The sequence below is a fragment of the Ovis canadensis genome, chromosome 6, assembly GCF_042477335.2.
Source record: "Ovis canadensis isolate MfBH-ARS-UI-01 breed Bighorn chromosome 6, ARS-UI_OviCan_v2, whole genome shotgun sequence".
Classification (NCBI taxonomy): Eukaryota; Metazoa; Chordata; class Mammalia; order Artiodactyla; family Bovidae; genus Ovis; species Ovis canadensis.
In genome coordinates this window covers 30,820,622-30,891,969 of record NC_091250.1, presented here as the reverse complement: position 1 = coordinate 30,891,969, position 71,348 = coordinate 30,820,622, and the positions used below count along the sequence as shown (strand labels likewise).

The 71,348-nt window shown below is 44.0% G+C and overlaps 1 protein-coding gene and 2 long non-coding RNA genes across 8 annotated transcripts in view; 1 reads left to right on the top strand and 2 right to left on the bottom strand.

Annotated features, from left to right (window-relative positions):
• Window positions 1–3,937, bottom strand: part of LOC138442319 (uncharacterized) — a 123,665-nt gene extending 119,728 nt beyond the window's left edge. For 3 of the 4 annotated variants that reach the window (XR_011257640.1, XR_011257643.1, XR_011257641.1), the window contains exons 1-2: window positions 3,872–3,937; window positions 1,771–1,847 (exon numbers count right to left, since the gene is read on the bottom strand). This is a non-coding gene — a long non-coding RNA (uncharacterized lncRNA). The remainder of the gene's footprint in view (window positions 1–1,770; window positions 1,848–3,871) is intronic. The other variant, XR_011257642.1, reaches the window with a different exon arrangement.
• A 20,445-nt stretch (window positions 3,938–24,382) lies between these two features.
• Window positions 24,383–29,633, top strand: LOC138442090 (uncharacterized). Its single transcript, XR_011257539.1, has 3 exons — window positions 24,383–24,736; window positions 26,230–26,389; window positions 27,508–29,633. It is a non-coding gene; the product is annotated as an uncharacterized lncRNA (long non-coding RNA).
• A 928-nt stretch (window positions 29,634–30,561) lies between these two features.
• On the bottom strand, window positions 30,562–50,822 carry PITX2 (paired like homeodomain 2). Of its 3 annotated transcripts, XM_069592949.1 has the most exons (5): window positions 50,097–50,822; window positions 46,194–46,249; window positions 45,592–45,729; window positions 34,243–34,448; window positions 30,562–31,818 (listed from the first exon to the last, which is right to left on the bottom strand). In XM_069592949.1, the coding sequence occupies exons 2-5, from the start codon at window positions 46,237–46,239 to the stop codon at window positions 31,255–31,257; spliced, it is 954 nt and encodes a 317-aa protein (XP_069449050.1). In that variant the 5' UTR covers window positions 46,240–46,249; window positions 50,097–50,822; the 3' UTR covers window positions 30,562–31,254. The 3 variants fall into 3 exon arrangements, with proteins under 3 accessions (XP_069449050.1, XP_069449051.1, XP_069449049.1); XM_069592950.1 differs by lacking the exon at window positions 45,592–45,729 and having other exon boundaries at window positions 50,097–50,688; XM_069592948.1 differs by lacking the exons at window positions 45,592–45,729; window positions 46,194–46,249; window positions 50,097–50,822 and adding an exon at window positions 35,327–36,569.
• Window positions 50,823–71,348: the final 20,526 nt, after the last annotated feature.

Here is a 71,348-nt window from a genome sequence, read left to right as displayed (position 1 = left end):
AATAAATAAAAACCACAAGACCTTCTGCTGCTGCTGCTGCTGCTAAGCCACTTTAGTCGTGTCCAACTCTGTGCGACCCCATAGACGGCAGCCCACCAGGCTCCACCGTCCCTGGGATTCTCCAGGCAAGAACACTGGAGTGGGTTGCCATTTCCTTCTCCCATGCATGAAAGTGAAAAGTGAAAGTAAAGTCGCTCAGTCGTGCCTGACTCTTCGCGACCCCATGGACTGCAGCCTACCAGGCTCCTCCGTCTATAGGATTTTCCAGGCAAGAGTACTGGAGTGGGGTGCCATTGCCTTCTCCGACAAGACCTTCTACTAACACTCAAAAGAGATGTTCTTTTCATCATAGGGGACTGAAATGCAAAAGTAGGAAGTCAAGAGATACCTGGAGTAATAGGCAAATTTGGCCTTGAAGTACAAAATGAAGCAGGGCACAGGCTAACAGAGTTTTGCCAAGAGAACGCACTGGTCATAGCAAACACCCTCTTCCAACAACACAAGAGAAGACTCTACACGTGGACATCACCAGATGGTCAATACAAAAATCAGACTGATTATATTCTTTGTAGCCAAAGATGGAGAAGCTCTATATAGTCAGCAAAAACAAGACTGGGAGCTGATTCTGGCTCAGATCATGAATTCCTTATTGTCAAATTCAGACTTAAATTGAAGAAAGTAGGGAAAACCACTAGACCATTCATTTATGACCTAAATCAAATCCCTTATGATTATACAGTGGAAGTGACAAACGGATTCAAGGGATTAGATCTGATAGAGTGCCTAAAGAACTATGGACAGAGGTTCCTGACATTGTACAGGAGGCAGGGATCCAGACCATTCCAAGAAAAAATGCAAAAAGGCAAAATGGTTGCCTGAGGAGTCCTTACAAACAGCTGAGAAAAGAAGAGAAGTGAAAGGCAAAACAGAAAAGGAGAGATATACCCATTTGAATGCAGAGTTCCAAAGAATGGCAAGGAGAGATAAGAAGCCTTCCTCAGTGATCAGTGCCAAGAAATAGAGGAAAACAATAGAATGGGAAAGACTTGAGATCTCTTCAAGAAAATTGGAGATACCAAGGAAACATTTCATGCAAAGATGGGCACAATAAAGGACAGAAATGGTATGGACCTAACAAAAGCAGAAGATATTAAGAAGAGGTGGCAAGAATACACAGAAGAACTATAAAAAAAAAAAAAGATCTTCATGACCCAGATAACCACAATGGTGTGATCACTCACCTAGAGCCAGACATCCTGGAATGTGAAGTCAGGTGGGCCTTAGGAAGCATCACTACGAACAAAGCTAGTGGAGGTGATGGGATTCCAGTTGAGCTATTTCAAATTCTAAAAGATGATGCTGGAAAGTGCTGCACTCAATATGCCAGCAAATTTGGAAAACTCAGCAGTAGCCACAGGACTGGAAAAGGTCAGTTTTCATTTTAGTCCCAAAGAAGGGCAATGCCAAAGAATGTTCAAATTACCGTGCAATTGTACTCATCTCACACACTAGCAAAGTAATGCTCAAAATTCTCCAAGCCAGGTTTCAACAGTATGTGAACCGTGAAATTCCAGATGCTCAAGCTGGATTTAGGAAAGGCAGAGGAACCAGAGAGCAAATTGCCAACATCTGTTAGATCATCAAAAAAGCAAGAGAGTTCCAAAAAAACATCTACTTCTAATTTATTGATTACGCCAAAGCCTTTGACTATGTAGATCACAACAAACCGTGGAAAATTCTTAAAGATATGGGAATACGAGACCACCTTACCTGCCTCCTGAGAAAGCTGTATGCAGGTCGAGAACCAACAGTTAGAACCGGACATGGAACAACGGACTGGTTTCAAACTGGGAAAGAAATATGTCAAGGCTGTATATTATTATCCTGCTTACTTAATTTATATGCAGAATACATCATGCAAAATGCTGGGCTTCATGAAACACAAGCTGGAATCAAGACTGCCGGGAGAAATATCAATAACCTCAGATACGCAGATGACACCACCTTTATGGCAGAAAGTGAAGAGGAACTGAAGAGCCTTTTGATGAACATGAAAGAGGAGAGTGAAAAAGCTGACTTAAAGCTCAACATTTCAAAAAACTAAGATCATGGCATCCGGTCCCATCACTTCATGGCAAATAGATGGGGAAACAATGAAAACAGAGACAGACTTTACTTTCTTGGGCTCTAAAATCACTGCAGATGGTGACTGTAGCCATGAAATAAAAAGATGCTTCTTCCCTGGAAGAAAAGTTATGACCAACCCAGACGCCATACTGAAAAGCAGAGACATTACTTTGCTGGCAAAGGTCCATCTAGTCAAGGCTATGGTTTTTCCAGTAGTCATGTATGGATGTGAGACTTGAACTATAAAGAAAGCTGAGTGCCAAAGAATTGATGCATTTGAACTGTGGTGTTGGAGAAGACTCTCGAGGGTCCCTTGGACTGCAAGGAGATCTAACCAGTCAACTGTAAAGGAAATCAGTCCTGAATATTCACTGAAAGGACTGATGCTGAGGCTGAAGCTCCAATACTTTGGCCACCTGATGCAAAGAACGGACTCATTGGAAAAGACCCTGATGCTGGGGAAGATTGAAGGCAAGAGAAGGGGATCACAGAGGATAAGATAGTTGGATGGCATCACCGACCCGATGGACATGAGTTTGAGCAAGCTCTGGGAGTTGGTGATGGACAGGGAAGCCTGGCATGCTGCAGACCACGGGGTCAAAAAGAGGTTGGACACAACTGAGCGACCAAACCGAACCTCAATTCTTTGAAGACAGAGATAGGCTATTAACTGAATGGGCCATTTACTGTCAGAATCATATGTGTGTTTGTGTGTGTGTGTGTGTGCGCGCGCGCACACGTGTGCAGTATTCAACTTCAAGGAATGAAAGCGCCGATAAAACCTCACTGAAGACAGACAGGTTTGATGAAGTCCAACTTAAGTCCAATTCTTACTTATCCTTTTCATCTCCCTCAATCAAAGGTCATCGGATGCAGATGTCTTCTCCATCTGAGAAACAATGAACCTTTCCTGATCTCATTTCATCTTTTCAAAGGGGGCCCTTTTCTAATATACCAAATAAATGCCTTCTGGTTTTATACTCTTGCCCTTCTCCTTCCTCTGGACTCTTCTATACTCACCCAAACCCTTGATTTCTCATTACTTATTAAAATAAGTAAATAAATGTTCTTCCTCATCAGTTATTTCTACAAAGACACCGATGTCACCTTTGGATAAAGCTCAACAGTAGTGCTGGGACGTGAGGTTTGCCTATAACGACGGCTCAGCTGCTTTGGTACAAACAACGCTCAATACCACACACGGGGACAACTAGAAAGTTTCAGGAATGTCCAGGGGTAGACATCTGTCAGGTTTCCACAAAGGACAGTGCCGGGGAACCGGGAAAGTCGCCGAGAACTGTGACACGAGCTGCAGATGTAAGTCTTCCTCCCTGCAGCCTGACAGTGGGTCTCCTCCCTTGACCTGTAATCAGGCCCCATCGCTAGGGAACGTGTGGGACGCGGAGCACGCAAACCTCACCCGCCTGCCTGATGTGTGCATACCGTCCCGGTTCTCTGGAGCCTGGAGCACCGTCTGCTCCACGCCGGGAGTGCCGGCGAGCGAGGCCCGAGCCGCGCCCGGCGCCCGCACACGCAGCCCGGGCCCCGCCTCACGCGCCACCGCCCCCCAGCCCCAGGCTGGCTCGGGGCTCCGGCCCAGGCCTCCCGCAGGCCCGGGCGCCGCGAGGCCCGGGGGCGAGCGCGAAGCTGCGGGTATTCAGAATAAATGGCGCGCTCGGCCGAGGAAGGGAGGGAGGACGGGTCAAGAAAGGCAGAAGGGACTCAAGCCCTGAGCGGGACCTACCTAGCTGAGCTCCGGGCGCCGGAATCCCCGCCCCGCCCGCGGGCGCGCGCCGCCGTCCGGGGCGGGGCTTCTGCCCTCGGGGGCCCGGGGCTTCCCGCGAAGGGCGGGCCGCCAGACCTGGGTCGCCCCTCACCTACACTCAGTCCTGTCTCCAGGGAGACGCTGCCAATTGTTCCTTCCCTTGAAAAGGAAGCGTGGACACAAAATCTGTAAAACCTTGACAGGCCCCTGACTCCCATGAGTTCCTCCTGAAATGACTTCCAGGGAGAGTGAGTCATAAAACAATATTACCTTTTTCATATAATTAATATAATCATTTAATTTTTAGAGTTTCTCTGTTTGTCTTTCACGGATGCTTTCAAATAAATCAATCTAGAATATATTTTATTATATTTTATTTATTAAAAATTCCTACCTCCTCGTGGGAGTGCTGCGATGATGAATTAATATTTGCTAAGTGCTTGGAAGGTGAAAACTACATAAAGCTTGATGGAGTTACTCTATTATTATTGATACAGGAAAACTAACTTGATGGGATTGATAACTCATACCATCTGCTTTATTAACTGAAATGACACTGTAAAAAGGCTTTGCCTATTGAGGCAAAGTGGTCAAGTACAGAAGTAATGTTCCAAGTGATTCAACTTCCCTACAAAACGGAATCCTGCTTTGAAAGAAAAGTTGAGTCTCCTGACTGATTTGGTTTTGTTTTACTCTATTATTACTGGTACATTTAAATTAATTAGGTATATAAATGTAATCAGCTGGACGACTTCTCAATTTTAATTTCTCCTTCCTGTGATTTAAAATGAATTATTTGATGGCCAGGTCTTGTATTAACAAATTGAGAATTAAATGGTGCTCTCCTTTCACTGCAGCCCCCTGTTTTACTTTATATTCAAGTATTGTGATATAAATTTAAATAAAATTCCAAAGAATGTCAAGTATTTTTGTAGGTGCCATCATTAGTTGCACAACATTTCTGATTAATAGAGAGGGATAAGGTTAAAAATGTCTGATTTTTCTGGTAACCAGAGCAAAAACAGGCATTATGTCTAGACTTGGATTTCCAGTTAAACTTACTTCTACTATATTTTAGGACAATTGCTTTAAATCACCCTCTTTACTTTGCTGAAGTAACATGGTCATAACACTGGACATAACTTGGTACCAAATGTGTTTCAAAAGTAATACGAAGGGTTTTAGGAATAAATAATTTTTTCAATGCAGTTTTTTAATGTATTAATAGAGTGTTGAAATATCCAGCAAACAGCTCAAATCAATCATTATGAAACTTCCCAATGTTTAAGCACAGAAAGCATTAACATTTACATAATACAACAAAAGCAGACCAGATCACTGTCGTCAACATGATAGTCATAATCATTCATATCATTTATTAAATTAGTGCAGCCAGGCCAGAAAGTGAAGTAATACTGTGAATCACTAGAGGGAGCAATTCTTTTTAGTAAATTAGTATTATTTATTTATTTAGTAGTCCTAGATTGGAACTGGACATTTAAGGTAAATTGAGAATAAAGATATGCAGAATTCAAGAAGATCTCAGTGAAGATGCACTGTTATTCCAAGGGCTGTTGAGAGATTTTCTTGAACATCTGAGAAGAAAAGAGAACTTGAAAACACAAGATAAAGTGCAAGACAGTGATATTCAAACTGAACATCTGTCAGGGTTTCCATTTTGTTTTAATTTCACACATTCATACTTTTAGACAAAAAATTACTGCCTATTAAAATTGGCATACATATGATCCATTAAAAATTCAACATCAATCCCAGTAACAATGGCTAGTTTCCAAGTGTCTGAAATAAATGAAAATAAACTTCAGATTCAATTTTTAAAAATTGCTTATTCTAGTTAGCAATATAAGTAACAGATGTTCAGACCTACTCACATTTCTGTTTTTTAGCTGTTTGTGATTTGACATCAACAATTCATTTATATTAGCATCCTATTTGATATATTTCATGCTTGGGATTTTAACCAGAAAAACATTAAATGATTCCATATTCATTTTAAAATTAATTTTAAATTTATGTGAGTTAATAAACAGTATTTATACAACTGTGCCTACCAGTATAAAGTTTTTAAATTACCTATAAAATGATGGTTAATGATACAGATTTGGCCCTTGAAAACAAAATAAGCTGAGTTGCTATTGTTGAATTGATGCCAAACTTAGTAATACTAAAGATGCTACATCTAAAAATGGTTATTTCATTTGTAAAATAATTCATTCAATTCCTATTTAGTGAATTTATACCTGATTCTGTTGGGATCTGAGGATATACAAAGATATATAAGATCTAGTTTAACTCATAATTTAATTTTTGTTTTTAAGATAAAATTTCCCCATAATTTAATTACATTTATGTTTAAAAAAACTGCCTGCTAAGTTGCTCAGTCGTGTCCGACTCTTTGCCCACGAGGCTTCTCTGTCCATGGGATTCTCCAGGTAACAATACTGGAGTGGGTTGCCATGCCCTCCTCCAGGGGATCTTCCAGACCAAGGGATCAAAACCCGTCTCTTACGTCTCCTGCGTCAGAAGTCAGGTTCTTTACTACTAGAGCCGCCTGGGAACCAACCCTCCCCCGCCCTCGCCCACCCCCACCTGCGCGCACACACACACGTATGTGCCCCCCCCTTTTTTTTTTTAAATAAATGGGAAACCATCATACGAGCTCAGAGCTAAAGAAAAGTTTTGCGTGCAAGCTAAGTTGCGTCTGACTCTTTGCAACCCTATGGGCTATATATAGCCCACCAGGCTCCTCTGTCCATGGAATTCTCCACACAAGAATGCTAGAGCGAGTTGCTGTACCCTCCTCCAGGAGATCTTCCTGCCCCAGGGATTGAACCTGAGTCTCTTAAGTATTCTGCCTTGATAGGTTCTTAACCACTAGCGCCACCTGGGAAGCCCCAGCGAAGTTTTAGAGTCTTCCAATCAATGTGACGTGTTTAGAATATAAATGGTCGATTTTAGCAATTCCAAGTATTTACTAGGATTTATTTGCATGTCGATGGGCCAAGACATTCTTCAAACTGCCTTCCTCAAAACACTTTTTAAAGAAATGCAATCTTAATACGCTATTGAATTGATGTTTGGTCTCATTTTTGACTAAAGATAAACGAAAAGGATAAGTAACCATGAATCCCTGGTAATGGTCAGTGTATTCCACACTGAATCTCTCTACTTTCCCATTATACCATCTAAAATGGTATGCATTTATTTCTCCAGTGTTGTTTTAATGCACTGAGTTAATGATAGACTCTTATGATCTATAATGTATCAAAAATTCTGTGAAATTATACTCTAAAATATGAAGATACATATCATTTGTTGCACTGATAGTACCAATTAAATTGTAAATATCAAAGCCACAAAGGGAGAACCAATTTATTAGGGTAAAGGATCACACAGGTTGAGGATGGATTAATTGTCTTTAAGGCAAACACTGAAAATTTACTTTAAGCTATGTCTTAAAGAAAAGGGACATTGAACTTTCAAAATATTCTGTATGTCAGTAACAATGATATATTTTGATATTGGCATATGATTTATTTTTTTAATGGTTTAGAAAAGAGAAATACATTCATTCTACATTTTAAAATTTATTTTCTTTTTAAAATTTTAAGAAATTTTCTAGCAGTTCAGTGGTTAGGATTCTGTGCTTCTACCACAGTGATTATGGGTTCAATCTCTGGTCAAGGAAGTAAGGTACTGCATGCCAAAAAAAAAAAAAAAGATAAAAATAAAAATTATATGAGATTAGCTTCCATTATAGGAAATAAACACATAGCAATGGAAAATTATATTCCACATTCAAAGACATTCAACATTTTAGTTTATGCTATAATGTCCTTAAAACTAAATCTTCAAACATAGGTTAACAGTGCCCTTTCAATTAAAAAGCCCTTAGCCTTTCTAAGAAGGGAAGTAAATATATTAATTTTTCAGTATTTTAAATATTTAACATTACCACATGGCACATGTAAGTAGCCATCTAGTATGAAATAGTGGATGCTCCTATCATTCATTACCAGAAATACACTTCCTTATGTTTTCTAGATTCTAAACCCAGACCAATTCAGCTTTTAAAGAAACTGCATTTAATTGCAATATATGTTGAAAATGAGTATTCTTCATTCTTCTTAATGATAATTAATATTACCTCATTTACCACCATTACAAAGAGCAAATTATACCTATTTGGAAAGCCTTGGCCCTTTGCTTTTTGTGTATTTGCAGTTTATAAATGTTAATCCCAGTGGATCCCAAGGATAAGTGAAGATTCATAGGCTAGAAACATTTAGCAAGAAGTGAGAAAAAGCAGACATTCCCCCTCAGTTATATAGCAAAGAACTTTGAACTACAATCTAAAAATCTTGCCATATTAATTAAGATTTTGAAAGGCAAGTATCCATGTTCAAATGTTGATATATTTATGAATACTTTGCCTTATATATTTTTCTTCTTAATCTATACTGGTAATATAAAATAAAAATAATGATGATAGAAAAATAACTCAGGAGGCTTAGTCTGGAGGATCATTGATAAGATGTTAAACATGAGCTTTTTCTAAGACAGCAACCTAAGAATGGGCTTTTACATTCCCTGGGAAGCACTCAGGACACTGAGCCTGTGTAACATAAAAAAATAAAAAATGTTTACTTTAGACTTAAGCTTGGCATTTTAATACGCATTATTCAAGGAACATATGATCACTGTCTTAATAAATTTGAGAAATGAAATTTTTTTAAAAGCATTTCACAGTTATCAGAAACATCTTCAAAACACAATAGATAACAAATCAGTGTTTTAATCCCAATTTATAGATAATAAAACTGAGAAAAGTTTCTTTAATAACTTCAGAGATAATTGGTGAAGAATATAGTTTTGTTTTCTATGTTTCTGTTTAAAGAAATATTATTACATTAGACAAAATTATCTAATAAAATGTTACAGGCATATTGTTTTTATAATTGCAAATATTTTCTTAGCAATAATTCTGAAGTTATTTAAGGATGAGGACATCAACTCACTCATCTTCTGTTTATTTTTTGTTTTTCTTATTTAAGTACAGTTGATTTACAATGTTATATTGGTTTCAGATGTACAGCATAGTGATTCAATGTTTTTATAGGTTATACTCCATTTAAAGTTATTACAAAATATTTACTATATTCCCTGTATTGTTCAATATATGCTTGTAGCTTATTACTTTTTACATAGTAGTTTGAAACTCCTGTGTAGTTTTCCTTCTTATTTACTCTAGAAAAAGTAATATAGCTCTTAAGAAACCCCCAAATTGTTCATATTACATTAAGATTTAAGAAACCTCAGCTCTTTTCCCAACTCTGTTATCAACAATTATATGACTCCGCTTAGTTGATTGAAAGCTTAACACTTACAGATACATGTAGGGCACATAATGGATCCCCTAGATGTTCCTCAAACAGTAGATAATGAAATGATTCTCAGTGGGGAAAATGATTTGATTTATGCTCACCTTCTTTGTAGTTTGTGATATACAAGTTGACTTTAAATCTTAGAAATCAATCTAATCCACAATGTCCTGCTTTAAAATGAGGCCGAAGCAATTGAATCTTAGCTTCAGAAAATACATCTGTCCCAGGGAAGTTTTTTAAATCTTCGGAACTAATACAGTATCTTTCTCTATAGTTATCTCTCTGCTTCGTTTCTAGATGCTCATGTAATTGGGAAAACACTAATTATATTACATGGACCTGCAAAAGGATGTTTCATCACCTGTGATGAAACTGCTACAAGACTTTAGAGGTTCGTGTAAGGGAGTTCCTATAAATCTGCTCTTTATTGCAAGTAACTGAATAAATATATCTTAGGACAGATGAGAAAGTAACCTTGAAGACAGTTTGCAGAGTTTATCCAACATCCTAATCCAGGATTTTTCTGTTCTGCGTTTTTATAGGTGATGATTTAGCCTGTGTTTCAATTCTTCCAGTGAAGAAATTGTTCTTTAGTTAGAGAACTAGAAACATCCAAAAATGCTTCTCTGTGTTATTTAACATCTGTTGTTCTATAACTTTTAGCCTTTTGCTCTTATTCTCCCCTTTTAAGGAACATAGGACACGCTGGATATATCTAATACCTGCTTCCTGAGCTAATACTTTAAACACATGTACAAATGCCACGTCACCCCCAAGTCTACTCAGAGCAGCCCCAGGTATTCTCATGCACACTAGTTGTTTTCACAGACTCCTCATGTTACATTTTGTTGTCTTCACTATCCTGATAGTCTTTTAGTGCTCTCAATGTGTTTGCTAATGTCTTTCAAAGTCAATGACTCACTATATACAATATCTTAAGTGGATGTAAGTCTAGCAGTGAACTATTACCATACCTGATATGGAACGTTTGTTCAGTTGATGCAGTCAAAAACTACAAAATATTCTTAAGCAGTCATTTCAACTATTGCTTCATCATGAAATTCGGAGAAGGCAACGGCACCCCACTCCAGTACTCTTCCCTGGAAAATCCCATGGGCCGAGGAGCCTGGTAGGCTGCAGTCCATGGGGTCGCGAAGAGTTGGACATGACTGAGCAACTTCACTTTCACTTTTCATTTTCATGCATTGGAGAAGGAAATGGCAACCCACTCCAGTGTTCTTGCCTGGAGAATCCCAGGGACAGGGGAGCCTGGTGGGCTGCCATCTGTGGGGTCGCACAGAGATGGACACGACTGAAGCGACTTAGCAGCAGCAGCATGAAATTGCAGTTCACTGATTTAGTTATCTGTTATTTCATTAAAATTGCCCCAAATTTTAGTGGCTGAAAACAACAATGAACAGTTATTATCTTTCACAGTTTCTGTAGCTCAAGAATTTGAGAGCAACTTAGCTGGGTAATCCTGGTTTAGTGTCTTTCATGAGGCTACAGTTAAAATCTTAGCTAGGTCTATAGTCCTCTGAAAGCTTGACTAGGGCTGGAGGATCTGCTTCTAAGATGGCTTGCTTATATAGCAGTCAAATTCATGCTGGCTCTATTCCTTATCATGGATATGTCTTTAGGGTTGCTTAAGTGTCCTCATGAAATGACATGATTTCTGACTGCCCTGAGAGTGAGTGATCTAAGAGCAAAGGCAGAAGTCACAAAATCCTTTATGTCCTAGTCTTGGCAGCCACATGTTGTCATTTCCGTAATATTCATACACTGCTGGTTATGCAAGTCAGTCCTGTCCAGTGTGAGAAGGGAGGGACTAAACAGGGGCATTAATATCAGGCAGCAAGAATTATTTGGGGCCATGTTGGAGGTTGACCCTGGAGTCCATCCTCTATCCCTCACTGACTAATCTCCCTTCCACAGATACGTTGTACTCATACCTTCTCAAGACCACCAAAAGTTTTATCCCATTACATCATCATCTCAAAATCTAGAATCTTTGTTGGTCTCAGTGAGGCCCAATATGGATGAAGTTCTCTGGGTATGGCTCCTTGAGAACAGTTCATTGATCTGAAAAACCTGTGGATTAAAGAGAAAAGATATCTGTCCACCCACCTCCATACCCCCCTGCCCCCCGCAACATACGATCATGGAGGAAGAGTAGGATAGCATCTCTTACATCTCTTGCATTGGCAGGCGAGTTCTTTACCGCTGGTGCCACCTGGAAAGCCATAACCATTATATACGTTCCTGTTCAAAGGGCAAAAAGCAAGAGAAATAGCAATCCCTGGTTCATAGTAATTCTATAGTCTAGCTAGGCAAATGTTGGAAGTTCTTTCATTAGAACTTATTCCTAGTGCTTACTGGGAGTGACTTTCCATGACTCTTGGCTCTGACTGTTAAGCTCTTGGTTTCTGCCTTCTGAGTTAACTGATTTTTCCATGAAACGTGGCCTAGGTTTGGATCTGTGTAGTTTTCTCAGTCTGGTTCCTGCCTATAGGTCCAAAGACTCTTTTCCTTTTGTTCTGTCTCTGTTCCTTTCAGTCCAAGCTGCTGATGTTTCTAACAATTAAATACTTTTTTAAATCGGTCTCCTGCAATGGCACCCCACTCCAGTACTCTTGCCTGGAAAATCCAATGGACAGAGGAGCCTGGTAGGCTGCAGTCCCTGGGGTTGTGAAGAGTTGGACACGACTGAGACTTTACTTTCACTTTTCACTTTCATGCATTGGAGAAGGAAATGGCAACCCACTCCAGTGTTCTTGCCTGGAGAATCCCAGGGACAGGGGAACCTGGTGGGCTGCTCTCTCTGGCATAGCACAGAGTCAGACACGACTGAAGTGACTTAGCAGCAGCAGCAGCCTGTGAATCTTACTATATTTCATTATACAAAAGCCACACCTACATATCTGCTTGAGATAATCCCTTATCTATGTAGAGTTTCTACTGAGATTACTGATGGACAGTACCCTTAAGCTTCCTAGAAGCCCTAATTGTCTGGCCAACTCTCATGAGTGATAATCTTAGCTCTTTCTAAAATCTTAGCAAAGGATTTTATAGTCATATCCTCAGCTTCATTTTTATACAGTGGTTGTCTGACAGTGCCTGGAGTTGATCTTTGCTTAGAAGCCAATTCTTAGTTTCCCATTGGTTCCCATCTTGAGAGGCTGGGAATTTTCAAGACTAACAAGTCTTGGCATTTTTTGGTTTAACAGTTGTTCTTTTAGCTTATCTTCCTCCTCTTTCCTTTAACCCAACAGCGAGAAGAAATCAAGGAGCACCTTTAGCACTCAAAATGAACACTTTATCATATATTTTACCTGGTCCATTTTTCTAGTTCCTACATGACTGCAGGTGACAGTGTTGCTCAACTTTTTGTCACTGAATTAAGAGCTATCCTCTTCGAGTTTCCAATAACATTTTCCTCACTAGCAGCCTCCTCAAAAGCCATCAGACTTGTAATAACAGTCTGTTCAAATATTTTCACCTCGCACTGGTACTTTCTTCAACATCTTTTCACTTCTGCCACTGCCTCATTCCAATGCCTCTCCGTCATTTTTAGGATTTGGTATGGCAGCAACCCATTCCCGAATCTACTAGCATGTAGCAAATTACTACAAAATTCGCTAGCTGAAAACAACAATATCTCAGTTTCCGTGAGTTAGGAATTTGCGAACAGCTTAGCTAAGTGGTTCCTAGTTCAAAGTCTACTGTGAGGTTGGATTCAAGGGAGTGGCTGAGGTTGTAGCCATCTGAAAGGTTTACTGGGGCTGTAGGTTCTGCTTCAGAGATGCTCCCTCGCATGGTTGGGAAGTTCAGACTGGATGTTGGCAGGCAGCCTCAGATCCTTACCACGTGGGTTTCTTCATAAGGCTGCCTCACGACATGGCAGCTACTTCTCCCCGAGAGAAAGGGATCCAAAAAAAAAAGCTGCTATGTCTTTTATGCCCCAACCTTGGAAGCCACACATTATCATTTTCACAAATCCTATTAGCTACATAGATTAACTTTATTTAATGTGAAAGGGGACTGCAAGATGTGAATTATAGGAGCCTGGAATAATTGGGATCATCATGAAGGCTGGCTACTTTATTTACTAAAATCTCTGATAATTTAGCTTTTAGGAGTTTCTATTAAGCCAACTCCATCACTTTGGGTGTTTATTGATATTTTTTTTACTATAATTACCTATATCTATCATTCTGTTCCAATAGTAGTTTCAATTCTATATTTCAACCTATTCAGATCTTTTTGAATGTTAATTCTATCATGTCAGCAAGATTCCTTAGCTTTGAATTATTGATAAGTGGGTTATATTGTGGAATTTTAAAAGTGCAACTTATTGATAAAAGAACTTGCTAAATACTTGTGCCTCTAGGCCTATTTAGACTTTTAAAGTTGATTAAGTACATATATCTTTACCTGCACCATTATAGAAATAACACATACATTATTAAGTTAATTTTCTGTAAATAGGGGTCCAGTCCTCCCATGCACCATGGCGATATAGTATGCTAAATAGTGGGCAGCTCCAACTTCATCAGTAAACTCTAATACATTTTGAAAGACTGATGAGTCAGATAGACAAAGCCCTCAAGAAATAAATACTAAAGATTATAGTGTTTTAAATTTTCTAATTTGGAAACCCAAGGCATGTAACCTATTTGCTATAAAATATTAGCCTTTGGCAAAATTATGAGGTAAGATAAATTCATTACCCTTTGCCCACTAAACTGCTTTGTTATTGTTTTCTTCCCCTGTATTTAGCAAGATGCCCTATGCCCAACTGATCCTTAAAAATAGTTTTTGCTTAATAAATTATTAAGAAATCATGAAGCTCCCTCCCTCAAGTTTCTTGGTGCCCAGTTCCTCTTGTCTGTATCAACACCTTGCCCAAGTCTGCCCCCAGTGTTCCAAGATAGGAGAGCTTTTACAAGCTCTATCAAATTTTGACTATTTTTGATTTTTGAAAGACGTTGGACAATCTAATGACATTTAGGGAGCTTTTGTTTTCGAAATCTGAATCCATATCAAACTATCTAATGGTGTGGATTTTCTTATACAGTTGACAAATAAATGAAAAGTTTTTGTTAAGTTTTGGCTGCCTTAAAAATCAGAATAGGTTGCCACCAACTTGCTGCTGCTGCTGCTGCTGCTAAGTCGTTTCAGTTGTGTCCGACTGTGTGCAACCCCATAGACAGCAGGCCACCAGGCTCCCCTGTCCCTGGGATTCTCCAGGCAAGAACACTGGAGGGGGCTGCCATTTCCTTCTCCAATGCATGAAAGTGAAAAGTGAAACTGAAGTCGCTCAGTCGTGTCCGACTCTTAGCGACCCCATGGACTGCAGCCTACCAGGCTCCTCCAACCATGGGATTTCTAGGCAAGAGTACTGGAGTGGGATGCCATTGCCTTCTCCGCCACCAACTTGACTTCTCAGTAAAATCAGTCTTGGTTGAACATGTCAGTTGGGGAATTTTTACCAGGAAAACCTAGACTTCCTGATGTTGGGATTCCAAAAATGTATTTCTCCCTATCTGCCTTGACATGATTCCTTTTCTTATTCACCCAACTTAAGAAATTACTCTTCAAATGAATAGCATTTCCATATTTCTGCTAATGGCATCATCATTTAGTCAGAATAACTGAAGTTTGTAACTCAGACACTTGAAGTTTATCTGAATTTGTCCTTTCCATAAACCCTCTCATCCAATGTAGTTTTTTGGTTACCTTTCTTAGCTCTGTCTCCTCTTTTCTCGCTATCAATATCACAGTTTAAGTCTTCTACTACTTCCCCAGGTTGCATTATTCTTGGTTCACTAAGCTCATCCCATGCTGCTGCTGCTGCTACTGCTAAGTTGCTTCAGTCGTGTCCGACTCTGTGCTACCCCATAGACAGCAACCTACCAGGCTCCTCCATCCCTGGGATTCTCCAGGTGAGAACACTGGAGTGGGTTGCCATTTCCTTCTCCAATGCATGAAAATGAATAGTGAAAGTGAAGTCGCTCAGTCGTGTCCGACTCTTCAAGACCCCATGGACTGCAGTCTACCAGGCTCCTCCATCCATGGGATTTACCAGGCATAGCTGCTATTAAATCTTTATCATGCTGTTTCCTTGCCTGAAATACTCTTTCTCCATTTCTATGAAAACCCTGCCCATTTCTCCAAAGTCAAAAAAAAAAAAAAAAAAAAACACCTCAAACACGCTGTCTTCATCCTCCCAACCAGAAGTACACTCACTCTTTTCTGAAAGGCCAAGTACTTTGTACCACTCATACGATACTTACTGAGTTCTAACTTAGGTTTCATTTATATCCCTGGTGGCTCAGAGGTTAACGTGTCTGCCTGCAATGCGGGAGACCCGGATTCGATCCCTGGGTTGGGAAGATCCTCTGGAGAAGGAAATGGCAGCCCACTCCAGTATTCTTGCCTGGAGAATCCCATGGATGGAGGAGCCTGGTAGGCTACAGTCCACAGGGTCTCGAAGAGTCGGACACAACTGAGCGACTTCACTTTCACTTTCACATGATTTATCTCTTCTTGTATATCTTAAACTTTCTACCTATATAGGTTGTATCGTTCTATGTGTCATAGTTAGCACATCTACATTACTTAGACGTGTTTCTGAGTTGGAACCTTCCTGGAATTAGTTGATTAAGTGTTATAAATTGATTCAGGTTAACAAGTAAAAACACAGTAGTGTGGTTAAGAGAAAAACCTTTGGAGGTCAAACAATCCCAGGTTTAAATTTAGTTTTACCAATATCTAGTTAGGTGATTTTAGGCAAATTAATCTCTTGGCATCTCAATTTCCTCATTAATAAAATGGGAATTTGTTGTTGTTTAGTCGCTAAGTTGTTTCCAACTCTTTTGCAACCCCAGGGACTAGCCCATTAGGATCCTCTGTCCATGGGATTTCCCAGGCAAGAATACTGGAGTGGGTTGACATTTCCTTCTCCAGGAGATATTCTCAACCCAGGGATCAAACCTGCATCTCCTGCACTGGCAGGTGGATTCTTTACCACTGAGCCACCAGGGAAGCCCAAAATGGGATTAGCAGTACCTATTTCATAGATTTGTTATCATAAACGATGTTGGATATAGAACACTTGCCTTAATAAATTATTATTAGCTTTGTAACCTTTATTGTTTCTAGCACAGAGTCTTACAAGTGTTTGATAACTTTTTATTAAATAAATGAATTATTTAGAAAACAAAACATTATGAATTTATTAAATATTTTAAATATATGTGTATATTTAATGATTAAGAAAAATATTAGAAAGGTAGAGAATACAGAATAAAAACTGGAAAAGCAAAGTAAGAAGTCAAGAAATTATATATTTTTTTAAGTAAGCAAGAAAAAAAAAGTAAGCAAGAAAAAATTTAATTTTTGATGTAGACTTATAGTCTTAACTCTACAGAATATTCTAGGAACACCTTTAAATTTTCCAATGGGAAAAATCAAATTACCCATTTTTAATTAAAACAGTTCACATCTTAAATTACATATAAAATTTATGTTTAAATACTGTAGCTTATGGGAGGCCCAGTCAGACTCCAGAATCTCAGCCACTGAGGAATTTCTGTGCTGGACCACCCACTGCAAAAGTGAAAAGTTGGTCCCTTTGCCAGTGTGGAAATTTCTTCAGAAGAGAGCTCTAAGCTGTTATAACCATTTTCCCCCAGGAAGACCGAGGCAGGGAAAAACACATGAGAAATTACTGGACAGACACTTGTCCAAGTTTCAAAGTAATAGTCAAAGTTGGAATTAATGCCTTTAACACTGCAGCTCTCCCAAACTTCAGTCTGTTTATATAGATGTGGGCTGACTTGTTCCAGTCCGCTTTGCTGGAGGATACAGACTTACATGAATAAAGCTAGAATTTCAAGGCAAGTCACGCTATTTAGTTATAGTTTTATTTGGACTTTTTGTTCATTTTTCATTGCCTTTTTAAAAATGTCTTTAGAAACAAGTCATTCAAATAGTAATATTGAAATAGCATTTGCATTTGAAATCTTGCTTCAGGTTTCGTGGGCTAACCTTTTATTATGAAAGCAAGAGAGACACCCACATGGTGCTTAAACCTGGAGAAGGTATAGAAAGGTGCATAGAATGAGTCTTTGCTCATAACTTTCCTAATTCATAAAGACTAATATTTAACATCTTTTACATGAAATGTATTATCTCATCTATAATTAGGAACAGTCTGAAAATCTGGTTTCTTAGACAAATGCAGAACAGATGTTTGTGATAGTGCCTGAAATATAATAGACCTTCAATAAATATTATTGTGTTGGCAAAAAAGCTGGACAGGTGTGAGTGTGTGTGTTTATGTACACAACTCTCCTTCACCCCCTCAACACTTCCCAGGCAATGTTAGCAAAAAGCCACTGGAAGATGAGATTTTCTACATAAGTAGAAAGTATATATACTTACTTTCTATGTAAATATAACTTATAAGAAAGTAAGTTATACTAACTTTCTTTCTTTTTTTTTTTTTTTACTAACTTTCTACATAAGTATAACTCTGGAGCCCCTGGGGACCTGAGAAGTCTATCTCAAATCCCAGCTCCAAAGACACTTTCTTCCACTCTCGTTAAGGGAGATGACTGTTTACAGGGGTGGGGTGGGCACTGCTGAAGTAAGAACTCCTTGGGTTGCACGTAACAGAAACCAGATTTGAACTACCATGGGCAAAACAAGTAATATGCGGACCTGAGCAGGAAAATCTCAGGAAGGGCATGGATTCAGCTGGACTTCCAGGATCACAGGAACAGAGACATCACTAAACTCTCTCCAGCCAGCTCTCATTTCTGCTCCTCTGAGTCAGCTTTCTCTTACTAGACACTGCAACCTTCTGTCCTGAAGAAACTGACTTTTGATGTCTCATCTCTTCATTGTGAAAAAGACTGCTTTTCTTCTTTATATCTCATTTGAAAACTCTCAGGATAGGACCAGAGTTATCAGCCTTCTGACTAGAATGACAGAGTTTGAGTAAAGAGAAGAGCAGTTCCTCCTGAAGGTAGTCAGCTCTATTTACAGGAGTCTGATGCTGGACAGACAAAGAAATTATTCTTAAAATTATATATGTAAAAATCAGAATTACATTTACTAAATATAAAATTAAAAATTTTCCAGTTGCTTATTTCCTATAAAAATATTTTTCTGCCCCTTAGTATTTATCTCATATGTCTTCTGTCTCAAATTTTTTTATACAACATTGTTAAGTCCAACCCTTTGTTCCCTTCAAATCTGTACTTAAGATCCACCTCCTTGAACTTCTGATAAAATGTGGAGAATTGAACACATTTGTTTATTTTTATTTTCCCTCAAATACAGTTAAAATGGAAGCAGAAAAGGAAAAAAATAGAATAAACCTCTAAATGCAAAGGAAAAGGGAAAAGACTGTAACAAATGAAAAGTGAGAAACTTTCAGAAGACTGGTAGGTAGATACAGTGCATCAATTATCTATTACAATGTAACAAATTATTCCAAAACAGCATGTTAAAACAATAAACATTTATTATTTCACACAGTTTTGAGGGTCAGGAATCTGGAAGGCATTTAGGTTGTAGTCAAGTTGTTGGCCAGGCTGCAGACATTTGAAGAACTGGTGAATCCTCTTCTAAACTCACACGCATGGTTGTTAGCAGGAGTTTTCAGCTCCTCACCATAAAGCTGCTCGTGAAATACTAACTATAATGGGGGATGTGTAACAATACGACAGAGAAACTAACAGACCCCACCTTCATTACGGTATCAATGTAACATCACCAAATATTGTCTAAGTGGACATTGCGTGCCTAAGGACACAGCATCACTTCAATAACATGGAAGATATGCAGTGTGAATCTAATCACCTGAAATTATCATGCACACACACACACAGATGAGACATTCTTCAAAATAACTGGCCTATAATTTCAAAGGTGTTAATTCATGGAAGTGTGTTATATGCTGTGATATGGGTGTGGGAGCACACAGGAGGAGCACCTTAACCTGATTCAATGCCAAGGTGTCAGTGAGGCCTTTTCCAGACTAAGGATCTCTAGGCTGAGATCTGGAGTCAGTCTGCAGAGGGGCAATGGAAGTGAGAGGTGCGAAAGAAGGAAGCGGGTTATAGGCTACAAGACCAAGAGAAAAGCCACCTGATCATATGCCAACGGATGTCTCTCTGTGTATGTATCCTTTCTTTAATAGCAGCAAGTTTGCTCCTTTACCTATCATGCCTAAAATGTCACATTTCAAAATATCTTAGGTTGTGTCTGTTGCTTTAGTCTAAGAAATGTACCTTGAAACACGTGAAAAGTGTAAAACAACTTTACCTTTGATCGCCTTAGTCACTGTAATCATCGTTTTTTCAAACACTATTCATCTCAAAAACTGAGCAATATCATTCTCATAGCACTTTTCATATATTTCCTTAACATATGCACCTCTTATGAAGGGTGTTTTCTGATCACATCAACAGAAAATGATGCAGAAGACGAAATTCTTTCACAGTGGCAGTTTGCTAAGTGGTTAGGAGAAGCAGCCTCTTGTCAGATTGTGCCTGATTTGAGTCCTGTTCTAGGCTCGACTCTGCCATTCATTAACCAGATAGCCTGAGGCAAGTTACTTTTGAGCTTAATTTTTCTCATCTGTCAAATAAGAAAGTAATAGTACCTAATTTACAGGATTGTTGTGAGAACTGGTTGAGATAATATATGAAAATCATATTGCTCAGCAACTCAGAGAAAGAAGTCAATAATTCAGATCTTCTGTATCACTCTTTATATACATTTAGAAAAACTTCTAGTAAAATAAGATCAAAATACAATGGTAAAAATATATGTACAGTGCTATCAAGATAATGTTGGCCCATTATCTTATGATTGTGTAGTTTTTTTTTTTTTAAATGATAATTGTAGTTCCTGGACCAATCAGAGATATTTGTCTACACTATCACATTTTGTAAGTTCCCAATCCTCCTCCTTCTTGATTTTTTTAATCCTCAGTAATCTAACCCTCCTTAGAGCGCCTTGTAAGAAACAGCCAGGCCAGGACTAGTGATTCTCCAGCAGAAGCTGGGATCTTTGAAAGCTCTACAGGCACTGCAAAACCAACTTCACTGTAACTCCTTACCATTCCAATCCTTACCTTTACTTGTTTGTTCATGTATGTGTGTGTTCATTTATTTGGCATGATAAGGCAAAACATTTATTTTCCAGCATAATAAAAAATATTAAGTGCTTCAGAGGTGCCTTATCAAAAGTAGCGCCACTCTCCCATTGGTGTACTGAAGCATGTTCATTTTTCACAGTAGCAGCTGGAAAGTGGGAGTGGATGGGATAAGTGATCTAAGGGATATTTTGTCACCAATAAACTAATAAAAAATATTTGAAGCTTACTGGGCAACAAATAATAGAGATTAAAATAGCTATGATTTGTTTAACTTATGACTTTAATCAGTGTCTCATTGGGTTAACTCTTTTTCGTTGTTTTTAGGTCGACTAACATTCTTAACTTTTCAAATTTCTTCATCTCTTACTATAAAAGTGAAAAAACAACTTATTCCAAGTATATTTTGATGCATTGAAATTTACTGTATATTTGTGAATAGTGAAACTGTTAAAAGTGTAAAATGATTGTGAGAACTGGAGATCATAATCTCTTTATTAGTAAAGTGATCCTAGGTTTTGACATTGTAAGCTGGAAAATTCTATCATCTATGTGTCTCCAGAGCCCCCTCCATGCTCATACACACACACATCTCCTTTCTGTCTCCGTCACCACACACATGTCCCAAGCTATATATTTTTTAATTTTCTATTTTAATAAAGATATATTAAACATTAAAATATCTATAGTATCTTATGAACCCTGATAAGAAATATATGATTCATCATCATCCTAAAAATGCTGACATAAATATGAGTAGTGATGATAAAAAAGATTAAGATGACATTTCTTCCATAGAATTCTTTTACATATTTGATTTGTCAAGAAAAGATTAGAGATCAATTAGAATTAATCTGAGATTTAATTTATGACAATTTAACATTTTAATATCTTTGAACTTTAATTTTGTGAACAAAGTTTTAATTATACTGTTTGATCAATTTGCATTTATTGAACATCTACTATATAGCAAGTACTATGCCAAGCTCCCACAAAAAGCTTAAAAGAAAATGACCCCTGAAATCTTAACTCACATTAAAACACCCCACATGGTAATTGACAAAGGCATAATATGGGGGAAAAAATAGTTTTCTACAATGGAATATTACTCAACCAAAAAAATAATGAAATAATGCCATTTGCAGCAACATGGATGGATTAGAGATTGTCAGAGTAAGTGAGGTAAGCCAGACAGAAAAAGACAAAAGTCATGTGATATTGCTTATATGTAGGATCTAAAAAAGTGATACAAATGAACTAATTTAGAAAACAGAAGTAGAACCACAGGCATGGAAAACAAACTTATGGTTACCACAGGAGAAAGTCAGGGGATAAATTAAGAGTTTGGGATTAACATATACAAACTACTATTTAAAAAAATATACTGCTAAGCATCTTTTTGAAGCACAAATACTGCCAAGATAATAACAATAGGATATAACACAAGAAAATTAAACACTTTTTTAAGTGGAAAATTCAGAGAACTCACATTAGCATATAAACTCTACACAGGACTATTATGTTTTCTCCCGCAATGTATAATTTTTACAGTGTGTACAAACCCACAAGTGATAGTTTAAGGCAGAGAAGGTACTTCCAAAATAAGAATAGTAAACTGAATTGAGATTTCCTACTTTGGTAGTCATAATGCTAAGGTTAATGCTGCCTGGGATGAAAGGAGTGTGCTCACGGAACCGTCCAGGATACCCAGGATGCAATGCGGCTTTTTTAAAAGAATGTGCGCAGTGCCTCTGATTCTAGGAAAGGGCAGACTCCTGTATTGGGTTCTTACCTATTGGCTCTGACACATTTACTGTTTATTCAAGCACTCCATATTTATAAACACAAATGGTTTACAAGAAGACTCTCAATTAAATAAAACATTTCCTATCTGGAAGAGCAAATACTACAAACAGTCCGAAGCCTTAATTCAAATGGGGACAAGCAGAGGATGCTTACTCCAGTAGCAGCTACAGTTCTGGGGAGAGGCTCCAGAGATGGGCGAAAGGCAAAATAGAATACACGAAGGCAGGAAATAATGGGAAGGCCCCGAAAAGGGATGCGGAGAGGCGCTGAAATTGCACGGATGCGGCTGTACCGAAAGCTCTTCCGGCTTCTCTGTTCCCTGACAAGGCGCTGCACGTGACGCAAGGCCCGGCAGAGATTTGGCGTTGCGAGGCTGCTGCAGCCACTGTGGCCTCATCTTCTCTGAGGCCCTCACCCAGATTCCTTTCTTGTCAAACTTGTATCCAATCATCCAAGCCCTGTAGTCTATGACCTCTTGGTCAAACTGTCTGTTACCCAGGACACAAATAGATTGAGGGTGTCAGATAACATGGTAATTTGGTGAGGGAGGAGACAGTTGGAGCACTGTAATACCCTTTATAATACCCATTTCCCCAACCATACGCATCTTTTAAAGTATTAATAAATGTCCTTTATCCATCTATGTTTCTCTGTATCGCTAAGTCACCAGAGGGCAATTGAGTGTGACTCCTACCTTTTAAAAAATTCGTTTCCTTTGATCAGTTCATTCTCTCTGGGAAGCTAATGGTTAGAACATTTGAGTCAATTCTCTTTTTCTTGGGGGAAGAGGGGTAACACAGAGCTGGGTGGTGACAAAGTGGGCTGTATTGCTCGATGGGAATCACAAAGAATGCTGTGTGCACTGAAGTTAGCGCTGTGACACTGCGTGAGGCAATGGACATCCTGCAACCACATCTTAAACGCAAAGCCATTTCTTCTGGAACTGATTAGTACCCAACTAATACGTATACATAATACTCCCACATACTTGATGCCTGCTGATTCTCTGAAAAACCTTGTTCACCAAAGTCTCAGTTGCCACCCTCCCCCATCCCTGGAAACTCTCAGGATCAACATGAACACACTGAAGGAGAAGCAGTGGCCTTTGAAGGAGCTAGGATATGACCATGAGAGAAATGGAATTGTGCAGAGTTCACCCCAGACATCCACGCCACCACAGCCACTTTATCACACACCCGAACACAAAGGTTTGGGGGAATACTCTCAGTAAAAATTATGAGCTGATACGGTGGAGGTGGGGAGGGCAGGGAAGTTTACCTGTTCAAAAAATATTTTCTGAGAGGTTATTATGGGTCAGGCAATCTATTCTGAGTAAAGCAGAATATTTCTATTCTGCATAGAAATAAACCAATCTTCTTAAGAGGTTCATGCACTGTTGTGCACGTTGGTTGGCGATTCCTGAACGCTTTTGTAACATCACATCTTTCTCGTGTTTGTAGACACTTTATTTCTTTCTTTGAATCGGGGAGAGGGAAAGGAGACAGGCAGAGACAGACATACAGAAAGGTAATCACCTTTGTAATGTTTTCAGGTGAGGACACAAGAACTCAGGAGGCGCACTGCTTCTCCAGCTCTTGTTATCTTCTTGTAAGTTCTGTACGTTGGACTGGGCACGTGGACCTAACACGCAAGTCAGTACCCTTGTAACTTTCTATTATTTATGTTTAAAGAAAGAAGAGGTCCCAGTAGGACGAAGGCAGGACCGGGCGAATGCGGCTTGGCGTGGGACGTGAACTTGGGATTTCAGCCCGAAACCTCCGGCCAGGGCTTGCGCGGTCTCAAGACTCGCGACCCGGACCCCCGCCCCTTGCGCCGCCCACTGCACGCCTCCACTCGGGCCTGGCTCCCGCTCAGCTCCCTGCCCACCCAGCCCTGCCTCCCGGGGTCCACCTGGAGCGCCAGAGTTGGGGCTCGATCCCCGGAATCAACCGCTCAGCCTGGGCTCTCCAGATCCCCTGGGACGCATCTCGTCCTGGAACCGTAGCTACTCCCACTAACCTTTGGAAGAGAGAAAAAACTGTTCCAGACCTTTCTGTGCACCTCAGGTGTGGGAGGAAAGGACATGAGCTCGTGTTAGAAGGTGTAGACATTAGGCTCCTCATGGAGAGAGACTGATCCTAGAATTCTGAGCCCTGCAGCCCCCACTAGACCCCAGCCGCCGGCAGCGGTCCTTGGGGAAGTGGCCGCCAGGAGGGTCGGTGCGTCGGACCGGTAACATGGCCGAGGCAGCGCTAGACGCCGAGCTCGCTATAGGCTCTCTCTCCCAGGATCGGATAGATGATTCATTTTTATACGTAATGTTTTACCCCACTCTATAGCTCCGACTGGTTAATGTTCAACCCCGGGGCTTCGAGGGGCAGCTTGGAGGGAGGCGGCCAGGGAAGGCCCATTCGAGGTATATGGCCGCTTGGGAGCGAAGGCGAAGAAGCCCCAGAGAGGGTGAGGGGGATGCGGTGGGGCGGGGTGGGGGGGATCTCCTCGGGCCAGGGCCTCCCTAAGCGGATTCCCAGAGGGCAGAGAAGCAGGAGGATCCGCGGTCAGAGCCCAGCGCGCGTCCCTGGAAGCGCAGCCCGGAGGCCGCGCCCGGGCCGGGCCCCGACCGCCCACGACGCCGCCGCCCAGGCCCTGAGCGGCGCGTGCAGGGGCGGCGGGCGCTTCGGCCCAGCGGGACTCTGAGGGCAAGCTGTGGCGCCCTGGCCGCCTGGGTCTGACGCTCGCCCGGGGCGGCAGGCAGGCTAGGCACGCCGCGGGAGGCGGGGGGGGGGGGGGGGTGTTGGGGGAGGGAAGGAGGGGCCGGCGGCGGCAGCTGCGGATTAGATTCCAGTTTTGTTGTCCGGAGGGACCCGAGAAGAGTCCCCGGAGGTGCGTAGGTTGCCCTCTGGGCCGCCGCTTCTCCGGGTGCCTCTGAAAATACCGTCAGGGTCATGCGAGGCGGCACGTCTGGCCACCGCCCTTCTCCCACGTCGCCGGCCAAAAAATGGAACATAAAGATAAAGCAGCTGTTGTGGTCAATAGAAAGTGGTACCGGAGCCACAGTTCGGGCGGCCAGGGAGGCCTAGGGTGATGCCGCCCCCCCGGGGGCACGTTCAGGTGGAGCGGCGGCTCCTCCGCGGGTCCCCCGCAGGGCTGGGCTGCGCGGCCCAGCAGAATCCAGGGGTCCAGAACGCCCGGGTCAGCTGTCCAGGCTTGCACTCCAGGCGCGGGGCGCTTGACAGGCCGGCAGGGCTGCACGAGGCAAGGAGGCTCCGGGCTGGGGAGGGGAGCCTCGCGCCGGGAGCTGCAGCCCTGAATTTGCAGACGGGATTTTTTTCGCCCCTGTCGGAGAAGCTGACAAACAAGACCCTGCCTCATCAGATAAGAGTGGCTCCTATGATTTCACGGGTTTTAGGCTGGGGTGGAAGCATTGAGGTTAGGAGAGCCGAGTGAATGAACATCGCCCGGAGGCCCAGCGCCCGCCTAAGTAGAGTTTTATTTTACTTTCTTTTGTTGGATATTATCTTATTTCCTAACAAAGTGACCTGTCGTCTGTCGCCTTGGGCTCTGGCAGTTGGCAAATCCCCTTCTGTGGCGCTGGGGACAGCCGGCAGGGTCTCCACCTCTGCCGTGCCCACATGCAGCGGGGTGTATCAGTCAGACTCACGGTCCATCCAATACAGGCGGCCGCGTAAAGTGACACTACAGAAGGCTGTGCCAGTTCATCCGGGAGGACCGAGAAAGATGCCACCAAGTTTCATCTGGGTGCAGTAACCCCACCCAGATATCCGCCCAGAGGAGCAGAGTTAAGTGGGTTGGTTTGTTGATACTATGCAGAATGGAGAAAGTGCCCCCAAACTAGGTTACCATTAGTCGTGGTTCCAAGTCATGTTCCATATGCTGTTCCACCGACTTTTCGGGGACAGCAGAAATGACTCCAGGTCTCATCTCCCCAAAAGAACGAAGATAAAGGTTCCTGCCCAAGACTGCCTGCATGGGGGACTGCTGCATATTATTGGAGGAGCCAGAAAGACTTCGCTGCTCCTGGACGGAGGAAGCATTGGTAGAGGGAGTCTCGGAGCTCAAAGGAAACTAGCCCAAGCCTTAGTCCTGGTACAAGTGAGTGGGTCATTTTCTAAGTTGTTAGAGAACAAGCAAGCAAGCATATAAACAAAAAGCCCACTTTGGAGTGGATAAAGAAAACAGAAGAGGGAAAAGATAGGGGGAGAAAAAGATGGAAAGCAAGGGGTGGGGCAAACACCTTAAACATTTTTGCAGGAACAACAGAATAGGAGAAATGGCTCAGGAAAGATCCATCAATGTCAGGGGATGGTGATACACACCCTGCTCAGGGAGGGCCCAGTGAGTCTGAACTTCTCTTAGCCCTTCTGAGAGGAGAAAAAAAAAAATGCAGCTCCCCACACAGCCCCCTAAAAGTAAACACCTTTACCGTATACTCATTAATGTTTTAAAATTTTTTCTTTTAAAAGGAGATGGTTCTTTCAATCATTCTTTGACTGAGTAACCTTAGTTTCCACTATCTCCTGTTTTCTACAACTGCCATTGAATTGTTAACAGCACATTGTTACAACAGGAGTAGCAATGATTTTTTTAAAGGCAATTAAGTAGAATTAAATACATCTTTAATGGGCTATTTTATTTCTTCCAGGCCTTCTCTAATCTTCAAACAAAATCTAAAGTCAACATTTATATAAAATGCATAAAATGCTCAGCACCGAAGTGAATAGAGTTATACATCCCATGCACAATAAATTGTTTTCTATCTTTTCAGATAGAAGACAATGAGAAGTTCTCCTTTTAGGGGTGGGGTGGGGCCAGTGATAAACTTAAGATCAAAGTAAAAACTTGAAAAAGTAAATTAGCAATGTGTCTAAAATCGGATTTCTTCACAACCCATTTTTTTAAATCTCATCTTCAATTATTATTTTTTTCAATTTTAGTTAAAATGCAACTTTCAGATTAGGAAAGCTGGGAGAGAAAGGAGAGCTTTTAAAACTTCCTTCTGAAAATCTGCTATAAGAAATTTCTCCCGTTTACTTCTAGACCTCTTTTTCCTCCATCAGCCACGATTCTGGCTTCTCCTTGTGCTCAGATTAACTGCAGCTTGCAAAGGGGTTTTATAAGACAATCAATAGGAACTCTATATTCATAAATGCCTCTGATCTGATTACATCTCCCCCCCCCCTTTTTTTTTCTATTCCTCTCCAAAATTTAAGCAGCGAGACGGGGACTTCCAGCTTTGCAGCTTCTGTGAGCGGCCGGAGGCTGGGGAGCCCTGGCGACGGCGGCGAGGGCGCCCGTGGATTAGGGTGTGGATTGCAGGACAGACCTTTGTTTGGTCACATTCTCAACGGGGGTGCGGGGGAGGGTCATTCTCCTTCGAGATCGCGCTAGATTTTTATAGACTCGCCTTAAAAGAACTCGCCGCTCTTCATAGGGTTAATTTATGGGGCTTTCGAGGAATACTGGGGACTTTTAAAACTCTATTTTTTTTCCCATTAATTTTTTTTTTTTCGGTTCTACTAAAGTGACGCCCGGGTTTCAGCACCTCGCAGGAAGAGGGTGGGGGTGGGAGAAAAAACAGGGCCAGGAGGGAAAGGCGAGGATGAGCCTCCTAACCAAAGCGCTTACAGGGCCCAGGCTGCACAACGTATTTTTAAAAATTAAATTTCTAATCATGTTGTGGGCCGTAAAACTCAGATTTAGGAAGTGGGGGGAAATTGAAACAAATGTGGGCTCTATCTACCTTTTTCCAGGTCTCCACCAATTTGAATTCAGTATTAGGGAGAAGAATTTGGGGCCTTAAAAATGTTAAGTTTAAAAAAGTACAGACCAGAGGAAGGATTAGAGTAGCAGGTGAGGGGGGCGGGAAGGAAAAGCCCCTGGACCGCGGACGGTCTGCGCGGGGTTGCTGCCCCAGCTCTCCCCAGCCTCAGGAGCCCAGAGGTGGGCGACCAGGACTGAAGGCTTGGGATGCCTGGGCTCCTGGGGGCCCCGACCTCCAGCTCGCCATCTTTGATCCCAAGAGGAGGAGGCTGGTGTTCATGCTATAGATTACGTTAAAGGTTCCTTTAAGCACTTTAATACACAACTAGCTCAGAAATCATTAAGAGACCTAGAGAAGGAGAAAAAATACCCTCACACTCACCGGTAATAAATGTTGACCTGCAGCAAAAATCGATTGAGTGGAACCGAGGTGGTGGCAGTAACGATGGCTGGGGGTGTGGGGGTGGGGACCCGCGTGGAAGCGGGAGGGGCGAGGGAACCGACTCCGTCAGCTCGGGAACTAGGCTTTTCTCACTTGAAGGGAAAAGGAGGTGCAGAAAGAGGCTGAAAGCCGAGCCAGGGTGGGTTGGGAAAGGGAGGTGAGGAGGGTCATTCTCCCTTCTGGAAGTCCTGGGAAAGGCGCTGAGGTGGGAGAAAGGGCCTCTCTCAGTCTCCCAAGTCTCCGCCCCCAGCACGCACCACTCAAGTCGGGGAAGTGACAAGCCTTCCCAAACCTCGACTTCCATTTTTGTTTCCTGCGGATTGATTGATTTCCTCGAAATAAGAGTTCTATTTCAGCACAAGCAGACTAGGCCGAGATCCACCTCCTCAATCAGCGCTCCCAAGTCACTCTTGGGCCTGCAGACGCCAATCCTCCCAGCAGGTCTTGTTAGCGCATCCAGCCCCCCAGCCCCAAATCCTCTCTCCCCGTCCCCTCCCCCGCGGCCCCTCCCCGCCCCCGAGCCCGGCGGAGGCTCCGCGAGGCTGAGACCGAAGAGCCCCGCGGCTCCAGGAGCCAAAGTCCGCCCGTGGGGACCGTTTTCCTCTCCACTGCTCTCAAGTGAACAACAAGGACGGAGGTGAACCTCGTCCAAAGGGCTTTTATCTGCCCTCCACTGCCGCGTGATCCCTCCGCAGGTCGGAGGCAGAGCTTAAAGAAAGAAAGTTAATGTGCATTAAGCACTGATCTTAAATCGGGGACATTATCTGCGATCTCTTTAAGTGGCAGCAGCAGTCGCATGCAGAACAAAGACTCAGTGTCTGAGCTCGAAAAGCTTATAGGTAGAGTCTCAGTCAGATAAAAGCAACCAAAGCGCAAAAACACAGGTTTTCTCGGCCCCAGAAAACCCGCGGCTACTTTTCGCTCCGGATTCCCCAGGGTGGTGTTTGTCGTCGTCGCCCACCGCAGGGAGGAGGAGGGGCAGTGATCTGAATAGCTAAAGACCTCAGAACTTCCCCTTCAAACCCCCGCCCCCAACACACCGACCTCCCTTGCGCCACGGTTATGAAGTCTTTGGGACTAAGTCGTATTTGCTACTGTTTGTTACAAAATTAAATTTCACATTAAAAAAAAAAAGGTGAAAATCACCAACAAAAGAAGAGTGGGTGCTTAACGCGCTTTTAAACACACCGACCTCATTCCCCGTTTAGATGTCAGAGGATGGGAGGGAGGGCCAGGGCTGTAATTCATCTTGATTTGCTTCATTGTCCCGCAGTTTGCAAACTATAATCCTGTATAATTTCAGGAACAAGCAGGTTTAGAATTAATGGGTCAATATTATTTAAAACAAAACACGGGGAGCATGACCTTTGCCTCAACTACATATTGCTCGACAAGACTCAGGAAACTCCACTCTAACCTCTCAACCCCTGGGCTCTTTGAGAAACTAAAGGGCTGTGGTTATTAGAAATGGGCTTTGTTTCTTTTAATGTCTCAAAAGGATTTGGAAATAGTAATGTAATATAACATGAAGAATCTCTCTACTTAAGCCTAAAAGATAAACGTGGAGGCCTAAATATTTTGAACTGGAGGTGTTTCCTTGTAAACTTATAGACCTATTCCTCTTGAGAGGAATGTATATAAACTGTACTTGTATACATACACACATACTTCTCCAGAACAATTTACTGGGTGTGCTGGTTCCCTCCCCAAAGGAGTAAACCTGAGAGTCATTCCAAGCTAAGGTACTTTCTATATTTCTTTCTCCTTTCTTCTTTCTCTCTTATATTATTTGCTAGCTAGCAATAATGGAATCCCTTGGGTTTAAGCCAAAGAAAAAATCTGGGAGACAAGACCAGACTTTGCAGCTTTTTTTTTTTTTTCCTGAGTGCCTCTTTTTCCTGAGTTTCTGATGAATGACTATAATTTATTTCTACCAAATTTAAATAAGTACTGCTGCCTTGTGTATTTAACTAGGCAGGCAGAGGGAACTGGTTTGTTTAGGAAGTAGTGACTGAGAAACCCTGGCCAGGTGACAGAGGAGGGCAGAAAGAATCCAGACCAATTTGTATGCAGTATATTTTACTCCCATGAAATAAAACACATTTTTTTCATATTTGCTGAAAAGTAAAACAATAATATTGTACGAAATGTTATACACAGGGTAGGTTGTACATAGCAGTTTCAGAAACATCATTGCATCCACCAGAGAAACTATTCTAAAACTGATATTCACACTTTTTTTTATAATAATAATATGTTAGAAACATACAGTGTGGCATTTAGTATATACATTCCTTTGCTCGCAAGCGAAAAATCCTAATCGCTTCTGTATAACATGCTTTATTTTAAAGCCTAACCTTTAAAAACACTGTTGTGATATTACTAACAACTGCTTTTTATAAAATTAATTTGACATTTCGATATATATACATCCTTTCAGTCATTTTAATGTTAACAATGCTAAACTTAAAAAATAACAAGCTTATAGTAATGTTAAAATGTCATATCCAGTCAAACATTTGTGTGTCCTCGAAACTGTTGGAAATACTTTTAGAGAAAGATGTCAGACGTTGAGAAAATTCCTTTGAAATCAAAGGAGCTCTCTTTAATTCAGTGGTTTCCTTTTCTCCCTATATCTTCTCTCTCTCTCCCTTTCTTTCTTTAGTGTCCGCGACCTTCTAGCATAATTCCCAGTCTTTCAAGGGCAGAACTGCCCCATCCACGGTCCTAGGATCCCCGTGCAGTGGGGCGCGGCTCACACAGGCCGGTCCACGGCGTACTGGCAAGCACTCAGGTTGGATGCCGGGTTCTGCACGCTGGCGTAGCCGAAGCTGGAGTGCTGCTTTGCTTTCAGTCTCAGGCTGGCCAGGCTCGAGTTACACGTGTCCCTATAAACGTACGGAGGAGTCGGCGGCGCGTAAGGGCAGGCGGGCGTTGGCACCGCGGAATTCAGCGAAGGGCTGCTCAAGTTGTTCAAGTTATTCAGGCTGTTGAGGCTGGAGCCCGGGACGCCGGTCACTGCTGAGGGCACCATACTGGACGACATGCTCATGGACGAGATGGAATTGGGCGGGGAGAACATGCTCTGCGACGACAGGGGGTTGACGTTCATAGAGTTGAAGAAAGGGAAGCTCTTGGTGGACAGGGAGGCCGAAGTGAGGCCCTTGGCGGCCCAGTTATTGTACGAATATCCTGGGTACATGTCGTCGTAGGGCTGCATAAGCCCGTTGAACTGCGGCCCAAAGCCATTCTTGCACAGCTCGGCCTGCTGGTTGCGCTCCCGCTTTCTCCATTTGGCCCGGCGATTTTTGAACCAAACCTGGGGATGGAGGGCAAGGAGCGAACAGACGCCACAGATCGGATTAACAAAACCTTGCTCCCGGAAAGCACTAGCAATCTCCCCCTCCGACACATAAGTGTACACACTCGCCGCCACAAGTGTCCCCAGCCGCCCCCACCCCTCTCCCTTGCCCCGCGCCCCAAGCTGCCAGAACCCCGTCCCAACACAGAGGCCCTGACCGGTTCAGGCTTTCGAGTCCGGGCTCTGAGTCGCGCCACAAACTCAAAGCCAGCTCAAAGCCCGGCGGCCTGCGGGTGGTGTGTTCACTAACCCCGGTCCTCCTCAGGGGCCAAAAACACTTACTGCAAAATAAATGAGGAGCAGCGGGCTCTCTGCCCAACCCTTCCCCGGCCACCTTGCAAACTTGCTTGCATTCCAAAGCCACAGACCCAGGGATGAGGACAAGGGGCTGGGAGGCCCGCGCTCTCTCCCACAACCCCTCCTCCCCTCTCGGATCTTCACTCCCGCCCCGCTACTCCACAGAACGAGCGCCCTCATCAGGCACCCAGCCGCGACCCTCTTCCTCGCCTAGCCGAAAGAACCAAATAAAAAGCAAAAGCCCACCTCCCCGACAGCTCATTAAACCCCATGAGTTTGGCGTGTAAATCTCCGGGAACCCTGAGCGAGTCGCTCCTGCAGCCTTCCCCACCCTTCGCTCCGCTGCTTCGCACTCTCCGCCCACCCAGGGCAGGCCCGCGCGCGCGGGGCTGCTCCAGCCCAGCCTAGTTGCAGGGCTTTGCGGGCGGTCGCCCAGCCTGGCCAGCCCCCACCCGCGTCCGATGGCCCAGACGCAACCCCGTTCTCAATCCACATCGGGCCCGCCCGTCGCCCCAGACGGCGGCTTTTGTGTATTGGAGTGAGGCCTGGCCCGAGATTTCCGAGCTGACACCGGTGATGTTTCACATTACACATCTCAGCCAGGCCCAGACGCCTAATCCGCTTTTTTTTTTTTTTCTTTTTCCCTTTCATTCTCGATTTCCTTTTTATCCCCCTTCCTCTTTGCACCCGACAGCTATAAAAAGCAAGCTTCATTCCCCACTTGGCTGGACAAGCAGCGGGCCTGGAAGGAGGCAGGCGGAGGGAGCGAGAGCCCAGCGCAGCGGCGGCAGGGGACTCGCGAGGGACGGCTGAAAAGCCGAAGAGGGTGGGGTAGGGTTTTTCCAAAGGGTTCCGGAGACCCCATAGATTGTTTTCATTTAAATTACTTGCCTTTTCTACCCTGGCCGCCTAAACTTTGCCCAGGCGAGAAGAGTACGTGCGAGGCCCGTTCCCCAGGAGCGCAGGAAAGCTAACGAGAAACTGACCTTGCGCAAAAACCACGCGGCCCGGGCCTGAACATAGGTCTGTGCTGTTAAACTAAAACCATTTCCAACTTCATCCTGGTTCCTATATCCACTAGCTTAGCCTCGTTCCCTACACAGATGCCACTCAGAGAATGCCTTCCTCTCTCAGCTTTGGGAGCGCATTTTGGTCTATTCTTTACATTAGTGCTATACAGTGTTTTCTCAGTTCTAACTGGGGGCTCTTTTCCCATCCAGAGCTTTTTTTATTTTTAACAGCAAAACCTCTGGATCCTGCTATGTGTTTTCTACTTCCAGAATCCTAACAAATTTGGAGTTTTCCACCGACCAGCACAAACCAGGATATTGCTACCGTGTAATTTATTTAAGTTCATTTTTGCCAATTCATTAAGCACAGATTTGCTACAAAGGTAAGCCTTTTCTTTAATAAAACTATTATAATTGGGAGGAAGGGTGTGAATAACAGTCTCTTGAGAGAAGATAAATAAATCAAATAGAAAAGTTTTTCTTCTTTTTTCCTTTCTTTCTAAGAGGACTGGCAGGATAGCAGTTCTGTATTAAAACTGCTTCCGCAGATCACAAAACCGAGGATAGGGTGTGGGAGAGAACTGAGTGGCAGAAAAACCGCAAAGACCCTGTGATGAGGCTGAGCCGAGTAAAGAAAAGGCCCGGCTAGGCCGGGCACGAAAGTTTTCCATGGAGGGCCAACCCTTGCGTGTCTCAGGCGGGTTTTCCTTGTTAAATGCGCGCAAGTCGGAGCCTGTCCTCAGCTCCTGGCCTGGGAGGGATTTTATTAGCGTTCTTCTGGCGAATGCAAACCGGGAACACAAAGCCCTGTGCAGCGGAATGCACGCGGCCCCGTTTGGGAGCGCGCTGTGTGGCGGGGCGGTGAGCCCGGGCCGCTGCCGGCGCCTGCTCCAGGCTCGCGGCTGGTCTCGGAAGAGGGAGCTGTGACCTCGCAACTGGGGCCGCCGCGAGGCCTTCTGCCTTTGCAAAGGCACCCGCCCGAGCCCTCCAGGACGGCTCTGCCTTTCACCCTCCCTCCTGATCTACAGGGCCGGCATCCCAGCAACGCGCTCCCCGGCTCCGTGCGGGCTCCTACCCGGACTCGTGCTTCCGTTAGGTTGGTCCACACTGCGATTTCTTCGCGCGTGGACATGTCCGGGTAGCGGTTCCTCTGGAAAGTGGCCTCCAGTTCCTGCAGCTGCTGGCTGGTAAAGTGAGTCCGCTGCCGCCTTTGCCTTTTCTTCTTGGACGGGTCTTCGGCTCCCACGTCCTCATTCTTTCCCTGCTGGCTCTTATCTTTCTCTGAAAACGAAACACAGAGGTCCCCGTCAGCATGCCCACCTGCTGCCCGCCAACGCCAACTGGGCCAGGCGGCAGAGGCCAGAGCCGGGCTGTCCGGCGCGGGAGGAGTGTGCGAGCCGCCGCTCCGGGCCTCGGAAAGCGCTGCGTCTGCGGGGTGTGCAGACGTGAGTGTGGGTGTGCGCGCCCATCTCCCCTCCCCCAGCGCCGCACGTTTTATTTACATGTTTATCTCACTGCAACGGCACATTCATTTTATAGCCTGTGCTTTCAAGGCTGTATTTATGCGCTTCTGCGCGGACACATCAAATCTCTCGGGGCACCCACACGCGCGTGTTTTACAGAACTCCCCCTGGTAGAAAGCTCAGATATCGATGCGGTTTCCAAAGGCTAGGAAAAGTACGCTTTGGGATTCGGCGAGGCACCCAAGTTCCTCTGCCCTTTAGAAGAAGAAAAAAAAAAACCAAAACCGCCCGTTCTTCTGAGGCGTAGTTTTGTTGTAGGAAGGAGGACCCCTATTTTTCTAACAAGCGGAGTTTCTTGGGAGCTGAAAGCCGAGAGCAGAACAGGGACCGCGTAAGGGTTGGGGAGGGCGGGGGGGCGGGGGGAAGGCAGCCTCTGAAGGTCTAGAACGGAGATGCTGGGATTTTTGTGACCCAGAAAAAAGGAAGGGAGGTCAGGGTCGTAATGGGGGGAGGGGGCGGTGCAGAACGACTCGCACGGTTCGCGCCACCCCAGCCGGGCAGTCGATGCAGAGCGAAGGGACGCGGGATACATACAACCCTGGCTCCGGAAGTTCTGCGGGGAGCGAGCCGAACGACCACTCCCACCACGCCTCCCCCAGGAGGGGTCGACTTCCTCGGGGCCGCGCGGCGCCTTACCTGCGGCCTCGGGGCTGGGGGTGTCAGAGATGGTGTGCACCTCCAGCCTGTGCTTGGAAGAGTCCAGGGAGCGGGCCTGACCGGGAGCCAGGACCGAAGCCATGGCCAGCGGCTGAGGATGGTGACAGGAGGAGGACGAGGAGGCGGCCAACAGCTTGGTCCCTGCTGCTCGGTGCTCCAAGTGCAGCGGGCCTTTCATGCAGTTCATGGACGAAGGAGCGCGCCGCCCTACGAGTCCTGGGTTGCTGCCCCGCCGAAGCCCCGTGGCCGCCGCAGCCGCCTGCTCCGCTTCCCGCTCCAGGCGCGGAGTTTCCTCGCGGTGGCCGCCGCGGGCAGAGCCGGGAACACAACCCGCGCGGAGTCCTGGAGCCGAGCCGCCCCCCGGCTCCGTGCGAAGGCTCAAGCGAAAGGATCCAGCGGCCGAAAGTCAGCGGGTCAATGGAGAGACATGGGGATGTGGGTAGGAGAGAATGGTTCGGAGCGTCTTTGGGGAGCAGGCTTCCAAGCTCCAAAGCGAAACAAGAGTGGGCAAAGACCCCTTTCTCCCCTCCCTCCCTCCCCCTCGTACCCCTCCAATAAGGAAAGCTAACGCCGTTCGCGCTCTGCCCGCCCCCCGCGCGGCAGCCCTGACAGCGAAGTGTCAAGAGTGACAGGGACAGGTAGCTGATATTAGATCTCCCGTGGCGGCGGCGGCGGCAGCGGCGCGGGCCTCTGGGCGCACCCTCCGCGGTGCGCACACGCACACCCCCTCGGGCAGTAGAGCTCGAGCCTGGCCTCGCCGCAGCTCAGCTCCCAGCACCCAGACGAGCGACGGACCAGTTCTGCGGCTCCAAGCTTCCCTGTTGGCCTAACATCTTAAAACCAGAGGCGGGCTTCCTGGTGCCGAGACGTCACTCGGCCGCTGCCCTCCCCAACCCTCCCCGCCTCCGCCTCCTCCCAGACCCTTCGCCGGCTGGAGTGACGTGGCTCCACACCAATCAGGAGCCCCCGAGCCGTGACGGAGGGCCCATCCTGTCTGCACCTATCAGATGTGCGGGGCCGGGCTAATACCCCGGTGCGCCCGCAGAGTCTACACCCGCCGGCTCCCGGGAATTCTGCTCCGGCCCGGCCCATGACGATCCGGCTTTTAGTTCTGGTGGGGAGGTAGAAAGACGAGGCTGGGAGTAAAAAGCTCGTTGGAAAAAAGGGGAAAGGTCGAAGGCTGAGGGGTACAAGGATCAACAAAGCACCAGCACCCCCCTCCCCTTTTGTGTCTCACTACACTCACTCCCTACCGAGAGGTGTTTTTCTCCCCCTGCAAGGAAAGGAGACATCCTACTTAAAACCAGAAAAAATTTAAAACACCAACAAATCATCTTTCCGATCTTAAATTTTCCAAACAACCTGTCAAGTGAATGCTGCAGCGCTAATCTGAAGAAGCTTTACTTTAATTGCAAAAAAGACAGCCCTGGGAAGAGAGGCTAATAAATTAGAAATCAGAAGCAAATGGACCCGTCAAAAGAAAATTACCTTGACTTTAAACGAACAACTGTTTGGTGGTTCACTCTGGATTTATACAAGAATAAAAAGTCGCCTCAGATCACGTTCTCTGTAATGCTTATTAGTCCCCAGACAGAAAACACATAATAGAATAGAAACCCTAACCCAGCATTTTCAAAATGCTGAAAGCTTATCCATTCTACTTAACGTTGATTAAGACACATATCCTAGGGCTTTCAAATTCCTTATACACTGTATTAAGCACCTCCTAACCCAACAGAGAATCTTGCTTTAAATTTGACTCTCTTGTTTACTTTATTATCAATCAGATTCAAATCCATAAAGCCTGTAGAATCAACAACTTTGAGCTAGTTATATATAAAATATGCTTTTAATGAATTTCCATACAATTAAGAATGTTGCCAAATAACCAATTTCAAGGATAATTTTGAAGTCATTTTCTATTCCTAGGGAGCTCAAGGCTGTCTTGAATTGTTGGAGTCCAAGCAGGCAGAGAAGTAGGCTGTGGGTGAAGGGCAAAAGCCTAGGGGGACATGCAGGGAAAAATAAAGCCTTGTTCATTTATTTGAGACAAAAGGAAAAAACACCTTTGGGGACACGTAAATCTTTATAGCACTATTTCCACAGAAATTAAAGAAATAAATCCAAAGATATCATTCAAAATAATTTGTGAAAGTCCTTTTGTCCTCTGGCTTAGGTCAGCTGAAGAGCACAAACTAATCTCCCCTGGGTTTCTGCATTGACGATTGCTTTATTGTGGAGTTAGTGTTATCATCCCTGAATGTGTATTTGTTTGACATTACAGTCAATGATTTGCAACACCAGTATGAGGTATCTTCAAAAAACTCCCTCCTTGTCCTTGTTCCCAAGATTGAGAAACTCATTCAGTTTGAGGCAGAGTGGATAAAGCAGACAACAAATATGTTTGTAACTTATGTGTCTCTCCTTTGCCCTGCTCCCCCACTTCATGGTATCTGCAACTCCTCCCCCATCTTAAACAAGTTTGAGAGCAGTCCAAAGGACCAAATGAGAATTCTTTAGTCTCTGCCCAAAGTATCATCCTCGTGTAAGAAGATTTTAGCTAACAGAAGGAGCTTTCTGAAAAGGAAGCTTTAAATCAGCATTTCTGGTTTTTTAACCTTTTATTCCAGTTAACCCTATTCCATGCACACACACACCTGCTCAGAGCAGAACACATGCCGATGTGACAGGTCTGCGTTAGCTGAGGCTCATCCATCCAGCTATATTAGGTTCTGAAATCTTATCACTAAATTATACATATTACATAAGCAGCCTGTTGGTAAAGAAGGTTAAATTAATTTACATTCTGCTCATTATCGGGCGCTTAAATGACGCGTTTTATCCCTGAGATTTGGTAGACTCTCCTTCTCAGACCCCCCAGTGTTTCACCGAAGACAATGCTCTTACATTTGTAGTGGTTTTTAATCTGATAAGACTCTAATTTGCTTAAGTCTTTTAAATAAGGGTTTTAAATGTTTCTAGCCATTTTCTTATTGAATTTCCTCTAATTCCCTCAAGATCATAAAGTATATGCGTAAAGTAAATATCTCCTCCCACTGCACTGACAGCCGATGACCTATAACTAAGTCAATAAGAATCCAGCTCTTTTCTGCCCAATATGTTTACTAATCATATTCCAATGCCTTTTCTTAAACCTCGGCATAGCTGCAGTCCCCACAACAGCACATGCTCATGCCTTCATATCAGAAAGAAACTCACATCACATCAGAGAATGAAAGATTCTCCTCCACAGTGAACATACGCTCTTCCTTGTTTCTTCAAGTTTCAAATCTTGGAGTTACAATTTTTGGTGAAGGCTCTGAATGGTTTTCAAAACTCAGAAGAGCCAAGAAGCTCCACAGAGCCATGTAGATTTCTAAGCCCATCTCTCATTAAATGCATGGAATTTTGATTTAAGCTCATTGGCTTTGTCAATGAACAGAACTTTCCTCAAGGCAAATACACACGTATGAAGGACCTAACCTAAACTCCAAAGTGGGTGAAAAACCCAAGGGCAAGTGGGAGGTGCTCATAGTGCCAAAGTGTAGGAGATGTTGCAAGTGCTGGTGATCAGCCTGAAAGCCTAAAAAGATAAGAATCTTAAACTGTACTGATTCACTGCAAAGTCAAGTGGAGAACAAAGAGAGATAAATTATTTGAAGAACTCTGGTTAAGTGAAAACAAAATCATGCATATACCCTTCTGTAGATAAAAATGAATGTACATAATATATCCTCCCCTCCCCCGCAACGCAGCAGGGGAGGTATTTCTTTGCATTTTTCTAGCCAGAGGTTCAATTCCCTCCTAATCTTCAAATCCCTTTACACATTGATACTGGGTGACACCCCTTCCAGGTCCAACATGTTCACTCCATGGCTGGTAGGGGTGCTCCAAAATGAAAAGTCTAGAAGAGGAAAAGCAAGTGTGTAGTACAAGAAACACTTTTCAGTTAAAACTGGAGTGGTGGTGGGCAATTTTTAGATTTAGTCTACAAAAAACTTGTGGGTGCACAGGTATGGGCAGTATAGACGAGAAAGGAGTTGGAAGTAAGGGAATCTTGGGTATGTTGCAAGTTCAACACTACTATTACGTGACCTATCCCCCACCCCACTCTAGCTGGTTCTAGAAATTACTGTGGGACTTTGCTTGTTGTCCAGTGGCTAAGGCTTTGCTCCCACTGCAGGGGGGCCGAGATCTGATCATTGGTCAGGGAACTAGATCCCACATGCAACAACCAAGGCTCAGTGCAGCCAAACAAACAAATATATATTTTTAAAAGAAATGACTATGTCTTCAGCAGCCATCACAGAAATTGTCATTCCAGAAAAAAATAAAAATAAAAAATCAGCATAGTTGGTCCAGGGACGCTGCATGGCTGGGGTAGGGAGAGGTCAGGAAGCCCAGGGTGGGTTTGGATTTTCTACTCAGAAGATATCGTTTTGATCAGGTTTTCTTGCTTATTCTTTCAAAGAAAGACCCTTGAGAAGGGAAATGTGTGACCCAGGGCTAGGCATGTTTCTAACTGGTATTTGCCACCGATTACCAGTCTTAAGGTCTTATTTAATTTCACACTCTTTAGTGTTACTTGCACAAAGGCCCTCTGGCCATCGCGATGAGAGGGGTTCGGCAGCACCGCTAAACTCTCCGCAGCGGGCAGCAGAGATGTGAACTGGGACCCAAGCGAGTGACTGAGACTCTGGGGGGAAAAAGTCTGTCCTCAAAGCTCATCTGAAAGACAGTGAAATTAGACGTCTCCTTGCACTGTCAGGCCATAGACGGGTGGGAGTCTTGCTACGGTCCAGGTTAGCTCAAGGATGAGATCCTGCCAGACTCAGCTCGAAGGCTCGTGACAGGCATGAGTGTGTGTGTGTGTGTGTGTGTGTGTGTGCATGAGCAGGCGGTGTAAGGTGCAGAGCTCAGAGGGAGACCTTGCACCTTGCCCGAGAAGTAGCACTGCCTCCCCTCCTTCCTCTGCCTGGCTTTTCTCTGCACACAAATCATGCTGGAAGGGGCCTCTTTGCTGTTCCCTGACCTGAGCCATGCAGCTGGAACACCCAGAAATTAAAGGTTTATTGTGACTGATCCACCCCCCCGACCCCAGTTCCCTAAATGCAATTTTTAAAAGTGCAGGTTTGCAAAAGTGGCAGATTCTTTCAGAATCAGAAGTCTGCAGAGGTACTGAGCAACACCCATCCTCTCTGGGTCCCTGCAAATGGTACCCATATCTCTGTCCCTCACACAACCACTTCAAGTCTGTGGTCACTCCATACTGGCAGGGGAAGAGAAGAGCCAGGGATTAGAGGAAGCTCTGGGCCGTGTTAGTGGGGGCGCTGCAATCAGTAACCCCACATGCTGCAGTGCCTTTTCACAGCAGCCTTTTAATGCCACAGGTTTATTAGGTGCTCATTTAATCGCAGAACACAACTACATGTGGAAAAATAAAGAGAATGGCATACTTGTGTATGGGATATAAGAGAGACAAGGCATGAATAAACATCAATATCTAGGTCCAGAGAGACAGAAGTGACATGGAACTAACTAAAGTCACTTTTAAAAAACTAGATTGAAATGCTTCTCTCTTTATTTTTTCTCTATTTTCCCTCTCCTGCTCATGTCTGTCTCCCTTTCTATTTCTCTTGTTCCCCTTCTTTCTGTCTTCCCCTCTCCCAGACATGCTGGTAGCTAACATTCAGCATTAGTTGTCATGGTGACCATAAATCACATAAATCCAAAAATACCCACCTATAATCTGAGATGAAGCTTTTATTTCCCTAGTGAAATAATATTTTAAAAGCTGTCAGCTGACCAAAAAAAAAAAAAAAAAGGAACCCACCTCATTGTAGTAACCCAAGTAATATATTACTTCTAAAGGTTTAAATTAAAATGTCAGCCTGTTAAAAACACACTGAGAGAATCTTGGGCACTCTTCATGTCAGATCCTCACAGTGGAGTTGACTCCATCACTCCTGATCACTCTTTAGCATGTATACATAATTTTGCCTACTACCTCTCCTATTAATTTCTTTCCTCCCCTCCCAACTACCTTAGTCCTCACCGACTGTCTGCCTTGGGTTGTAGAAGAATGGAATCTCTATCTTGTTTTCAGAAAGGCACTTAATTCTTTGCCCGAGTCAGAGGACCTCGTATATTGGTCCTCTGTGATCAATCGCTTCCCTAAATGGAAAATGGGTGCCTTGGGGGGGAAAGGTGCTGAACTGGGCCACAATGGGGTGGGGGTGGGGGGCGTTCTAGAGGAACTGAGAAGAAACGCAGAGGGAAGGGCTGGTGGGGGAGAGACGGAGGAGTGGAGTTTGGAGCTGGGCAGCCAGGTTCTGTGGTTAAATCTAGCCCGGGAAAGGTATGTATACTCTACTCTTGCCTTTTTCTCCTGAGAGGAAACTTTCCCGTTTGAAGACCCTGAGTGGAGGGTGGGAGGGAGGAGGGTGGCGACCACAGTTGGGCCTTTTGTCTTCTACCTTGGGCTTGTTGTCTTTTGCCTATCTCTGGATTATAGGGTATTCGCCTAGATGAAGAGCCATTAATTACCCATTCAGTCAATATTAGGAAGACGACAAAGCTTTTTACATAGGATTAAGAAGACATCAGATTGTTCCATTAGTATATTCCTGCTCACGAATAAGCTTTCGTTATACATTTCCTTTTCCCCGGAGTCGCTCTAACAACTGCCGCATATATTACCGGCGGGCGGTGCGGGTTAACTGCAGAGCCGGCCCTGCGCACCTTGGAGCGCGCACCGCGTCGGCACCGAAGAACGCGACCGGTCCAGACTGCCTACCGCTGGGGACTGACTACTTTTCGGACAATTTCCCCTCTTGGGGAAAACACATCCACACACACAAAGGAGAGGCAGCTCTGCGGATAAACTGCAGATTTGGCGCGGGGTGGGTTGTGAGTAGGAAAAAAAAAAAAGGAATGCTCTCCTTCCCCACCTCCGCTCTTCCTCTCTCTCCTCCAGCACGTCCTGGTCCCCTTCCCCCTGTTAGCACTAAGATTAATACCGCCCGTTTAAATACCCCCCTTTCTCTCTGACCAAGCTCAGGTCCAAGCGCCGCCCCACGCAGCACGATTTTGCTTTTTGCTAGAGGTGGTCTGGGCTGTTTTTGAGGATCTGCTTGTTAGCATTAAAGTCGTTTGGCGTAGAGAAATCGGGTGACTTGCTCTGGGGGGCATTAGGAATCAGTGGTGAATGTGCTTGGCGAGCACTTGGTGATTGCATGAATGGGGCTCTGCGGCCGTCAAGGCGTCGGGGTTACCCCGGGTGCTCTGAGGAAGACGGAGAGCCGGCTGCTGCCTTGGGAGGCGGTGTGTGTCGCGGTTGGGGCCTTGGAGTTCTCGTCCCTAGGGAAGGAAGTCCTCGTGCTCCAGAGGCCCAAGGCGAACACTTTGAGCTCAACCGCTTAGCCAGAGCGATTTAAAAAGTAATCGAGTCGCCGGGGGAGGCCCGGGGAAGATACTCGCCCCAGGTCTGGTCGCGAAGCCAGGAGCCGGGACCGATCTCGGCAGGTCGGTGGATTACAGCCCCCAATCCAGGGTCACTAAGCAGAAATTTAAAAGGTTATTGACAGGGGAGGATCATTCCATCTTCTTGAAGGTCAAGACAACTTTTTGAGTTCCTCCAAACGGAAACTCGTTTTGGGACACCCAAAGGGAAGGAAAGCCAAGGACGTCTGTTCTAGGGAGACGTTCCAAGCGGGCTTCTTCCCCTTCTGTAAGGGAGTGGGGGGAAGGGAGAAGGGTACTGTTTAACTTGTCAACTCTTCCTCTCTTCACTTACCATACCTAGCCACTCCTCTCTCCACCCTCTCCCAAACCTCTGGCTTTACGAGGTCTTCAGCCTACTTCCTGCCCGCTCCTGTTTAAGGGTTCGAGCCAGACGCTGGGTCATTCCAACGGATATCAAGAGAATGGGGACTCGACTGGGATGGGACACAGAGTTGGGGCCTCCAGGAGGTCGACCCTGTCAACTCAGAGAACGTTTTCAGTCTTCAGTGAGGACAGGGTGTTTTGGGGAAATGAGGAGAGGGTAGGGCCAATAATAGGATATCATGGCCCTTTTTGAAAATCGCATGTCAGTATAAACATTTTTTTTCTTTTTAAAAGCAAATAAAACCTATTAAAAAGTTAAGGAGGAAAAAAAATCTTTTCTTTTTTTAAGGAAGCTGTGGCTAGGAGTTTGCATATCCCATGAGTTAAATTTACTTATATTCAGTAAGGGGACTCTGGCAACCTTCCCTCATTGGTACTATATAGCTTTGCCCACTCGTGTGACATTTTTGGTCTACCCAATTCCCTAGAAGCCAATAACATCAAGATTTTCAGCATTTTTTCCTATCACATGTCTCTTCTTAATTAATGGTATTAAACATGTTTGGGCAGCAATTTTCTTCAGTTCAAAAGGCAAAAAACACACTATTGTGTGGAGAAGAGCCTTTCCCAGCACTAAAATAATCCGGGCCTGAACGTAATGGTTAAGAAAAATCATTTATTATTTCTAGCTCTTTAATTACTTGCTAATTATTAAAAGCAAACACCCAGGCCCACCTGCCCAGGATGTGACTGCAGCGAACAGGACTCCTCGGCTCTCCCCCACTTCTTGCCCACCGAGGAAGCCCACATCCCACCTCAGGCTTCTCGGTTAAGAGGACCTAAACTCCCGTGGTAACCACCTGCCCTCAAAACCATTCCTGGGGGCAAGAAACGGGTAGATGCGGGTGAGAATAGGAAGAGACATTTGGCATCTCTCGGCCCCGAAAGCAGGAGAAATGTCAGCCTCGGCTGGGCGGCGGCCAGCCCGCGCTGTGCGAAGCGACATTGGGGAGCTCCGCTAGTCCGGCCGGAGCCAGGGCTCAACCCGCACAAAGCATTTTCTCCGGGAGTCATAGCTGCTCTTGATTTTTAACCATATCCCAAACATACTCCGGTGTAATAATTTATTTTTACGACCGATTATCAAACAGAAGAAGAATTTAACACAATCTTAATGACAGAAATCACCCGACGTTATCTCTGAAAGGCCCCATTTAACCCCATGGGGTTAATCCCGGACAAGTGAGCGTTTAACTGGCCCAGCAGGAGAACTAGCGATATTTCGCGGTGTGGAGGCCGGTTAGCTCCATACCACTTTGGGTGCTTTATTCCAACAAATGGTGCTTTTCTCTCCGATTCACTGGGAAGCCCAATGCGGAGTCTTTGTTTTCTTCTTGGCAGGTTTACTTGGCGGGGGTCCCAGTTCGCCCCCCTCTAGCACATATTACATAAGTATCTTTACATTTTAATCCAGAAAGTGGTGGTTAGGGGCGGAGGTCTGTGTGTGTGTGTGGTTATGTCCTCACATTATCAAAGGTCAACAACCTCCTAAGAATAGGCACTTACTTAGTAAGGAGCCTGGAAAACATAGAGAACAGACGAACGGCAAATTTGAGTTTTTTCTTGTATTCCTAAGGAAAGGTGGTCCCTTCACCACCCCCCCCCACACACACACCCCTAAAGACCACGATTCAATTCAACAATTCTGTGCGTAGAGGACGTTGTAAGTTTTACACAAGCGTGCAGACTTCGAGCAATAGCCCTTGACTCTTCCAGAGTGAAACCAGACCGTCGATCGCACCGCCAAAACCCAGACCCTGCAACCAGCACCACAGGTAGGTGGTGCCACAGGGTCACACACTCCGTTCCACCCTCAGCTGCTGCGCGCAGTCGCTGCCCTCCGGCTCCCTAGGGCTGTTGTCAGCGCCTCCACCTAGCCACCGGGGCAAACCCACGCTAACTCAAGCCTCGCGCGCTGGCCTTCAGCGGTAAACGCCGCACCCACAAGCCTGGGCGGGGCGCGGCCGAGGGCCGCCGGGACGGGGTGGGCGCTGCTGGTGCTGCATGCAGTGGGACGTAGCGAGCGACAGAGGTCGCTGTTGGACCACTTTTCTACTCCAGCTAGAGGCACGGAGGTAGCTCGGGGTGTGCGTAGATCAGGCCACACATCAGGAGATCATCAGGAAAGAGCGAGAGGGAGAGGGAGAGGTGATGGGTCTCAGGAGTGCAGTATAATTTCGGGAAAGGAATTAACGTTCCTTGGACGGCTGCTTCCCATCCCAACCCGAGGCCAAGTGTCTTAAGTTCCGAGCAGGCGCGCCCCGTCTGGCGGCCTCGCCCGCGTGCGCCTCACTCGAGCCCCGGAGGCCGGGAGGCAGGCGCACAGCGCGCGGCCTGCGCCTCGCTCCAAGTCTTACCGTTGGCGCCGGGATGCTGCCGCGGGAAGAGCTTGCTGCTGGCCGCCTCTTTCCGGCTCTCCGGAGAGTCCGTGAACTCGACCTTTTTGATTTCGGAGTCTTTGGAGAAGAGGCATTCAACGGCCGCCGGCTGCACGCCTGGGCCACGCGCGCCCGCCCCACGTGCAGGGAGAGAGACGCCCCGGACGGCGGGGGAAAGTATCAGGGTGTCGAAGAGAGTGGGGAGGGAGGCAGGAACGAGGAAAGAGAGGGACAAAGAGCAGAGACCCAGTTAGAGGAAAGAGCGGAGGACGGACCAGTCTTCGGTGCCGTCTGGCAACCCGGCGCAGGGCGATGTTCTGTCTCCGCGCCTCCCGGGCTACCAGCGGCTCCCGCGAAAAGGAGGCCCGAGGCTTGGAGACGCGGCGCGCGGTTCCTTCCCCACCCACAGCCCCCCACTAGGAGAGTCCCCCGGCGTCCAGGTTCTGATTTCCTTCCTGCCCTGGCCGGCCCCTCCGGGAAGCGCCCCTCGCGGGGCCTCGCCATAAGACCAGTGCCCTCTCGCCGCCCTCGCGTGGCGCGGTCTCAGGTCGGGTGACCCTGGCGGAAGAAACGACTCTTACCTAATTGCACACACGCCGACACTAGTTTTCGGCAGTTGGTCTCCATTCCCCGTTACCTGCAAAACGAGAGAAGGAGGCCTGTGAGAAGCGGCGGCGGGCGGGCGCACAGGCTACCTGTGGGGCAGACGACTTCAACACAAGCCATCAGGCGCCTCTCCGTACTAGGTTTCAGGAGTGTTTCTCGGACCTGGCAGTCTCTGGCAGCACGAGCCTGGCTTCATCCCCACTCTTGCCCCCTGTCCTGGACATCTGAATGTTTACCAAAGTGTGTGTGTGTGTGTGTGTGTGTGTGTGTGTGTGTCTGTGTCTGTGTCTGTGTGTGGTGGGGGGGTGGATCTCTCTACAGAGCTGCCGCCAATGGGTCCAGGGACTCTTGGCCGATAAAGCCACCGCGTTCTGGGAACCCAAGCTGTGGAACTACTCACAGGGGTGCCTGTGTCAGGGTTAAAAGCCCGTCTGAACACGAGGACAACCTTAGGGGGGGATACAAAATTTTGGTGAAGAGGACATTTTCCGTGGGGAGCGTGTGCGAAGGCCAGCACAATGCTTGTCCGTTAGTTGAAGCTCAGTAAACATTTATAGAGTGTCAGAGTCAACTTGTTCCTGTCCTAGATAGCACCCCCCACTCCCACCTCGATTTTCTGTAATTCTGAAACAAACAGGACTCCAAGGCCTAGGATGCTCAGAGCGGACTGGCTTCGGGCCTCTCTTCTATCAGAAGCCACTTTTCCATATTTAGCCACATTTTTTCCCCTGGAGATACTCACCCGGTCATTTATTTACCCTAAAGTATGATTTAAGATCGCAGAGTAGGGGAACCGAGGTGGAGTGAGTTAGATTGAGGAGAGCGGGCAAACGTCCCCGGAGGGTTTATTGCTCGCCAAGGGTAGAGAAATAGCTCTGAGAGAACGGCTCCCCCCATTTCTCCCCCTTCTCCTCCCCGGCAAACCAAATCTTTTTTAAAATTTCCAACCACAACGCAGCGAGCCAGGCGTTTAATGTGCGCCCCCTTCTCCGCCACAGGCAAACCGGGAGAGGTGGGTGGCGAGGGGGCTCTGTCGGGGTGGGTAGAAGAGCGGCGGCTGCTTTAAAGACAGAAGAAAAGAATGAAGGTCCCGGCTCCCCACCCCTCGGATCTCGGCGCCTGCCTCGCTCCACGCTAACTAGGGTACGCCGGCGGCGGGAGGGCACCTCTCGCTCGGATCCAGGGCTGGGGCTTCGGGCGGGCGTTTGCCCGGGTGTTCGAGGGGCAGAGGTTGGGCAGGGAGCTGGGGGTCTGGCTCTGGCCTAAGTCGCATTTCTAGGTTCCTCGGCCTCTCCTGGAAGGAGCCGGGACCCAGGGGCCTCGGGCCAAGGTCGCTGCCTAGCGCAGCGGCCTGGGGATCCAAGGGGTGGGGATCTCCAGGCGGTTCCCCCACCCGCCTGGAGACGCGGGTGGACGCGGGCGGGGGCTCTGCCGATCCTGGCGGGCCCGGGGGCCCACAAGTAGCAGTTTGGCGGTTCCAGATTTAGTGATTCTGCAGTAAAATCACAGGATTAGTCCCTGATTGAGATGTCTGTTCGTGAGATATTACAAAATTCATTATCACAGCTTTCTACTAACTCGATATGAAGTAACACAGATGGGATTTTATTAGTCCAGACTTCAAATGTTTACTTATGATAATTTCGGGGAAAATTTGCATGTCATCATCATTTCGATAATCTTTTTTTTTTTTTTAAACTTCTGAATTGGCTGCATTATTAGCCGGTAGCCAGAGCTTTGCAGATGGTAACCGCAGATAGTTTTTATTTTTTAAAATAGGAAAATCTACAAAAGAAAAAGATCGGATTGCTCAGTGTAAAGTCAGTCGATTATTACACATTCTCCCCACCCCCACCCCCCCACTCCCACGCTTCAGTGCTGAAGACCAAACAAAGCAATACAAAACAAATCTTCAAGAACTCCTCTCTAAAGACTGAAAAGAAGGTCAAGGCATGTTCCTTAGCTCACTCCTACATGTCCTTGTGACTTGGGGATTTATTTTGCAGTCAAAATGAGTCCAGAGATTTGCACTTTTTTCCCCCTCATAGAATGACCAAACCTGCTAGATGAATTGAATCTAAATAACTGGGGAAGGTAATTTTTTAAGAGACCTCCAATTCCCTCCCGCCTGCTGATCCTTAAACTTGCCCTGTCAAGACAAGTCTTACAAGACAAATTTGGCTGCGGGATTTAGAGAGGGGCTTCAGTGGCTAATCTCACAAATTAAGATGAGCAACTTTTCCTGTTGGGAAGTTGTTCTCACCCCAAAAGTTCATGTCCTGGTTGGAATGTATATGCCAGGCAGACTTGTTTTGGTCAACTTGAGTTTTCTATTGTGAACTCACTAAAAAGCACAACACAGCTAATGGGAACACCCTGAACCACACTGGCTAATGCAAGCAGGCAAGCCCTAAGAAATAAAACAATTTGCTTAAAAATAATTTCTGATGATTGCCATAAGATGAAATTGTAGTAATGAAACATAGTCCTAATAATTCCACATCCTTTCACATTTCCCTCCTTTCCATTCACATTGTTATCCTATAACAAAATCTTTGATGAAAGTTTAAAAATAAACATGATAAGAACATATGTTTTACATGAACTAAATTAGTGAGATTACTCAGTAAATTAATTTGCAGTGGGTAATCATTTAAGGAAATTAAAATACTGCTTAACACAGTTCTGTATTTTAGCAGTTTAAGCCTTCTTTTAAACCAATTAATATTGGTGATTTAGGAACACTTGGGGACAAACATGTTCAACTTGAGGAACAAAGCACCTGAATAATTTAGGTGTTGTTTTGCTGAGGTAGAGCAAAACATTTCATACATGAAGTAGCTATTTCATTTTTAGGCAAAGTTTGATTATTGAAACTTTGGATGCTTATTCTATGTAATATCAACAGAAATCCTCAGCCTGTATTGCATACATGCTTTGTTTCCTTTACATAACTGGTATTTGTATTTTTAGATGGATTTCCTCCAAAATGATGTTAAAAGCAACTTTAATTCTTATTAATGGCCTAAAAAGAATGTGAGGAAATATCTCTAAATCAAATTAATTTTTCATAAAATATTTTAGGATGTATGAACTCCAATATTATTTTAATTCATGGTAGTAAAAGTTTTTTTAAATTTAGTTTAATAAGACATATTGCTTGCACAAATAAAATAAAAATCACAGGACCCTATGATGGCTTGACATCTAAATTGCTAAGGAAAAGAAAATCATTAAATTGTAATAAAAGAGGAACATATTTCTCAGATTTAGAATCATAATTTTTTCCTTACTGTATGGTTGGAAAATAGTCGTCTCCCCTGTATCCATTTAAAATGTGTCTCCCAAAGTGCAAGATTGGAGTTGACTGGTAATCAATTTAAAGGATTTATAATCCGAAGTAATTGTGTGAGCTTGGCATTCAGGCCTGGCTCCCAGGTAATTCGCTTGGGCCTGAGAGGTCACTAACTGCCAGTTAAGATGGAATCTTTTTTCCAATTGGTAACAATGGGAAGGGGGCTAATCTTCCAGTAGCTGAAACTTTGTACCCGGCCCTTTATCTTGAGAATGCTAATCCTCCGTCTGAGGATTTGTCCCTGCAGTGTTGGCACCAAGATTTAAGGGAAGATACCTCCTTTTAAATGCCAGCCATGGTCTCGCTTCCCACTCGACTTCAGCACCCCATAGATTGTTAGTGTCTGTGGCTGGGGACCAAAGGAACAGGGCTTTGCAAGGTCTGTTTGCCAACTGCGTTACCTCGGGGGGAAAGACAGCCCCCAACAGCCACAAATCACCTTCGGTGAAGATTCTCCAAAGTGGAACAAATTTCCAAACTCGCATTATCTCACATCCCTGCGGGAGAGACGGCCTCCACTTACCCGCTACCGGGAGAGAGCAGCAGTCTGCGCGTCCCGCCGCGTCCCGGAGAGATTTCCAGCGAACCGAGACGCGGACTGCACCGCCGGCGCCCGAGAAGCCCGGGCCGAGAGGACTGCGGGGCTCCCGAGGGTGCCAAGTTCCGAGGGGGGTCCAAGGGCGCGCAGCGGCCTCCGGAATCTAGCCGTCACTGGCGGTTTCTTTCCGCTCTACTCCAGCTTTCTCGCTCGCTCTCGCACTCTCTCTCCCCTCCCTCGCTCTCATCCCTCTCTCTTCCCTCGGCTCCGACTCAGTGTGGGGAGTGACGTGACGTCAGCAGAGATTCCACCAAACTCCACTGCACAGTGGCGGGCGCGCGGGCGGGCGGGCGGCCGAGCCGGCAGCGCGGCGGGCGATCAAGGAGCGAGCGCGGCGCTCGGGAGGGCGCGGGGGGAGCCAGCAGGGGCGACGGGGAACCCGGCAGGAGCGGGAGGTGCAGGCCCGGGAGCCGGGAGCCCGAGGAGGAGCCCGGGGAAGGAAACCAGGAGAGGGAGCCGGGCAGGGCGCTCAGACAGGCGCAGACTGAGCAGCAGGCGCGAGCACTCCCACTGTGGAAAGGAGGACGACAAGGGAGGATGGGAAGGAGGAGAAGAAAAAGGAATCTGCGCCAAACCGGGAGCTCTCATAAATCAGAGGGGAAGGGCAAGGGCGTCGGGGAGCCGTCGGGGAGAAACGTTCTCCTCGAGTGTGTGTGTGTGTGTGTGTGTGTGTGTGTAAACCCGGACAGGAAGGGAGGGAGGGACAGAGAAAGTGGCCTAAGAAATGGAACAAAGGACAGTACGCCTGGGTTTGTTTGGGGGCGAGGCTTGCAGGGTGTGAGTTTGAATATGCCTGTGTGTGACCTTCTTTCAGGCCTTGCAAGGGTGAGGAAAGAGTTCATAGATAGCAGGGATTGCGGAGGAAGGCAGGAAGCTGGAGAGAAGGTTGAGGGATGGGGGAGAGAGGATGGCAGGAGAAATCTGGAAAAGTGGGATGAGCAGGGGGGTCGGTGGGATGGCTGAGTTTGGGAAGAAGGGAGGAGGGAGACAGCTAGAAGGGAGCTACCGGCTCGTTCTCCGAGGAAGGCCCAGCACCGCCGGCGGCGACACCGGGCCGAGGTCAAGGCGAGTGGACCGGGGCGCACAGCACCCGGTGTCTGCGCGCAGGTGGGCACGGCCGCGCACTGACCGGTGTGCACCGAGGGATAGCGCTGGACAAGGCTCCGGTGCTCATGGACTCTAGAATTTCCTCTGCTGTACTTACACTCAACAAGTTCACTCCGGGTCACGGCTATCTCATTTTTTAAAATGACGAGGTTAAGGTTCCTGGCGGGCATGGTATTAAATTGCAAGGGATGGCAGTGGGGGTGGGAAGGGAAGCTCCCCTCAAACCCACATTTACTCCTAAAAATCGAAGAACGTGTGAAAACAGAAGGGTAAAAACAGAAGAGGCATTTGCCCCTCGCTCCGCGAAGCGTGCCCTACTTCTAAACCCTGATTTTCCGATTTCTTGACTCCAGCAAGGGCTTGTGTTTTGGTGGCCAGAAGATATTTTCGCTGTGCCCTGCCTTTGAGTGGTAGAACTATAAACACCATTCGCTGGAAGACCAGGTGGGAAGGCTCTGCCAGGCAAACTGGACAAAGTTTTTTCAGTCTCTAGGGCATCCTGTTAGTGTAGGTTTTTGGAAAGTGTGGGAAAACAACCACAGCTCCTGGTCCTATATTCTCACCAATATTATTTCCTGCATAGGAGCAAAACTCAACCAGGCCCACCATGAGAGAGGCCCCCCATCTCTCGGTCTCAGGAGAGGATAAAATCCCCTCTAAAAGTTGTATTGCTCTTCCTACATCAATATAGCAAATCTCGCAATTTTAAGAAAATATAATGACGCCGGGAGAATGTGTGTGAAATATATACATCTTTGAAAGCCTGGCGTTTAAAATAACCCAGGTCACCATATAGGTGCTGGGCTTTGCCTACATTTGGGAGCTGTCTGGAATATGTTATGTGTTTTCTTGAATTACTCCGTGTTTTGAATTCATTTGAGTTAGCAGTAAAAACAGGCAAACAAACTTGCTCAATTTGTTTTGAGTGCTAAATCCCTTCACTTTGAAACAGCTAACAGTCGACAGATGGACTCATTTTATGGAAAGGGTTAGCCTCTTCAGCCAGGAAGAAAACTGACCAGAGGTCTACATTTTTAAGCCATTTCTAACCTCCACATAACATCCGTGAAAACTCAAACTTTCTCTCTTTACCGGTGGAAATTCAAGACAGTTTTATTTAAGGGGAGAGAAATGAGGGGGAAATACCCACGTGCTGTTTTTACTTTTATTTCCCCTCTGTCTTGGAGGATTTCTATTTCTGATTTCTGAAATCGTGCTGAGGCAAGAAAATCAAATTTCTCCAAGTCTCACGACTGAAATCTAAGGTCACAACATATCACATAATTTAGTCCAAGAAAGACATTTTCCTCTCTACCCATCAAAGATTTTTTGCCGCCTCCCCAGCCCCCTGAGTTATGGGTTAATGTCTGCCTCCTTCTTTTCTTTTCATTTTTATAGAGATTAAGAGACGCTCAGAGCAGAACAGCCTCGCCTTCATCTGGAGGCAAGGATGGAGAATCTCACGGAAAAATGGGGAAAGAGTGAGAAAACCAGAGACAAGAGTCAGAGACGCCCGGGGAGACGAGGGAAAGAGAAAGGGACTGCGCGGGAGAGACGCGCAGATAAGCGCGTGCCACCCCCTCCCCCTTTCAGTATCCCGAGGTTTGCAAACCCGGGCTGGATGGAGGGGCTCTGGGAAGCTCACACTCCCCTCGCCCCCCTTCTGTCTGGAGTCTCGCCCGCCAAGGGCTGGTTAACCCCAGTCCCCGCCGCCGCAGACACCGCGCCGAGCTTTTGGGTCCTCGCCTCGCCCAGCGCCAGTGCAGCTGAAGTGAGCAGCTGGTGGGAAATGCAAATGGCTCCTGGAGAAATAGAAGATACAGAATGATTCTCATTCCCTCTTCGAGTGTGTGGAAGGAGCTGGACATACGTTTCACGCTCCTAATCCTTCTTTTACATTTTTAGTCATACTCCTATTAAACAACTAATTAATGCCCAGAACCACCAGGGAATACATTAGGCATGCAGAGGAAAGGCAGGGTGCTGGTGTGTGTGTGTGTGTCTGTGTGTGTGTGTGTGCTACAAACCACCGAGCTGGTCTAAGACGTGGATTTCAGGTTTTCTCTCGTCGGAGCAGAAATGGAAGAGTGGGCCCTGGCGACTGTATTTAGATTCCGATTACTTCAAATTAGAAGGGGGTGGAGGGAGCGTTCAAGCAAAGCAAGCAATTCCCTGCCCTGTAGATGTAAACAAGATTGTAGCATCAAAGGTACCAGCTCCTTAAGAGCCAGATCTCCTGGCTGGGAGCCGTAGTGGGGAGACACTGACCTTATATCAGTGAATTTCAAGGATGTTACACTTTTACATAAACAACCCCAGCGCCCATCGCCTGGTGAGATTCACTGTTCTAGAATATCTTAAAATTTTTTCCCCAGAAGTAAATGTTCTTTTCAATTTTCCAAAATTTTGAACTATGTCTAAAGATAATAACCTTCCATTAAACCTGTGCACTGCACCATTTTCCACCGCCCATTCCTTCTGTCTTTTTTGATGATCAGGTTTAATGTGTGTGTGTGGTGGTGGTGGTGGGGGGGACAGAGAATTAGACATAAGGCAACCCCCCTCCCCCAATAAATCAGCTTAGGAAAAGTGGTGCTGGTTACATGGGTTCAAAAAAGTTCTGGTGAGATTCTGAATTATGCCCCTCCCTCTAATACTTTGAAACAAGTGACAGAACTGTTAGAATAAGGAGCATATTGTGAAATTCAGGGAGGACATAGCATTTTGTGATCAAAGCAGGGCAAAACCGAGGACAAATGTGGGGTGATCTCTGCCAACTTCCTCTCACCCAAGAGTTAGGATTTAGGAAAGGTACAATATTATTTTCAAGCCCGCGGTGACTGGCTGGCTGCATGCTACCATTTACTTTTTTCACTCTGGATTATGATTTCAGCTCTGGCAAGCAATTTCCCCAGCTCCTTATCTGAAAACAAGCGAGTATGTAAATACCAATGGCTAAAGATGTTTAACTGCCTCAAACATTATTGATTTGTTGGCTGTTCTAAATTTTCTTCCCAGTCCAGGTCTTGTTTCCAAATTTATTCAGGAGGTCTGATCCTACCTCCGATGCTACAATACAATAATTGTTGTTTTTTTTTTAATAAGGGTGTTAAAGATGAACCAATTGATTTGCATATAAATTAAAATTACGATGTGTTGCCTATTCCGGTCTTTTATAATCATTTCGAAATTAGTACTTAACCACTTGAGCTAAAAGAATATATCAATGTCTGCATTGACTCACTAATGAATTACCTAATTAAAACGTCTCCTGATATTGGGCTCTGGAAAGATTGTCAAATCAAGGCATATTAGGGGAGAGATGGTTATTGGAAGGGGAACAGACCAAGGTCTGGAACTCAGAACGGAGTTTCCGGTGATTTCAAGTTGTAATTTTGGAGCACGGGCCCTTCTCTGTTGTTAGTGATTTTGTGCTTATTTGTAAATAAATGAAGTGGAAGAAGCGCTCCGGAGGCCGCCGTCGCTCAGGCCGTTTGCTGTGGCAGGACTTTCCAGCTCGGACCTAGAAGCGCTCAATCCTGGGGCCAGCTGGGCCCGCGCGGGAGGTGTGTGGCCCCGCCGGCCGCCTGGCCAGCCCGCTCCTGTCCTCCCGCCTCGCCGGCCGGCTGGCAAACGGAGGCAGCACTCTCTCGGCCCGAAGAGAGAGCTGGAAATAGAGCCGACTTTTAATAGATATGCTAACTGAGCACTTACCTTCGTCCTGAGAATTGGAATAAAAGGTAGCTCTTCTTAAGAGAGGCGGTGCAAAGGCACGCTAGGAGTTCAGAACAGGCTGGCGGCGGGAAATCTGTAGCCTGGGGGCTCGCCAACATCCCCTTTCATTTCAAGCACTTATTGATTTCCTGTTGTCATCTTTGGCGACGCAGAAGGACACTTGAAAGAATTTCTGATGGGGCTCTGATCTGAGAAAGGAGGTGACCTGCCCAGGCGCTCACCAAAATTCTTAATTACCACATCAACCGCTCTTTTAAAATCCCTCATCCCACCTCCTTCCCCCGTGGCAACTGAGTTTGCTTATTCTGAACTTTTTAATTATTCAGAAACTTCCTTCCCTCTCATTGGCTTCCCTTTTGCAGCGGTTTTCAATACGAGTCTTCCCTTCCCCCTTCCTTCCCCCACGGTAGGGTCTGTATATTGATCCCCCTGACCTTTGGCGCCTCTGGGCCTTCCGAAATCTCTCAATCTTTTTTAGATTTGAGGTTTGGAAGTCTCCACCCTCTCCACTTTGTGCACACTCTCGGAGATAGGAAGAGTTACACAGACTGCCCTCAAACCCAGGGGATGCACCAGATGTTCCCTTTTCAGTTGTGTCTTGAACTCTGAAATGCCTGCCTATTTGCACTTGGATCTCTCTCTCTTCTGCATTCCTCTTTCAAAGCAGTTTGAACGGTTGTGTCCATGTGTCCACAGCATCTCCACCTACAGTCTTTACCAAATGGTAAATAAAGAGGAACTCATGCTGTAGGTTGGTATACAGATTGCATTAGGAATCAGAATCCCCAGTTTCAGAATTCCTCATTCAACTCTGGTTATCATCTACATTCAATCATTCCAAGCAGGAGACCCTCAGGAGCCTGCATCATGGAGCATCAGGTAAAGCCGCAGTAAAAAGAATAATTTCAGGGTCATTTTCTTAGAATGGTAGTTATGTTTCTGAGTTTTGTTTGCAACCACCTATTTTCAATATATGCAGAGTTAGGAAAAATATGTCAACATGGTTATTGGCGTTAAAGAGGAGAAATAACCTTGGGCTCAACAGTGAAAAAGAGACCCCCAATGTCTACAAATCTCAGTGGTTTGATTTTGTTTATAATAGTGGGAGTGAATAAGACACAAACTGCCTTGTATGTTTTATGTGCACCTACTGATCTGAGTCCCCATTTAAAGCAGCTATACAGAATTTCTTTTAATTTCTTATAGTGATGTTAGAAAGTAGAGCCATATGACATGGTGAACTGGGGGTAAACCCCTTGAGTTGATGCTTTCTGTAAGCTCAGGGGTTTAATATTGTTTGCGGATGATCTTTTTAGACCCTCTGCTGGGGTTTGTTAGTTCTCACCAGACTTCACATCATTGTTTGAATCCACCTTCATTGCAGCGCAAGTTCGATCACTGTTCTGAAGTAGACTTTACTGCCAGCTTAATCTTGGTTTTCAAATAACACAAACCTTTAATTTAATATAAAAAACCTTCAGCTTTTACTTCCTTCAGAACTTCTGTTTTGTTTTGCAAGTAACAATAATTAGTATTACTATATGTATTCCTTTTCCTTTTTGAGGAGTGGGTTGTGTCCACTATCACCACCACAGATAACAATGTACAAAAAACAAGCCCTTTTTTGTATAATAATTGGTACTTGAAATGCATCTGACTTAGTGTCATCCTACAAATGTACCTTGTGAACTTTCTTATAGTTTGCAGCATCAGGAATAGCTTTTCTCACAGATGATATGCTCTTTGCTGGGTTCTCACTTCTGGAGGAGTGGCCTTTAGAGCAATGAAGGCGGAAGGGGGCATTGGAGACCATCAGGCACTTCGGCAGGAACACGCCTGAGCTGAGTGAAGTGACTGAGGCAGTGGTCAGGGCTCCCACCCTGGCTTTCTCTTTAACTGGAGCCCTGAGTTGCTCACTCTGGGATCCCAAAGCACTCGGTACGTGTGCGGAGTCCTGCATCGTGGTCTGCACCAGGTTGGCTGTTGGTCTCTGGTTCAGTGATGTTCTTTGGTTGTAGTTCTCATACTTACTGTCATAATGTCCACACTTAGGCTCTGACGCATTTAGGTGAAAACTGCTCTGTTAGTAAGCTCTAGCATTCAGAAGAAATGGGACAAGTGAGGACTCACCAGGACTCAGACATGTTTAAATAGTATTAACTGTGTAAAAGCTTCTGGCTCTCCCAGCTCTCTAAACTTCGTGTGGACCATGAGAAAATGCCTCTGGCTAATGAGGTCTGATAAATTCCACATTTAAGAAATAATAGCATTTGTATTGAGAACAAAGTGAAGTCAGGAAACCTGATACATACCAAATGGGTCTGGCAATTTGAATTGCTAATATGGTAATAGCTAATATTTATAGAGTGATTAGTTTATTTTGCCATTGTATTGATCATCACATTTATTTTTCAAACTAATGTTGTAAGGTATGTACTGTCATTTTACAAATGAGGACAGTGAAGTTTGGAGTGATTGTATCAATTGGCACAAGGTCACCCACCTGAAAAGAGCAAGAGTTTCTAAGCACCGGAGTGCAGAGTGAGTAGGAAATTACTTCATATCACGTAGGCAGGAAGTGGCACAGTGGGAATTTGAATCTAGATTTGTCTGTCTTCAGAGTTCCAAATGTTAACAAGTACACTGATAATCATAACTGGAGAGTCAGAAGCCTCTGAGGGAAAGAAATAAAGAACTTCCACGTGGAACATTTCAGAAAACAAAAGAAAACTGCAGAAACAAGAAAAGCAAGTATGTTACCTGGGGAATAGAGAAAGAAATGTCTGAAGCGCGAGAGAGGAGGAAAAGAGAATTGACTGAATAAAAGACAGCAGAAAGGCCAAACTCCAGTATCTGTCACGGGCCAGTCATCCTCGGAAAGAGAAGGAAGTTCAGCGATGTTTGTGGACAGTAGGAAAATTAACACTTAGGTTGGTCTGAGCCTAATAAGACCCAGGAATCTAGTTTATAAGAACCCTTTTCCCAGAGATTCCAAGGGAGTATAAAATATCTAAATTAAAGTTGGAGTAGTTTTGTTCCAGAACCAAAGAGAGATGAATGTAAGGACTGATGAGTAAGAGCATCTGTGTTGTAATAAGAATAAGAGCAACATGCAAGTGGAGTGGGGAGTGAAATCTAGAAAAACCTGTTAGGAATCTGGTTATTGTGCTAAGCTGTGCCAGGCTCAAAGGAGAAATGGATTTCTACCTATCTTTCCCTACTTCTGTCTGGTTTGTATCCTAAGAGCTCTATTACTGTAGTCAAGTCACTTGAAATTTTAAATGAGATGACTTCCTGTGCTGAAGAAGAAACCGTGAGTGGAGGGGTGTCAGGAGGCAAATGAAAGGGAGAAATAACAATTCCAAGGACACTGTCTGTGGGGACAACACTGGACCAGTTGCTGGTAGAATATTAGCCAGGAAAGGATGCCAGGGAGCCTTTCACCAGGACCATTTCATCACCTCAGGCCCATTACTGACCCCAAAGCTTATTCCCAATTCAAGTTCATCTCTTTGTCAAAAATGAGCCACCATTGATTCCATGTGGCCTTTTCCGGAAGGGAGAGATACATGTAAGTGTATGCATGGAGTCCCAATTTTATATAAGAAAAAAAAAAGGAAGAATCAGTCCAGTTTCCTATTTTCTGGCAATGAACATCTCATCCCTTCGGGATGTGTGTAGAATAAGGAAGCATGAAGAGTAAGTTCATATAAAGGAAAGTGGCATGTGAGTTCATTTCAAGGGGGATCTCAACTCATTCTGTCACAGGAATCTAGACTCTCTCCCGAAAATGCCATGGTATTTTTGAAAAAAAGATTTTGAGGACACATACTCTTATTTTTCATCTCTATCCTGTGGGTCTCATAGTATTTTCTTCCTAAACAGGGAAGAGAAATTAGGCTTCAAAGGAATAAAGAACTAGAAAGGAACTGGAAGATGCCCTCCTCCAATGTTTAAATTACTCCCAGAAAGATAATCAGTTATTCTTTACAGCATAGAGCACATTAAGGTCTATTGGTAATGCATTTGGATGCTTCACAGCTTCATATATACATTGTGTATCTGTCTGAAGAGACTCATACCATGTCAAGTAGCTCCAGTGAATAGAGGGCATGAATAGAGGACCTTTCTAAATGTTTCATAGGTCTTTTATCCTCAAAGAACTATGTGAAAATATTATTAGCTTCATTTAATAGATGTACAACTTTATCATGGAGACTTTTAGAGAGTTATCCCTGGTTGTGCTGCATGGCGCTGGAAGAACTAAATTAAAGATGAAGTCAGAAAATTCTACGTTCAAGGCTTTCCTAGCAGACACATCACTTCTTGGGGCTGGTTATCATCTTTCTGTCTGAGTAAAGCACACGTTTGTTTGTAACTCTATCTGTCCTACTGTTTGTCTGCCTGTGAGTAGTTTATCTTTTAATCCATCAATTTATCTCCTTGCTGGCTTTTTAATACACCATAAGTTAACCAGTGTTGATGAAATTTCACCCTTACCATGAGTGCTACTTGAGCAGATTGAGATGGTTGTCATAGTTTTCAAATATCATGTGTAACTAACAGTGCTGCCACTGTTTAAGCGCCGTAATTTTGTTCTTATGTGGTAACCGTACACATACCACACCTTTTGTCACAAGGGGACCACCTCCACTTATTAGCACGTTTGATATTTATGCTGTCCCTTGGGAGGATGTTGATCATTTTGTTCATGTCACTCATGATGCTGTAACAACTGCCCTTTTGTTTGGATGTGTGTTTTCTCACAAATGTATTTAGTTTTGTTTCTCAAACCTGACTTCAAGATACTGAAGTCACCGATTCACTTTATAATGTTTAAATTTCCTGAAAGAAAATGTTGGAGTAATATTGGGCCAAGTATGATTTTCCATGCATTTTCCTTATCTGGACAGAAATGTTCTTTCCTTTTTTAAATTCACATATTCCACAATTTGGTGGGGGGTGGGGAGTTGTTTTTCCTGAATGTAACCAAAAGGATTCTTATTCATTTTCTTTTATTTTTCCTTCTTTTCTGTTTGGCTGTGTTATGTAGCGTGTGGGAACTTAGTTCCTTGACCAGGGTAAGACTTGTGCCCTCTGCATTGGAAACATGGAGTCCCAGCCACTGAACCACCAGGGAAGTCCTTTCATTTTCTTTGTTTTTGATGTTCGCTCTCCTTATTCTCCCCTCCATTATTTCTTCTTTATCTCACAGATGCATTCCCTGGAAGAGAACATCTTTCTCTCTCACAGCACAGGAGAGCAGCTGTGAATTGTGTGGGTTAAAGCTGCCTGCTTTCAGTTCTTTATTCTTTTTGCCACAGTCGGCAACTCATACTTCTTTTCCCAAAGCATTAATGTCATTCTACTGGTTTCTGATTTACAGAAATCAAATAGGGTCTACAAAAGTCAATGAAAATGAAAACAATGCTTTTTATCTGGAAGCATTTATTTATTGCTTTCTTATATTTTAGAAAGAGGACATAAATCATACTCTTCCCTCATCTTCCACCCTTTCCAAATCCACAAGAATATGTGGAATACAGAGAAAAAAAATCACAAGAGGAAAAGGAATGACTCAACTCAACTAAAATGAGAAGAAAGGAGAGGAGGAATCTAAGATTGTGGTTCAACAAGATGATTCAGTTAATTTGGTAGATTCATTTTGTGGTGATTTGCTAAGCTGAGCTCTGGATGATGGAAATGTGTTTCTAGATCTTTAATGGGCATAAACTGAGTTTAAAAAGGCCAACCAAATCTTTTAATTATATGCAAATGATCACAGAAAAAGAAAAGAGAGATGGCTAAACAGATGTGGTAGGGTGCAGGGTTGGGCAAAGATGAGAGAATATTAGAGTCGGCTGCTTTGCAAATTGATTTAGGAGACTGCTGAGTCTTTCACTTCCCAGATTAAATTTAAATAGTATTACATTTTTAAATAGAAAATTTACTACTGATTTCAGATGAAGTTAACATCTCACCTCTTTAACATTATTTGTATTGTAAGGAATACCGTGATTTAGTTTAAATGTTGCTATCTTAGTTTTTTCCTTTAAATACATCTTTTGGAGATTTGAAAAAAAGTAAGAAAGTACACTACTCCCAGGCCCTTCCAAGGACTATTTCACTTAAAAGCTGCAGTCCATTTGCTGAGCTAGTCCTGACCTCAGAAATCTCCTGGAGTATGAAAAATGGCAAGGAGGAGGATTTGGATCGGGTTCAAGGCTGCTCTTGTTTTGCTTTATTACCAAACCAGCAAACCTGAATCTTACACAGGTATGGATATTTATGGGAGTTCTTCCCAAAAGGGTACATCCTGGATGCTCCAAGTCTGGAGGTCATATAGCCCCAGTAGAATGAGGAGTGTTCTGGGAAAGAGGAGCTTGAGGAAGGAAGCTGGGATGGAAGTAGTGAAACCTTCAAGGTTCCCTCTCTTCTGTTACCAGGTGCGGGAATCTTTGCTGCCTTCTCAGGAATCTGCTTCTGTATTCTGTTTACTACTGATGGGGTCATTGTCCTATGCAGGCCTGGCTACGCCCCATAGATAGTGGAAGGCAAAGACATGATAGGTGGAGTCAAAGAGTTGGGAGAAAAAACAAAAGCCACCCTTTCTTTGTAAAATTAAAAAATACATATATTATCTCTAAAATAGGATGAATTACTGATCTGGATAAAATTCATGGATTTTAATTGATTCATTATGTCTGATTTCCCACCTCAGGTGATAAGCAGATATTTAAAAACTGTGAAATTGATGTTATTCTGGATCTTCAAAACAACTGATAACCAGGCTGTGATATAATAGCCACATTTTTTTTTCTTTACTACTATTAGGCTTTAGTTGAACTGAAAAAGATCTCACTTGTTGCACGTCATTGACTGTGGTTTTAATTGTTATTTTGAACTATGAATTTTTCTGAATTTTTTATTCTTGCCAGAATTTTTTTCCTTTAAATTTGAGTTCATACCTACACTCACTTATGAGAATAAAGCTGTCATAAAACATTTAAGAAAGCTAAATCAGATATTTTTATTCTACTTAGAAGTGAAACAAACTTTATAATAGAGTTTTGCTTCATTTAATTTTTATCCTTTTAAATTAAAAAACAGTTTAAAATAGTCACATGATTATGAATATATTCTCCCTGTCTATACTTTGTATTCTATACATAGAGAAATGAATATGTGTTTAAATATTCCCTCCTTTAAATAGAGCTCCATGTAAAGTATTATGATTTTAAATAGGCCACCCTGTATAAATGTATGTCTAAATATTTATGTACATATATACATACATTATATATCAACATTTCCTGTGAGTCCTATCTGCTTATAATTTTGACAACAAAGACAAATAAAGAATAAGATAAATAATAATCAAATTGGGAAAGCTCTTTGACTCATTTAAAGAACTGAAATATAAATTCTTTTATATCACTTACAATTTATTTCTCAAATATGTTGTAAACTCGTGTAATGCTTGTTTAAGTTCTAGCACAAAATTTAACTGCATACCTCATTTAGTATAGGATAATGCTTAAGTGTAAAAATGCCTTATATTTTTACAAAGCATTGTGAAGTATTGATGAACTGTAAGAGAATAAGCAATCCAGGTCAGACTCTCCCTGCAGCTCCTACCCCTAATCTCTTCATTCATAGAGGTGATTTTCCTATAATAGTAATAGCTAGTTAGAATATATTTAATAAAGGATTGGCTCTTAATTTAAATAAGAGTAAAGTCCCCATGGTAAGATTCTTAGCAAGGGTTATAAGGGAGCTTTTTATTTTTCCTCCCCAAGAACACCTTGGCACAGTTACATGTAATTAAAAAAGTATATGGCTTTAATCTGAAGCTGACTTTTCTTTGGAATAATGTTGGTGAGAGGTAATGAAAACCTCCTTGTCTTAGGCCAGTTAAAAAAAATAAGTGACATGGTCTTGGTAGTATAAAATGATATGTTGAAATATTTTTAGATGGTGTACCATGTGCCAGTTTCAATCACTAGATTGTTTTGGCCCTGGGAAGGTAAAAATAGTCCCTTTTCATTCATCCAAATACTCTGTCAAAGGAGCTGGGTAATTATTGTATTGTACTGAAACTGTATTGAAAGTACAGCAAGTTTGAAATTCATGAAAAATTTTATTTCTCCCTAAGAACATTAAACTGTTCTGGGTTATATTCTTTGGCTACTTACTCTTTATTTTTATTTTTTGCTACTTGCTTTTAAAATTTATTTATATGAAGAGAAATTAGAAATCTGATTTGTTGTCATCCGTCATAATGAAGAGAAAATTCCTAAGTGATTTGGCAACAGCTTGCTAAGTGGGTTATCTTGTAAAAAAACAGAAGAAAAACAACAACAAAACACCAGGTAGAATGACAGGGCCCATTAGTGAAAGTCTAAATTACATAATGTTTTGAAAGAAAGGCTGTTTTATTTTCTGTTAAGTATACATTTAGCTATGAAATTAAAAGACACTTACTCCTTGGAAGAAAAGTTATGAGCAACCTAGATAGCATATTAAAAAGCAGAGACATTACTTTGCCAACAAAGATCCATCTAGACAAGGCTATGGTTTTTCCAGTGGTCATGTAAGGATGTGAGAGTTGGACTGGGAAGAAAGCTGAGCGCCGAAGAATTGATGCTTTTGAACTGTAGTGTTGGAGAGGACTCTTGAGAGTTCCTTGGCCAGCAAGGAGATCCAACCAGTCCACTCTAAAGGAGATCGGTCCTGGGTGTTCTTTGAAAGGAATGATGCTAAAGCTGAAACTCCAGTACTTTGGCCACCTCATGTGAAGAGTTGACTCATTGGAAAAGACTCTGATGCTGGGAGGGATTGTGGGCAGGAGGAGAAGGAGACAACAGAGGATGAGATGGCTGGATGGCATCACCGACTCAATGGACCTGAATTTGAGTGAACTCCACGAGTTGGTGATGGACAGGGAGGCCTGGCGTGCTGCAGTTCATGGGAGCGCAAAGAGTCGGACACGACTGAGTGACTGAACTGAACTGAACTGACTGAACCTGGGTTAGGCTTCTAAGTGCTGTGTACTCAAGCTGCTTGTGCCACTTCAGCTTAACAGAGAAGAAATAAATATGTAGATAAGCAGAAAGAGACAAATACATAAATCTAATCAATAGCTCTGAGAGCTCATTCAAATTAGTCAGAAGTTTTATATTTCTATCAATTTCCTACATTTTTGTCTTCAAAATAGTTTTAATATTAATACAGTGTCAAAATAAAAATAATCAAAATAAACCGTATACTTCATATGCTGTTTGGTCAAAGATTTAAAGATCTTATTTAACAAATTCTTTACTTTTACCAGCACTCTTGAGAAATAAGGAATGCATGTAACTGTTTCTATTATAAAGATGAAAAACATTAAATTACCTAAATTTCCAAATGATTATCTAGACTGCTTGCATTATTATTGCTGCCCAGTACATGCTTGTAAGCTTTGGGAGGCCATAGGCTAAATATCGTCAATCTCTGTGTTCCTAGCACAGTTCCCTAATATCAACAGTTGCTGTTGTGGAATAGAAGAATAAGTGGATCAAATTGACAAACCATCCTTGTGATGAAAATAATCAGGACTGAAAATGACCTGTCTGGCAATTTTGATAATAATAATTGCATTGGACTGTTGTTTTGGCAACTTAGTAAAAACTTTTTTTTTTTAAGTTTTGTGTTTCACTGAAGTCAAATTACCCGTCTTGGGTCTGTTATATGGATCTCCAAATATGTCTTACTTATACCAGGCAATACTGTGGGACTCTTTTATGTCCTTTTCCTTAACATTATTTTTCAGTTAAATATTTCATTAATTCAGACTAATGCTTTTCTCATTCTCCAGATTGAAGTAATCAGCTTTCCTTTTCACGTGTATATGCTTCGGATGATGATAATAACTCAAATGTAGTGGGTATACTGTGCTAAGCAATTTATGATGTTGGTACTATTATTGTCCCCATTTTGCAGATAAGAAAACTAAGACTTAAAGAGGGACAGTAACTTTCTTAAGTTCTTGAAAAAAACAGAGTGAGCAAATAGCTACAAGCTGGGATGCAAACCCAGCCACATGCCTGTCTGACTCCAGATCCAAATGTACACACTCCAACTGCCTCTGTCAATGAAGAGTATAATTTTAGCTCGTGCACTTTTCAGGAACTTCATAATTATAATTAGAAGCCTTGGGGGTATTTTCTTGGATAACAGCTATGGGAAAGGCTTGGGCATGAAAAAAACATCAAATATTAACAAAACACAAATTACATCAGGAAACATTCATTATGCATCTTAGTATCTTGGGGACATAGGAAGTAGTCACAATAGGTAAATGTGAACGTGACAATAGGCTTTGAATATATGTACTGTCATTAACTGTCATCATTTTATTTAAATCATCTTTAGAATGAGCGAGTTTAGCTTTCAGCCTGGCTTTGGTGAGAAACACAAGAGTCTATGTACCATTGCATTCAGTCTTTGCATGCACTTCCCAAATGTCTAATGAGATTCCTCTTCTGAATCTGGAGAGGAGGTCCGTTTCATTTCAGGGGACTTCAGAATCAGCTTCTCTGCTCCCGTCCTGATCGCCTCTCATCTTTCTGTTTATATCCAAGTATTCTTTGACATACATTCTACAGTGAGAGACAAAATAATTGGAAATTTGCTTCAGGCAACATATTGGGATGAATCATTTCAGTTCAACCAATAAACAACTGTCAATGACAAGGTCCTTGCCTGGAAAGGTAACCAACAAGAGGGAAAAGAAAAGTACAGGAAAGCAGGTGAAAAGTGAACTTTAAACACTTTATAACTTTGTTTAAGGTCCGATCTGTTTACTTTCTCCCAGGCAGGGCACACGGAAGAAAATGACACACGCCAGACAACTGCCACTAAATTCCTGCTGTACCTTGTCAAGTTGGGGCCTCACCATTTTCCAGTGAAACGTCTCTTTTCCAGCACAATGTCCCCCTAGCACAGAACAAAATCAAGTGTCTTTAATGGTAACTAGGCAGCTCTGTTTCAGATTAGTTATGCCAGGTTTCTTTCTTCTTTTTTCCTCCTTTTTCTTCTTTTCTACAGGATAGACTTTGTATAAAACAGCTTGATTTCCTGGAGGCTTGTTAATTTTAGCATCATGGAATTTTTTTAGTCAATGTGATGGCTTGTTTATCGATATACCCTTCCTTTTCCTGGCAAAACGAAGGCACTCAGCAGCGTTTGTTGACTAAAAGACTGGCTGTGATAATATTACTTCTGTCTGTTTTCTAAGTAGGTGTTCTGGGTCTTCAGATATGCATGGAATTTTCTGTAGAATCATAAGATGCAGAGGCTGGAAGAATCCTCAAAGAATATTTGAGCAATCCCTCATTGATAGATAAAAAACTGAGACCCAGAAAGGATAAGAGAACCATCCAAGATCACATGCATGCTTATCAGATTGTTGGGACAGGTACCCAGTGCTCTTTTCTGGCCTGCTCTTCAGAGCATCATTGTACAACCTCTTCTTTTGGCATTTTTCTTGATGAGGTGAGTTCTAAAATAGTGTACAACTCCATTATTTCATCCTGTATTGTCCCATGTGTTCTCACTTGTCCTTCTGATGGAGTATAGTTGAATGGTGGCCCCCTAAAATACACAGCCACATCCTAATCTCTAGAACCTGTGAACGTCAATTGATTTGGAAGAAAGGTATTTGAAGTTGTAGTTGAGATCTTGGTATGATGAGGTCATCCTGGATTAGCTGGGCAGATCTAGAGCCAGTGGCAAGTATCTTTATATCCAGGGCAGAGGCTGACTGAAGAGAACACAGAGGGGAAGATGAGGTGAAGATGGAGGTGGAGATTGGGATGGTGTGGCCACAAGCCAAAGAGGGCAGGCAAGTGCAGACCACCACCAAAAGCTAGAAGAGGCAAGAGAAGATTCAAGAGCCTCTGGAGAAGGTGTAACACCTTGATATCTGACTTCTGGCCTCCCAGACTGTGCTAGCATAGATTTTTGTGTTCAGTGACCCAGTCTGTGATAATTTGTTGCAGCAGCCGCAGGAAATACATGGGGAAGAGCTGATATTCTAGCACTGCTGCTGCTGCTGCTCCTAAGTCACTTCAGTCGTGTCCGACTCTGTGCGACCCCATAGGCGGCAGCCCACCAGGCTCCCCTGTCCCTGGGATTCTCCAGGCAAGAACACTGGAGTGGGTTGCCATTTCCTTCTCCAATGCAAGAAAGTGAAAAGTGAAATGGAAGTCGCTCAGTCGTGTCTGACTCTTCACGACCCCATGGACTGCCGCCTACCAGGGTCCTCCATCCATGGGATTTTCCAGGCAAGAGTACTGGAGTGGGGTGCCATTGCCTTCTCCAATTCTAGCACTGGCATTATATAAATAACATCATAGAATGGATGTCCTTTCTATCATCCCTGACTAGACACATGCTAAGGGATGTGGGTTTCTGCTGATGGGAGGAGACAGCTGAAGGGCCTCAGGGAGAGATGAATGTTTTTTTGGGTGTGTGAGACAGACAGGCAATAATGATCTTTCCACAAAAAACAGGGATTTAATTTAAAAAAATCCCCCAAAGAAAAGTTGGGAACATGAAGTCAAAGAAAGTGAAGGACTGAGAGAAGGAGAGACCATTCCTTGCTTTGTGTTCAGTCTCTTTGAACTTGGTGTCCTCACACTGCTTACTGGCTACTTGTGGGCTCTTCTCACTGGGCTACTCCCCTCACTTGTACTAATTCTTCTCCTACCTCTGTCTCACCTCTTCAGGGCTTATTCCCTAGGCCTAACTCCCACCCCCAGTTTAATTTGTTGCAAGGAGAGAAGGCTGATTATAACTCTCTGTTGTGTGTGTGTATGCTTAGTCGTGTCTGACACTTTGTGACCCCATGGACTGTAGCCCGCCAGGCTCCTGTGTCTGTGGAATTTTCCTTGGCAAGAATATTGCAGCAGGTTGCCATTTCCCGCTCCAGGGGATCCTCCCTACCCAGGGATTGAACCGGTTTCTCTTGTGTCTCCTGCATTGGCAGGTGGATTCTTTACCACTGTGCCCCCTGGGAAGCCCCTAACTCATCATTTCTCTGTTTTAGTAATATTGATCTCCACCCTCTCCCCAGCTGTTTGTTTTATTTTTGACTGCGCTGTAGGCCATGCGGGGTCTTTGACCAGGAATCAAACCCATACCCTCGCAATGGAAGCTTGGAGTCTTAGCCACTTGACCACTAGGGAAGTCCCAATAACACTTATCTTTTACTGTCTTAGATCGTAACTTCAGGAGAAAAGTCAGTGGGGATTTCATGCAGGTTCCACGATAGCCCAAGGGGGAGGCCTTAGGAGAGAGAGGAACATTCCTCCTTTCCTTCCTGTCATACTCCATCAAGTCCAGCCAAGTTCATGAGCAGCATTCTGCGTAGGTATTTTCCTAAAGTCCCAGATGTATTGGGAGAAGAAATCCTAAAAATAGAAGACAAGAAACTCTTCCATCAAGGCTGTGTTTTTCTCATGAGTCCTATAAGTGGTATAATGTTTTACTTCCTATAGAGCCTTCTGCTAATAGTTGGACATGATTTTCTTTTCTCTCATTAAACTACTTAATCTTTCTGTGCCTCAATCTCCTCTACTGGAAAGTGAGTAATAATAGTACTTTCCTCATAAATTTGTTGTGAGAATGAGTTGTGTTAATCTGCGTAAAGCTTTTAGAGCAGTGCATGAGACATAATGATAACTCAATAAACGTTCATGTTTTTAAGTTGCTAAGTCATGTCCGACTCTCTGTGACCCCACAGACTATAGCCTGCCAAGTTCCTCTGTCCATGGGATTTCCCAGGCAAGAATACTGAAGTGGGTTGTCATTTCTTTCTCCAGGGAATCTTCTCAACCCAGGGATTGAACCCACACCTCTTACACGGGCAGGTGGATTCTTTACCACTGAGCCTTAAGGGAAGCTTGGACAATAAATGTTAGCTATCACTATTTGGTAGAAAGAAATGTCTCTGGTTCTTGACTTCTATGAGGACGGATCACCCCTACATACTCCCAACCTTTTGATCAATTTCTTAATTCTTTTGGGCATCTTTGCCCAGTGACAGCCATTCTTCCAGTTTCCTTGATTGTGGGGAGCTAGACTATGAAAAATCCATGGGCGTAAAGGAATGTGGTATCTTTCTTTCTCACACTCCCATTAGAGAAATGGAGACTGACTTGGGTAAGTATGTCTGCCTAGTGGTCTCAAACTTCCCCTCAAGTGAGCTGGTCTGAGGATTAGACTGAATGTCAGGAGGGAGCAAGTCAGTTTTGATTCTCCTAGTAAGCTCAGTCCTCTAACCTAGTCTGTGTCAGTAATAAAGTTGATAGCTTTGCTTATTGTTTGACCCTTTGTCTTCTTATTGGTTCAATACTTCTTATTTGTTGAAGACCCTTGAAAACATCAACATGGCTATCATTGTTCAGGAAAACCTAGGGCAGAATGGATGGAATGTTGTATTTATTCTTTTGTTTGGCAGTACACAGGATCTTCCCTGAGGCCCACAGTACCTAGTTCCCTGACCAGGAATGGAACCCAAGTCCCCTTCATTGAGAGCATGGAGTCTCAACCAATGGACCACCAGGGAAATCACTGGAGTCTTACTTAAGGAAAAAAAAAAACTATGTCTAAGAAGGTACCTCCAGTGCTTCTAGGCATTGGAAGCAGAGTGCAAGGTTAGAACCCAAACTCCCCTCTACCTCTAATTCACCCACTGAACTAACTTGCTTTCTTGTCTTTCTAAAATTTTATAAGTCAATTAGTGATGAAAGAACATTAGAAGTCACTTCTTCAAACTCATGTGCTCCCTGGACAGAAGCCTTTAAGTATGTACCAACGATTCCATACTGCGGGAAAAAGAAAGTTGTGCAGTGGAGGGATCATAAACAGAAGATTTTTATTCTCGAGCAAGCAAAATGAAAATTCAGCAAGCAAATTGAAGAATCAAGATAAAGACCTCAGAGATGAAATGGGGACACAAACTATGTAACAATGAACATAAAATCCTCCCAACACTCAGGCAATTGCCCTGGTCCTGTGGTGAGTCAGAGTGAGCAAAATTCTCCTTTAAAAGAAAGTGTTCATGTTTGTAGGAATACAAACATCTTGCATCTACGTACTACTTTATACAGCACAAAATGCCTTCACATCTGTTTCCTTCTGTGTGTTTTATATGAACTATATGATGTTTGTAAAGGATTACAACAAATATTGGGAAAAAGGACACTCTGAGAGGTAAAAAACAAAACAAAACAAAACCTGACTTACAATTGGTCAGATGATAGATGTCTAATCCAATAACAATTGACAGTTCTCTTTTATCACATTACTGTTTCTACCACTTTTGGTGATGGTTGGAAAAATACTTAAGCTACTTTTTTTTTTTTTTAAACTGTCTTGGAGACTATGACTGCCAACTCTTATGACATTGAAAAAGAACTTTTCATTGTTTACCATTTTTGAAAACACATGAATTCTTCTACCAGTGCCTGAATTCAAAAGACTTCCTTCTATTGGTTTATTAATGAGAGACTTGATTTACTCCTTTTTATATAGTGGTTCAGAATAGGAGGATTGTCTGCTTAATTATACTCAAGGGTGTTATAAAGAATGGTTCCATTGTTAAGGGTAGAAGATGTATGACTGAAAACAGAAAATTTGAAGGCTTAAAATAAGTTAGCTGTGGATTTTATCACAGAAATAATCTTGTTTTTAGTCCTCAGGTATGGGTTAGTAAAGAAATTAACACAGTACTTACATCACAAATGTACATGTATTTTAGAAAGTAGTGGTCAATTCTTACCTCATTGTTGGTAAATGGATGTCACCAGCAGGTTGGGCTGGAACTTCACCTATCAAAATAAAGAGACATGTTTCCCCCACTCAGTATTTGACTATTATCTTCTGCTTTCTTGCTCCTTGGGGCAAAATTCCAGAGGATACAGTGTTCTGTGGTAGTGGTTGGCAGTATCTGGCAAGGGTTTTCTGAATCTGTCCTTGGTAAAGCCATCTTCCAGTCCATCATCCTTTTGCTCAGGTCTTCTTTCATTTCTGAATTTCTTTTTCTTAGCTTTCTGGTCTGACTTTAAATCTTGTTTCCTGGTCTCATTTCTATAATCTCTATTTCCTAGACCTAAGTTTCCTTCCCTATCTTCATATTGCATTAAGATACCTCCTCTAGTCAAGGTTGTGGTCCCTAATTGTATCTGAAAATTATCGCTATAGCAACTCCTGAAGCATTTCTTCATTCCATCAGCTCAGCTGAGATGCTCTCTGATCACCACTGACTGGTCTTAAGTTTTTGTTCTT

Coding starts and splice junctions, on each gene's coding strand:
- PITX2 (XM_069592948.1), bottom strand. CDS start 35,534: ATGAACTGCATGAAAGGCCCGCTGCACTTGGAGCACCGAGCAGCAGGG. Junction 34,449..35,326: donor CCCCAGCCCCGAGGCCGCAG/GTAAGGCGCCGC, acceptor TTTCGTTTTCAG/AGAAAGATAAGAGCCAGCAG. Junction 31,819..34,242: donor TAACGGAAGCACGAGTCCGG/GTAGGAGCCCGC, acceptor CTCCATCCCCAG/GTTTGGTTCAAAAATCGCCG.